General features: G+C 34.8%; 1 long non-coding RNA gene across 1 annotated transcript, besides 2 other annotated features; it reads left to right on the forward strand.

Moving 5' to 3' along the window:
• The first annotated feature begins 29,143 nt into the window (after positions 1–29,143).
• Positions 29,144–55,272, forward strand: LOC105369466 (uncharacterized). The gene is made up of 3 exons (XR_947965.3): positions 29,144–29,326; positions 52,158–52,247; positions 54,394–55,272. It is a non-coding gene; the product is annotated as an uncharacterized LOC105369466 (long non-coding RNA).
• Positions 63,689–63,818: an enhancer, noted in NCBI's record as "active region_5457". NCBI's record gives its function as "activates an Ori minimal core promoter by ATAC-STARR-seq in GM12878 lymphoblastoid cells {active_cell/tissue: GM12878}" and the evidence as "EXISTENCE:reporter gene assay evidence [ECO:0000049][PMID:35858748]".
• Positions 63,829–63,948: an enhancer, noted in NCBI's record as "active region_5458". NCBI's record gives its function as "activates an Ori minimal core promoter by ATAC-STARR-seq in GM12878 lymphoblastoid cells {active_cell/tissue: GM12878}" and the evidence as "EXISTENCE:reporter gene assay evidence [ECO:0000049][PMID:35858748]".

A 72,089-nucleotide genomic window follows, 5' to 3' on the forward strand; every position in this document is an offset into this window, starting at 1 on the left:
TAATAAACAAATCAGAGTAATTGGGGTATTTCATCACCTCAAACATCATTTCCTTGTGTTAGGAACATTTTAATTTCACTCTTCTAGTTATTTTGAAATATACAATAAAATATTATTTACTACAGTCACTCTATTGTGCTACCAAACACTAGATCGTATTCCTTCTGTCTAACTGTATTTTTATACCCATAAACCATCCCGTCTTTATCTCCCATTCCCACTCTGCTTCCCAGCCTTTGGTAGCCATCATTCTACTCTCTAGCTCCATGAGTTCAATATTTTCTTTAGCTCCCGAACATTATTGAGTAGATGCAATATGTGTTTTTCTGTGCCTGGCTTATTTCAATAAACAAAATGTCCTCCAGTTACATCCCTGTTGTTGCAAATGACAGAGTCTCATTTTTTATGGCTGAATAGTATTCCATTGTGTGTATGTACCACATTAAGCATCCTTATTTATTAGAGATAAGTGCTGAAATTTTTATGGGTGTTTGGGGTTGTTATTGTTTTTATTGTTTTCAATTATTGATAGTTATATAACAAAAGGCAGATTTATTATGGAGAAGATTGTTTAAATAAGTCATCTTTCTAAATACTTATCTAAGTACTTATCTAAATACCATCAAAATAGAAAACACAGTATATAAAACATTTTATAATTTATTACTACTTAAATTAACTAACTGCTTAATAAAATTAACCTTACCACTTTTAAATATTAATGGAAGTTTTGTTTTATTTTCTCCTTAAGATAGTTTCTTTCATACATTTATCCCAGGCACCACCCAAATAATGGCATGCTGGTTTCACATTAGGCACCAAGATCCAGTGGGGTGGGGAGGTGGGAACGTAACTTTAAAAAGATGCCAGGAACTCACCTGAATATTTGGAAAACCATGGAATATTTATCATGACATTTATATACAGAATTACTTCAGGGTAATCAAGTAGTTGATAGGGGATGTTTATCTTTTATGTTAATATTCATAGTACTAATGGAGAGCAGAATGATAGAATTAGGACATGACCATATTTTAACCTCTAAGGAATTTGTAGATTTAGACAATAATCATCAAAGTAATGACATCAAAAAAGCCAGACATTATGAAAGTATACAACACCATCTATGAAGTAGTTTTGTGTCTTGTAATGGATAGATATAGAAAAATATCTCATTCCTCTGTATTTACTGCAAATTAGTGGTTAAATTCAGAGGCCCTTGAATTATGGTAGTTTACTTTATTGATAATGCGTTCTTATCTTCTTTATATGCTGACCAATAAGACTTTAAAATATATATTTTAAAAGTTATATTATTAATGATTTTACCTGAGCTGGACATACCATATATGAATCGAAACTTGCAATTTTTTTTATGACTAACTCTATTCACAGTCTCATCTGTTGTGATTTTAGTTGGCTATTTCACACACTAAAAGAGATGTACACATATATATTGTGTTATGGAGTGTCCTTGTGGGAATTGTCAAATATTGGCAATCACAATATTTAATATGAACTTTGTGCCAGATTCTACTATTCAATTCATATGTATCTTCTCACTTATGTTAATACTCCCATCATACATACATGGAAACTGAATAACAAAGAAGGTATGTAACTTTCTGAGGTTACATAAGTGTTAAAACTTACTTGTGTTTGACTCCCGTGATTATAGTTTTAGCAACAAAAATTAATGAATTCATCCAGTACTAATACATTGCAGTGGCAAGTCACATATGACAACAATCTTGGAGGCTGAACATAAAATGTTCCTTTCCTTGGCACAAGGTAGGTTTTAAGGTGATCTGGTTATTCAAAAGGATACCTTTGTACTTACCATAGGACTCAGCCATCCCACTCTTACATATTTATCCAAGAAAAATGAAAACACCTTTCTATACCATATGTGAACAAATCAAAATCTGTATTGGCTTCTATCTCCATTGTAACAAATTACCACAACCTAGTGGTTTAAGTTAACACAAATTTATCGTCTCTCACTGTGCAGGTCAGTGTTTGCTGGGCTACATTCCATCCAGAGGCTTCAGGGTAAAATTCATTTCCTTGTCTTTTTCAGCTTTTAAAAGCTACCCGCATTTTGTGGCTCACAGACTCTCTCCGACATCACTCCAACCCCTTGTTTTCACAGTCTCATCCTCTGTTAAACCATAGCAACACTATTCATAATAGTCCAATTATTTAAAAAAATCTAAATATCAATCAACTAGTGAATGAATAAACAAATTATAGTATATCCATAATATGTAATACTATGCAGCAATAGATAATACAACCATAATGAAGATAAATCTTGAACATATAATAAGTTTGAGAAGACAAATACAAAATACTGCATACTGTATGTATAAAAATCTGGAAAAGTCAAACTATTATAACAAAATGCAAATCAGTGTTTGCCTAATGCCAAGAGTTTAGTGAAGTGATGGCAAATGGAAAGGAGAGACATTTTTATAATGAGATAAATGTTCTATATATCAATTATGGTAGTGCCTATACAACCTTATAAAATTGTCACAACTCATCAACTGTATACTTAAAATAGAAAGGTTTGATTTTATGTAAATTGTCCCTCAATAAATTTGGAAAACTGTTGATAGACTATCCAGGTTATTTTATGATTTTTTGCTTTTATATAAAATCCTTAATTTTCTAGTAATTAGATTGTCAGTGACAAACCTTATCAACTTATACATTAGAAGAATGAGTTCCACATTTTTCATGATACAATGCAGATAAGCATCAGAGGCCATTAGAAAAATCAGAAATGCAAATACATTAATAGAAATTAACATGAGACAACTTTCCATTAATAAAGCTGAGTTTGAACTTTCAAATGCAGAAAATGTCATTGATAAAATTTCAAAGCTTCTTGGATCATTTCCTTTTTCTCTTAGGAACTTAAATTCCTGTCCCAAGCCGTGAGTACCAACGGATCCTAGGTCAGTTGCACAAAGAATTTAACATTAGAACCAAATAATCATTTTCTTCAAAGCTCTTCCTAAGGATGGTATAAGCATGGATAGGCTAACTGTAAATTAAACTGTGCTGATCCCTCAATGAAAGGAATATCAACAAAGGTACCCCTCATTCTATATAATATCTTCATTTGTAAAATGATCCAAGGGTGTAGTTTTGATATGGGAGAGTTAACTTTGTAAAATGCTGTATGCCAAAACATCAAAGGGATTTTTGTTAATTATGATGATGATGATAACTGTAAATGTTACATACATGTCCTGCTTTGCATAAGTTAATAGAAAGTTCAATTTCCCTCCATTCTTTCAAATAAGCCACAGAGCAACTTTAATTTCATCCTTCTGCAGAGTTATCTGAACAACTAGGAGCAATTAATTTGTAAGTTATTTACAAGTGCTCACTGAAGCACATACACTGCTGATTTATGTGGCAGCTAAAGGGCTATGAAGAAGACAATGCTCACTAATCACAGGCACCGGGGACATTATCACCACAAAGTAAGTGACATCTGAGTGTCTTAAAACTGTCACAGAAGGGTTTATACTCATTAGTGGCAGCTCACAGTTTTTTTCACAACCCTGAGCACCAATGGCTAAAAGCATTTATTCCATCCAGGGGTAAAGCATAACATAAATAATAGTATCAATTAAATTATCCTGTGTCACCCATCTAAGTATTATCTTCAGCTCATCCTTTATCCCCTGTATCTGATCAAAGGCCACATCTTGGGAATCTTACCTTATGCATGTCCCTTAACTCTACCCTTCTTCTCTTCTGTTGTGTCTAGACTATTATAATGACTTCCCCTCTAACCACCCTGCCCTTAATCTGGCCCCACTCTACCTACTTCACTGAAACCAAATCTGATCATATTACCCACCACTTAATCCTCTCCCCTCCCTCTCGATGCTTTCAGGTTGAGGTTGGAATACTCTGATGCAATAAATAAGAACTGAGATGATCTGGCCTTTCTCCACCTCTCCAGTCTAATTTCCATCAACTTTCCTCTTGTCTCCATTGCTGTATGTACATACAAGGGTGTTACCATTCAGAAGCTCTAAAGCACTTTCCAAGAACACAGCATTTTATGTCATGCCTCCAATATTTGCTGATCCCTGCTTTTTGCTATGTCTTCTATGTAAACTCATAAAATGCTTCTTTACTCCCCTAGTGTTACTTTCCCTTGAAGCTTTCATTGGCCCAATAACATATCAATTATTTACACTCTTCTCTGTTGCTCTTCCTATGTTACTAAAAAAACTTATTTTTTAAATAATTACCTACAAATCATTTATTTATCTGTTTTTTACTACTTGTATATTATATTTTTTTCTGATTTAGGAAGCATAGCTTATCTTTACAAACCTGGTGGCTGTTGCAGAGTAGATGCTTAATATACATTACAATGGACAACTGTAGAGAAAATTCTGTATTAGTGAAAAGTTAGACTAGATGGTTTCTAATGTCCTTTTCCAACTGGAAGACTTTTATATCACTTTCTTCTTTATAATATCATTTCAGAGCCACAATCTGAAAACTCCAGTTCCTTTCTAGTTTGAGTCTCTGTTAGAAAATTTCTGTCCATTATAAAATACAACTACTTATTCATAACACAGAGCAAATACAACAGTCTCTTCTAATTTATAACAGCATATAAATATTGTATAATGTTCTTCTTTCCCAATACTTCTAAGTCTCTTAGGGCATTTATGATACAAAGACAAATACTAATTTAAGTTCACTTAATTTCCTGGTATTTACTCTTAATCTTATTTATTAAAAAATTCAATAATTGTACAAAACACAGAGAACTCACTCTGTTGTAGATCTATATGTTGTCACTCTTTAGTTCAGCAGTATTAACTAGAATCAATTTCTTCTCGGGAAAGATACATTTTCAATGATTTTTTAACTGAAGTATTTTAGAAAAAAAAAAGCCTTTCCCTCAAGCTTCCTTTGTAAAGGTTAAACATACACACTCACTATGTGCTGCGTGGATCTTATAATACATTTTGGGAAAACTGAGTCATCCAATTTTCTGTGTTGATAGCAATCTGAGTATTCTTGCCCCCATAAAAGCCATCAAAAGACATGAAGCTAAAAAAGATTTCAGTACCTCTTCTATTCTCTGAGATAAATGTTTAGGGTTACATTTAAGTAGGTTGATTTTTCATGACTCTACTACTCTATCAAATCAACACTTTATTCACATTGATATTTATGACTCTTTTCTAACTCCATGGTACATAAATAAAGTTTATAGGTACTGTCAAATGTTGTAGACGAAATGCTTAAAAACAGAATCTTACCCTTGGAAATATAACTAGGAGCTATATCAAGATGTTCTGAAACCAACAAGAAATATAAACACAGACTATTGTATTTTAAAATATCTAGGTTTTCAAAGGCTGCAGGGATCAGTTCTATTCTAATGATTAAATGGCGGATTCACACAAATGGTCTATTCCAAGACCACCGACTCCACCTGTGCCTTTGTTCCTTCATCTGAGAACTTTTTATCGATGCTTTCCTTTCTCTTGGATCGTTTGGTTTTTCTCTCTTGTGTCAGTTAATCTCTCCCTCACTACTAGAAGTTTTACCTTCCCTACACATATGAGTTTCTCCTCTTAAAATGGTCTACCTGTGACCTGGTTAAGTAACAATTCTCTTTCTTTTATTGTCAAAGAATGGGAAAAAATAATTTCTTCTCATGGTCTTCCTTTTCCTTTCACTCTCACCTTAACTTCTTGAAAAGTGAGTTCATATCCAATCTCTATGAGGACTTTTCCTAGCCCTCACTGTCCTCGGATACTCTATTGAATTTCCTATGTTGAAATTATAATTCCTTTTCTCTTTCCTTTGTGGAAATTCTTTCTTCTCTAAATTGCATGCAGCTGTGTTCTTTTGGTTTTCTTCTTATGGGATCTAAACGTTGGGCAGGCATAGAATTCTAACTACCTAGATCCAATTCTTACTCCATCGTCAGCTGCTGCATGACCTAGCACAAATTACCTCACCTCTGCATGCTTAAGTTTCTTCATTTAGGCCAAGGTCTTATCTTTAGAGCAGGTAATCTGTCAGTCACTGCCACTAAAAATTGTTAAAATCTCATTAAACTAATGGGTCTCTTTAAATTAAGCCAAATCCAAAAGAAAATTCCCACACAATAAAGTTAAATATATAGCTGTTTTTGAAAATCAATATTATATCATAAGCAATGGGCTTCATTGCATCTTACAAAGTTTTTGACTAACAAATAGAATAATGTATGTTAAACTAAAATATAATAAATATGCATGTTTTTATGCAATACTTAACAAATACTTGAACATCCATTAAGTACTGGAAACAGTACCAGCTACCTGGATATACAATAGTGAGTAAAACATGTCATATAATAGATGTTAACATAGTAACATTTGCAGAATGAATAGACTCATTCATTCTTCAATTTAACTGATGCCACTAGAATTTAAGAATTCAAAACTTTCATTTTAAGATTGTAAATAATCATCTTATTTGTTTTAATTTATTTTATTTTTGTTTTAAGGAGAGAGTCTGGCTCTGTTGCTGAGGCTAGAGTGCAGTGGCAATATCATAACACAGAGCAGCCTCGAACCCCTGGACTCAAGCAATCTTCTCGCCTCAACCTCTTGAGTATTTATGCAAAATAAGGCCCACAATTTCCTGTTGCAATGCAGAAATCCTTTCAAATCTCTAAAGTTAATAGTTTTAAAGTTTGAAATTCACCTTGGTTAATATTTTATATCATTTTATCCATTTGTCCCAGAGTCTCTGAAATTACGTTATCAGCATAGGAAGAATATGAAGACTTTTATTTATTCATTTATTTATTTTATTTTTGTTGAGATAGGATCTCACTCTGTCATCCAGGCTGGAGTGAAATGATGCATTCATAGCTTACCGTAACTCGTAACTCCCGGGCTTAAGTGATCCTCTCACCTCAGCCTCTGGAGTAGCTGGGACTACAGGTGTGCACCAACACACCTAGCTAATTTTAAAAACGTTTTTGTAGAGATAGAATCACATTGTGTTGCCCAGGCTGGTCTCAAATTCCTAATCTCAAGCAATCCTCCCACCTCAGCCTCCCAAAGTGCTGGGATTACAGGTGCAAGACACTGCACCTGACCTGAAGACTTTTATTTATAATGTTAAGTTCAACTCTAAAATGAGTAGTTTCAGTTTAGAGAAGTATATATTGACCTGAAGTCATACTGAAACTGAAAATCTTGTATCATACACTTTCCTGAGGATAACTTTTGGGGAGGAGAAGATTCTTAGCATTACAAGCATTTAGCATAGGAAAAAGTAATGTGTTCACCATTAGTACTGCTACTGAAAATGTGTACAAATGTGAAAACAGGAAGTTCAGCTTGGAGTGAGGGGAATCATGGTTTTCCACCCTCAGAAGCTAACAGAAGAAAAGAAAGCCAAATCTCCTATCACGCGAGCTAATACATAATGTTTATTGTGTATAGTAATTTTGGTAACAATATGAATCTATATTTAGTAGAATGTGCTCTGGGAAATACATTGCAATAAATGCTATTGCTTTTATAAAATTACCCTATTCTTTTTATGTAAAGACATACCTTATTGTCTATTACTTTAATATCAGTTCAAAATATTTATTAATCTGCTTAAAATTGCCTGCTGGATGGCACATTAGAATGCTCTATATAATTTATGACATAATTTTCCTTTCCCTTTGTATTTTCTACATTTAGTCATTTCTGAGAGAATTCATTACCTTTTTGCCACAATTACATTATGACTTCTGATAAATATAAGGGTATCAGACAAGATTGCTCTTGCACTGATATAAAAGTTTTTTATTTTATTTCATTTGACTTTATCATATTATTAATATTTCTTTTGAACAACAAGTATTTCTGCTCTTTTCTGAGCCTGTTAACTCAGTTCTTTACTCTTAAGTGGGACAAACCTCTCAGATACAGCCTTTCGACTTTTTATTTTACTTCATCTTTCCTCAGTCTCCTCTTTCCTATCTCTCCCTGGATGAGTGGGTTCAGGGGTGCACATGAACTTAACCAAAAAAAGAGCAATCTCAGTGACAAAATGCAATTAGAATGAACAAGGTAGATCAATTCCATTTCCTCTCTCTTTTCCATATGTCAAGATTATCTAAATGCAGGATATTGCCTAAGATTGCTATTTTTACTTTCAAAACACATACAAAACATCCCTTAATAGATCTTCTATAAAGATTTACTCTTGATTTCTCCTGTAAAAGGGAAGTCTGATTTCCCTCTGCCTACAAAGCCAGAGCAGAAGTCTTCAAATTTTAGGTTGGAAAAATAATCACATGGGTGTAAGGAAAATGGCTGTGCTCCAGTCAGGAGTAGGCAGAGGCAGACATCCGGTACAGCATGACACAGCGGGTTTGGAGCGCAGGTTCACAATTCTGTGCACTAATCCACATTTATGTAGCCGTGTTCATGTAACCTGTTTGTGTGAGTTCATATCTGGCTTTGAGCCACTGTTGTCTGTGAAAAATATAACTACACTGCTGACTCTGTAGGAGAGAGTGGAGAGAGAATAAAGCCATGTCCCAACTGGCTATGGTCCCTCGAGTGTTCTTTCAGCTACCTGCCACCTGTCCACCAGCTTCCCTCAAACCCCAGCTCAGGTTGGAACCTGACAGTCAGTTTCCTGTGAAAGGTGTATATTCTTCAGAGATACCCTCATAGACACTGATTTCATGAAGCTGAGTGGCCTCAGCAATCTGTATTTTAGAAAGTATTTCATGTGATTTTGGTGCAGATAATTCAAGGACCATGGTTTGAGAAATTTTAGCCTGCATTTCAGTTTCCTGCAAACAATTTCTTTAAAAAGGATCCAAACTGCCATTATTCAAATAAAAATGTTAAAGTCTAAACCTTAAGGTTATAAAATTATGGGAGGAAACAGTGGCAGTCTTCTCATTATGTCTTTTGTGGAACTGATAGTTGACTCAACACCCTAGGGATTTGTACAGATCAGAGTCAATTATTTCATGAGCCTTTTGTCACAGTCTACCAATTTAGGGCAAGTGGAATAAATACTATGAAGGGTTCAATCATGCCGGAGGATGAGAATATGGTGGGAGCCCGATTTCTACCAGCTTTCCCAGAGTGATTCTGGTGGGACACAATGTTTGATGAGTATTTTAAGAACAGATTATAAGTCATGTAGAAAGTCTTTCTTAATTCAGTAGGCAACGGAATAATGTTAAAAGTTCAGCCACAGAATTTCCCTACTTTCACACAGGCATCCAGAGTAAGGGAAGTCTGTGTCTAGAATAAAACCATAACCAATGTTCAGAACTAGTTGGGTGATCACATTTTTTAAATAATTTCTCCATATTTGACTAAGATATTTAAATAGATTATCTGTGTTAAGCATATATGATATCATCATTTTTTCTTTTATATAAATGAAATTGCTAAGATCAAATTATCAAATGCATTACCTATCGAAGCAAGGTCAAGAACTGCCTTCCCTATTTCTTTTATTCTTCTTCGCCTGATGAGGCACATAAAAATGACAAGGAAGAGGCCGGGTGTGGTGGCTCACTCCTGTAATCCCAGCACTTTGGGAGGTCGAGGCGGGCGGATCGCGAGGTCAGGAGATGCGGACCATCCTGGCTAACATGGTAAAACCCCGTCTCTACTAAAAATATAAAAATTAGCTTGGCATGGTGGCGGGCGCCTGTAGTCCGAGCTACTTGGGAGGCTGAGGCAGGAGAATCGCTTGAACCTGGGAGGTGGAGGTTGCAGGGAGCCAAGATTGCGCCACTGCACTCCAGCCTGGGTGACAGAGCGGAACTCTGTCTCCAAAAAAAAAAAAAGACAAAGGAGAAAAAGGAGAAACAAACACAGTTAAATACCAGATACTGGCTGATATTGGTAAAATATGTTAGGAATTCTAACACTCAGAGTGAGATAAGCCTTGACAAAATATAAACATTTCAAAAAGGCATTTATAAAACTTATTATGTGCAAAGTGAGTTTCGATGAAGGCATGACCCCGATATTTGAGGCAGATGATCAGTGTGCACACATGATAATGAGAAATAAAATACTGTTTCTATTTTACCTAAAGTTATAGTTCAGGCCACCAATTTTTTTTAAAAAAAAATTAATAGTTACTTGTCTAGCACTGTTCGCATTGCCAAAGATACAAAGATCATCAAACTAATTCTTAGTGTTGGAGAGTAGTCAAGAGTCTGAACAAATTCTAATACTTTATTTAAAATCTTCTTTATGTTGTCCCCAGTTTAAAAAGATGAGACTAACAGAGTGGCATTCTTTGTGTAGGCTTGGCTCTCTGTTAGTAGAGTGCCGTCAACAAATGTGTAAATTTGATGTGTGTGTGTTTTTTTTTTCTGTTTTTATAATAACAAAACTGAAGAACAGATTAAGGATAACAGGCTTCAAATTAGTAAATCACAAGTAAAACATATGTGTAAATAACCCATGGACTTTTTTACACCACAAATAATGATAAAATAACAAGAAATAGTTAAAAAGAAATAGGATTTTAAGACCTTAAGAAAATTATAGGAAAATTCATGGATGGATAATATAAATCCAATCTCCTAATCCAAAGAATAAATTTGTATCATATGGAGAAATTTCAAGAGATAATCTCAGTGAATTAATGTTTCAAAATTATAGAATATAAGAAACATATTAGAATTTTAGAACTAAGGAACTGTTTTCCTGGCTTTTAAAAGAGTAAAATAAAGTTATTATGTATATGAGAGAAAATAGACCTTGAAAAACAGTGGTTTTCTTCCTTAGAAAGAGAATCAGTGATGACCAACACGTATCATAGGTAATATATATGTTTGTTTTTTAAATATGTTTGTTTTTTAAATTATCGATAGGATTCTTGTACGCAGGGATTGGGAAATGCTGCCTAGGTAATATATTTGAATTTCAACAAGACATTAATCTCTGAAAATGTTTGTTAGGTGAATTAATAATTGACAAAAACTATGTATCTTAAAGTACTGGATAATGTTAAGTTTTCACCTGAAGGAAAATTACTACTAGTAAACTGTGGACGTTTAATTCTGTCTTCTGTTCACAAATCTAGGTCATTCTTCAATAGGGGATAGCTCGTGAGGAATGTGCACGGCTGAGAGAAATCTCAGCTTAAGGACGAACTGGAAATTTACCCAAAAGATTGTTCATGTGACTGCCAGGCAGAAAGAGAAAGTTAAGAAGGGTAACCAAGAAAAAGAGCTGGGATCAGAGGTGCAGAATGAACAGATTAGGTATTCAATCTAGAGAGGCTAAATATAAACAGAGAAAGAGTACAGGTTTTACCAGCCAAAGACACTGAAAGAATAGAGTAAGATACATCTTAGTGTGATATTATTTGGTATTTACGTTAGTGCTGACTGCTTCTCCAGGTGGCTTTTAACACACAGACAAACATGTTGAACCAGCAACACTTCTAACAGGGGTCAAAGCTGAAGATACCATCTTCCTCTACTGCAGACGCTCCCTAGAACGTTGGCAGTCATTCAGGGACTCCACAAGGTCACAGTCATAATATCATTGAGACATCGTCTTTTTTTTTACTGTGCTGTCACGTTCACTGACAGTGCAAAAACTATGGTGAGCAAAACTGCTGGGGACTTAACCACAAACCAAGGTAGTGGCAACAAATTGTATTTGTGGTCACTGCATTCTTCACTGTCATGTAACACACACACACACACACACACACACACACAAATGCATATTTTACTTATGAATGTCCTTGATAAAGCAATAAAATTGATTAATGATATTAAATCTTGACCCTTGAGCACACGCCATTTTAATATTCTGTAACAGAATGGGAAATTTGCGTAAAGCGCTTCTGCTGCACACCAAAGTGTATTTGTCTCTACATAAAGCCCTTGTGTGATTGTTTCAGTTGCTACCTGAACTAGTCCTTTTATTCATGAAACTCTATTTCACTTAAAGTTTCAACAGACTCACAAACTATGGATATTCAAGCTTGGATGTTTTGCCAATATTTTCTTTAAGAAAATATAAAGCAAATCTGTCACTTCAAAAAACTAAGTATAATAATGGAATAAAATTTAAGCTTTCAAGTAAAAGTAAAACTTCGGAAAAATTTTGTTGCCACCATGAATTTGAAAGCTTCCCAGGACTTGATGTTTCTGTTGGTATTTGTAGTAATATTAAGAAATGTGTTTTTTTGTATTATATAAAAGAATATATGAAGCATAGGAAGATCTTAATTCAGTTACCAGTATTTCCAAATGACTTACGCATGCTATTACAAAATCAGCATGGGTAAAAGATTCATCCAAAGTGTAAAATAGAAAGTAGTTTGTATAATAAACATAGGGTAGATACAAATTTCCCTTTCCTTTTGTCACATAAAAATAAATGCACACCCACTCATATACACATTATTATGCAATATGCAAATTACAATAACCTACAATATCACATTATCCTACAGTTATTCTGCAGTTTTTAATGCCCCCATGATACTCATTGTCCCTGTTGCTTGAAGAATCTTTTCAAATAAACTACTTTTTAAAGGATTGTTTACCAAATTTTGCTGATGTAATCACTCTCCTAGTATTCTCATAGCTTGCTTCTTACTGTGAGGTCTTTTATGTCCTGCCTTCTTCTACTCTTTAAATAATCACAGTTCAAAATAAATTGGAGATGAGTGATTTACTCTTCTTGGCAGTTTCCTACATACTTACCATCCAGAAGGCATCCTGCCCTAGCTACTTCTTATCTTTCAACAGGGTATTATCTTCACATTTACATCTGAACTACTTAATATCTATGCACATAAAATTTACAAATTACTAATAAACCACCTGTTTTCATTTATGATGTTCCAATGTAAACAGCCTCAAAATACCCTAAACTCTGCTTAGAAGTTCCATGAAGAGGTTATCTAAAATTCAACTGTTGGCCAATGTGTCCTGATGTTTTTACTATCATTGTTTATACCAAATCATTTATGAAATTATTAGTGGCTCAATGCCTCATCCCACTATGATTTTGGAGATCTGATATCAGATCCAAATTAACTTTTATAAAAATAAAATTTAAAATTTGAGGGACATTGGGTTCATTTTCACATCTCTAGTCAGGTAAATGTCTAATCTATACATTGAAAAGCAATACTGAAAGTTCTCTAGGCATCACATGCCTAAATGTGCATTTCTGGTTTATCTGAAAAATGAATCATTCTAGCAATCAATCATATTCAACTTATAACTAAAAACACTGTCAGAGAAATTCACTCTCATTTTGTGTTATTCAGATACAGCTCAACTGGTCAGCATTCTCACTTAATGAATATGCCTTAATATATTTGTAGATAGTTAATTTGTCACTCTGAACCTTCCCTTATTTTTTTCTTTTAATAAACAACTCTTACTCCATTAACCTTTTCTCACATGGGCTTAATTCTATCCATTAAATTATTTTTGTTGCTTGTTGCTGGCCCCTTTTAGGTTTTTGTCTGTCTTGTTTTCTAATGCCATTTCAAAATGTAAGGCAGAATATGGACTATGCAATATTTGAGCCATGCCATTCACAGAGGTTGGATGCCAGCCAACACTTTAGGAGCAATTCAGTAACATTTTTTTTTTGCAATAGGATAATTGGCTCCCATTTGTATCACACTCAAAAAATTCTCTTTCTTGAAGGACTTCAAGAATAAGGTAAATCAAACCTCTATGCAGTACCTGAAATAAGATTAAGGAAGAAAATAAGAATTGGGTTATGAGAAAAATGATCATCCTAATATTTATTTATTTTAATTTATTGTCTTTGGTAGCATGTTTCAAAAATTACTAAAGATAAATATATTTAATCCTGAGAGTGGTTGATTGGATATTATTCTTATGAAACGACAATCATAAACCCTAACACCACATCTCACCCCTTTCTGTACACCAGTAAATTTGATTCTGATTGATTGCTATCAAAGACCCATTTGCTAGATGTCTACTATGTGTAAAGCATTTAGCTGGAAGCATGACCAAAAAAAGCCCAAAATTTATTGGGAGAGATAAGAGACAACAGCTTAATATAAGTCAGACACATAGAAGAATAAGCAATACCATGGAAGAACTGGCATAGGAATAATTCATTCTATCTAGGAAATTAGAAAATTATTACAAAGTAGATGACAGGTGAGCTGAGCCTTGAAGTATAAGATAAATTGAGGCATAAAAAAGAATAAGAACAAAGAGATGGGAGAGTGAAAGCCTATGGTATATTGGGGAAAAGGAGAATTGCTCAGGGGTAGAACATAGGAACAGAAAAATAAGTCTGATGCCATAATGTACATCTAATGTTTGACATAATCTGTAAATATATCGATGTACCTGATACAAAAGAAAGAGAGAAAAAAGTGGTGTTAGATCCTGAGAGTTTTCAAGCCAGATTAAAAATCCTTGGATGGAATAATACAAATTGAGGGTAAATTTAAAAATTGTGAGAATAAAAACAGCATAATTAGATTTGTGTTATGTAAAACTGCAGTGAAGCAGGGGAGAAGAAAGACAGTAGAATCAGGGTAAAGAATTACTAATTCATTAGAGGAGCCCAGATGAGATGTGACAACCATACTAAGTAGGACAGTAGCAAAGGGCATGGGTATTACATAACAGATGTGATAGATATCTTGTAGTAGAACAAATATGAATTGATGATCACAACAGATACTCTAAGTGATCCATCCATCTCTCCTTGGCACTTACCATTTCCCTGCACTCTGGCCCAATTTCCAACTGCCAGCACCTCTGATTCTTTGTCACAGGGTACTCTGTGACCACCAGAGCCCGTTGTGCCTTCTCAGGGGATAGGCCAGAAGCACTGGTGAAGGAATGGCCCTTGGGATCATCCATCCCTCAAACAATAGATAATGAGAATATCTGGATCCTCACTCCATTTCCCTTGTCACCTGGGTGGGATAATTCTCAAGTATGTATAATTCACCTATTTTCCTGAATTCTTCCATTGGATTAAGCTTCAGGTGCCCACAGCTGTAAACACTTTTTATTGGCTTTCTCCCATTCATTATATCACTTATCTTCTCTCCAATGATGTTTCCAGGAATCACTTCCTAACTACATTTTTGCACTTTAATTATTTTTTTAAAGATCTGCTTCTAGGAAGCCAGAAATTACGATAGTTACACACTAGAAGTAGTCCGACAGATCCTGAGAGTGAGATTCTAGCAATGAACCAGTTTCTAAGAATGTATCACCACTGATTCTACTGAAGTGGTTAGAGAATTACTAATGCTCTCACCTGAGGAGAATTGGGGCAAAATCAATGTGAAATGACAGGAGAGTTATTAGTTTTCTCTTTCTGCCTTAACACATTACCACAAATTTAGTGGCTTGAAACAACACAAATTTATTATGTTAGCATTCAATAGGTTAGAAATTCAGCACAGGTCTCATTAGACTCATATCAGGTGTTGAGAAGTCTGTGTTCCCTCTGAAAGCTCTTGGGGATCATTTATTTTCTTGGCATTTCCATCTTTTAAAGGCCACCTCTATTTCTTGGCTTGTGGCTTTCTTCTGTTTTCAAAACGAGTAATGTTGTCTGTCTCAGACCATTCTCCCATAGTCACATTTCTGTCTAACCACAGCTGGGAAGGATTATCTGCTTTTATAAGGACCTATATGATTAGATTGGGTTCAACCCAATAATCCAGAATAATCTTACCATTTATACACACACACACACACACACACACACATTCCCTTTTGCCATGTGAACTAACAAATTCGTAGGTTCTAGGGGTTAATATGTGGACATCTTTTGAGGAATATTATTCTGCCCACCCCAATTGGCTTATAAAAACTATCAAGCATTTAAGAGAGATGAGGACCATGGTACTTAAAGCCTGTGTGGTTTGTGGATTAAATGGCAATAAAGCATTAATAGGAAAAAGGGTAGGCTTGGGTCAGATAATGAGCAACTTAGTATAAGATGTGAAAACAACAGATATCTATGGAATTAAAAAAATACAACAGAATCATTGTCTCCTGCAGGTAGATGGGAGATTGAGCTAAAAATTAGACTGGAATCTGATATGATAGACCTAGAGTTGAATTCATAGCCCCAACAAGTCTTACATTAAAGGTAAATATGTGATAAAGAGTGAGACACTAAAATATGAGATAGGAACATAAGAGTGGTATTCTTATGTTCTTAATATTCTTATATTCTTAAATGAGATAGGAACATAAGATATTCTTTAAAACCTTGGACATCCACATCCCACTAAAATGTCTAGGTCTGCAGGAAGGAGTGGCCATGTGGCTGCTGGCAGGCCTCGGATGCTTGCTGGCTGTTGGCCGGGGACATCAGTTCCTTGCCACATGGGCCTCTCAGTAGGACAACTCTCAACGTGGCAGCTTACTTGCCCCACATAAACTTTAAAACAACAAATGGTGTTTTAAGCAGCTAAGTTTTGAGAATAATCTGTTATACAACACAAGATAGCAAATATAACACTTGAAAGAAAGCAAATACTGTAGAGGAAGCACCAAAGAACCAAGTGGATATCATGAATTTTCCAGTGAGAGTTAGGCAGCATTTGTCCTTGACTACTCCAACACCTTCAAAATAGTTCAATGAATGGGCTAGTTATGGTGGCAGGGATCAAGACCGGGCACTGGCACAACAGCATGGGCTTCGTCTTACCAAGATTGAGATAGCTGTTGTTAATGATGAATACGTGTTTTGTCAGCATTGGAGACCGACACTGGGCCCTCAATATGGCATAGTTCCTCGAGGACAGTAACCAGCTATCAGTGGCAAGCTGATTATGTCAGATGTCTTCACTTAAAAGTAGGAGGTGCTTTGTTTTTACTGAGGTTGGTGTGCCTTCTTGTTATGCATTTGTCTTTTCTGTATTACCCAGCTTCACTACCCCAGGTTCACACACTGATCATGGGATTTTTATAATATGGCCTTGGGCTAATGGGCCTATTTGGGAAAGTATAATAATATAGGGCCATGATACCACTGATTCTGTGTTAAACTGCGTTGTCTAGAAACTGTTTTCTGTTAGTACGTTAGAACAGTCTTATAAAAGGTACATCTGAATTGGCTGGGCACAGTGGCTCACACCTGTAATCCCAGCACTTTGGGAAGCTGAGGCGGGTAGATCACAAGATCAGGAGTTCGAGACCAGCCTGGCTAACATGGTGAAACTCTGTCTCTTCTGAAAAAAAAAATACAAAAATTAGCCAGACATGGTGGCGTGCACCTGTAATCCCAGCTACTTGGGAGGCTTGAGGCAGGAGAATTGCTTGAACCTGGGAGGCGGAGATTGCAGTGAGCCGAGATCACGCTACTGCACTCCAGCCTGGGCAACAGAGCAAGACTCATCTCAAAAAAAAAAAAAAAAAAAAAAAAAAAAAAAAGATACATCTGAATTAAGCTTTGGGGGATGAATCCTTGTAGAACTAGAGTGATTTTCTGTGAGATAAAGCATATGTTTTAGGCCAACAGCTATTAGATGGTGCTGAATCCTCAATGGGTAGAATGGATGTCTCTCAGAGAAGAAGGTAGGAGTATACCAGTTTCACCAACTTTCATGGCCACTGACCCACTTGGGTAATACTTTCTTTCTTCTGACGATCTGGCTCTGCATGAATAGACTCCTAGTTTTAGGGAAAGGGTGACTCTACCAGCAGACACAAAGTGGCTCCATGAAGCCTACAGGTCTATCTACCATAGACCATTTTGTGCACTCTTATGCTACTCTTAGGCAGGCAAAGAGAAACATTTATATTCTAGCAGAAGTAATTGACTCATTATATGGAGGCCATAGGATTGCTCCTGTATTATTGGGGTAGGGAGGAATGTGTCTGAAACTCAGGGATTTACCGAGATTCCTCTTCATTCTGTCATGCATGATGATAAATATAGATAAACAATTGTGGCAAGCATGATTGGAAAGGTCATGATGAGCAGGGTGAGGATCTGTGTTATCCCGCCAAAGGTGAAAACCTGGCCCTCAGATCTGCAGAATTGTTAGGGTAATCTAGAATAGGCACTAGAAAAGGGAGACTGTGAATATCAATTACGGTCTTGGGACCAATTGCTATAGCAGATACTATAATATTCAATACAAGAAAACAGAACATTAGGTAAATGTAAGAAATATCTAAGCAGTATTCCCAATGACATCGCATATAGACATCTTGGAGATTAAAATTTTGGCAGAGACAAAACTATGTGTTTTTTTTTCAATCAAATATTGTTTTCTTTTTCCTTTTTCTGAGCTCATTCTCTAAATTTCCTGGCAGTTAGGTTGAGTGTCTGAGTTATAGACAATGGATGTGAGTGAAAGTGATGTACATCTGGCCTTTGATAACAGCTGATGCTTTCATTCATCCTCTTCTCTGCTCCATTTTGACCTTGAGGGCTACAGCTTCTCATTTCATAGCCCAAAAAGTAGAGGAAGTTTCCCTGACTGGTATCAAATTATTGAGTCAACAATAAATTATGCATTCTAGGGTTAATTTATTACCACAGAATAACATAATCTAACCTGACTACTACTCATTTTTAAAAAAGGGAAACATGTCTCACCTCAATAGATATGCTTAACAGAATGGTCACAGAAAAAATATAAAATGAGGCAATAGGAAACTGGCCTAAGCAATTATCCCAAAATAAAATGCAAATGACAAAGATATACGATGTAAAAAAAAAGAGCTAATATGTACAGATAATTGATTCAGCATTTCTAGAAGTGTCTAATGGGGGTTCAGGAGAGAGAATGGAGACAGAAACAGCCAAAGAAAATAAAAAGAAATCTATGAGCTGAAGACTACCTCAGGGATTTCAAATCAATGGGAAATGACAAATATACTGTATATATTGCATCCTATAGGAAACAAATAGTGGAGTGAAAGGAAAAATCACCCACATGGCTGGACCTGAGATAAAGGTTCATTTAGATTTCAGAATTGAATTGCTTATTTTAAGGTCATGTCAAAAAATAATGAGGATACAAAGGAAGTGGGTCTATTAGAAGAGAATAATGGAATAAACCCAGAGAGAAACAGAGATGGGAAACCGTGGTCACTGAAAAAGGAATAGAACATCCAGATTCCTATGTGATTTCCAGTACATGTGAGGTCTAGCTTTACTGTTTTCTGTCCTTCTGTCTTAAGAGATTTATCTTTACTTCAGTTTCTCCATTTAGGATTCTCTATGTCTCGCAAAAAAAAAAAAAAAAAAAGTAATGTTTAGAATAAGCATACACAACTTGTCTTAGTTTAATCCATGTCTAACTCTTTGTTCTTATATCCTGTGACCTTCTACAATTCATTCTTCTTTGCCATTCCTAATATCACTCCATTTTCCTTGAACACAATGTCCTTTCCCATATACTTATTTTTATATGTGCTACAGTATTTCTTTGTCTTGAAATGTCTTTTTTATTTTTCTCCATGTAGCAAATTTATACATATTCTTTAAAACTTAGATCAATTGTATTCAACCTCTGTGAAACTTTAAACTTTAGTCAATGCCTTGAAGCAGATTAAATTGCTTCTTTCTTGTATTTCATAATTTCTTGTTCACGCACCTCTAAAACCACTGGATGGCATTACGCCAATCTTGATACACGTCTGTCTTGCATATCAGACTTCGAGTTCTTGAGTGCAAGGTCTGTACCTTGTTCATTGATGTATACTCAGTGCCTACTAAAATCTCTGGCATATAATGCATGCTCGATAAATGAGCAACCAAGATATTTTCCAGATTAAATTAAATAGCAAGTTAACTGTTCACTTTCACTTGCTTGACTTTATTTTATTCAATAATGAACCATTAAATCTGGAAATGATTGCCATTTAAGTTCATGAGACCACTGAAATTGTAAAATGATTTTACATTTATTTTATGTTAATTCATTTATTTATTTAGCTTGATAAACTCAGGGAAGAATTTGGGGTCAGGAGAGCTGAGAGGATCATTAATTCAACAACCACCAAGGCATATGACGGCCCTCAAGGCAGTTCAAGAGCTACTAGTTTCACCAACTGCTTCTGAAGGAGCCTGCCAAGTAGTCCATGCACTGTGGAGAAAGCAATTGGGCCCCATATGACATCTGTGATTTCAGGTGGTCAATAGTGTTTCCTTGTGCCAGACTAGGAACAAAGATATTTATTATTTTCTGCAGTGTTTGAACAAAAAACACATAATTTAAATCTTTATTTTTTGTCACTCAAAACAACAGGCCCAGTTGCATTTCCTCCATGCAACTAATAATGAGGAGGAAATTGTAGATGGCATATGTGTCTGTTTTTGAGGTGACTAAGGGCACTGCCTAGTTTTGCATTTCCTGGCAAATTTAACCTGTAGTAGAGATATTGTCACAGTTAACAGTTCATGAAAATGTAAACTAATCACAAACACACACGTGCACACACACAAAATATAACCTATCTGGCTTGAATCTTACGTGATCTTACTACAACATTTTTTACATGGGAGCAGCACTTATTGCAGGTCTTTATTTGTCCTAAAAATAAAAGGCTGATTGAAATAATATAGAATTCTGATTCCTTTTACTAAACGTAATATGTAATATTTTGTTCACAGTATTTTATATTTTTTAATAGTATTTCTAGAGTATTGCTGCAAATTTATACATATAGGCCCAAATTGCATTCCCAATCAATTCAACTTGCTATTTTGAATTGGGCTTTCCAAATAGACTGTTTAGCCACTTATGGCTCAGTTTTAAAGAAAAGAGAAGAATGATGATGAGAACTGTAAATTTGGAGTTTGGTTGACCTCTAAAACTAAAATTAATTTGCATGCTTGCCTTTTCACTCATCAAATGAGGTACAGTTGCAATTTATTTTCAAAGAAGATGAGTCTTTATTATTTTATTTCCATTTTTGCATAACTTGCATACAGTAAAATTCACTCATCTGGGGGCACAATTCTTGATTTTGGCAAAAGCATGCATTTGTGTAGCCACCAACACAATCAAAATAATGAATAGTTTAATTTCATCACCCTAAAAATTCATTCATGCTCCCTTGCGACCAAATTGTAACCCCACCCCAGTATATGGAAGGCACTGATTCATTTTTCCATTCCTATACTTTTGTCTTTTCCAGTATGTAATATAAATGAAATTATTTTAGTATGAAACCTTTCCATTCTGCCTTCTTGTACTTAGTATAATGAATGTGAGATTCATCCATGCTGCAGAGTACAACAGAAGTTTAGTTCTTTTAGTTGCTGACTAGTATGCCATTGTACGGATGCATCAGTTTGTTTATCCATTCACTATTTAGGATATTTAGAGGTTTTGGCTAGTTATGACTAACACCACTATAAAGATTTGCATATAAGATAGTGTGTGAATAAAAGTGTTTCTTTCTCTTGGGTAAATACTTAGAGAAGTTGGATTGCTCAATTGTAGTTCAGGTATATGTTTAACTTTGTAAGAAACTGCCTTACTAGGCATGTACCACCAGAGCCTTTTTGCCTGGTCCCAGTCGTTTTGGCGAGCACCCAGTGGAGGTTCATGAAGAAGAGCTTGTGAATGTGAGTAAAGTACCCCTGTGTCTGTGGCTCCCAGAGAGCCACATGATGATGTGACATCATGCTCTTAATGAGCCTCTTCCTGCCCTTTAGGAATCTGGGGAACATGGAGCTGAATCCTTACTGGTTTGTTGCCCAACTGGCATGTCTTTCTCTAGTGTTCTGCCAAGTAATCCTGGGTTCATGTCCTGTCTCATCCAGGGAACTCCTATCTCATCAGATTTTAGTCTATTTGATTGTCATGTAACATCAGTTTTCTGATGGGTTCATGAAAACTTGTGAAATTTTTTGTTTACCTGTGGTCAGAATAAAAGGAATGCCTCTTCCAGTTTCCTCCATCCTCCATGGGAGTTTAGCTGTGCTGAGGTTTTTAATGAGACCACATTACAATTTCTGATGCTCTCAGGCACAATTGCCTTTAAATAAAGTCTTGAGGTAAATGAGCTACTCAGTGAAGGTGAACTTTGGCAGAAACGTCTGAAATTTTTAAATGCAAATTTATCTCTTCCATTTTAACTATTGTGGAGTCCTGAAGAAATATCCTCTGACGTTAACTTTGAGCTTTGTAAAATAATATAAAATGATAAGGAAAGAAGAATTGCTACTATGATCATTGTATATTCAAATCATGGACAGAGCTGGATATTAAAATGAATACGTTTGTACTAATTAACCAGTAGGCTTTTTTCACAAAGCTAGAGAGGAAAACCCATCCTTTTACTGAACTAAATTTGTTGCCTTTTCCTCAAGTTTTCAGTTGCATATGAAAGCTTACTTTTCGTTTCCTTCTATTATTGTTTACCAGATTAGGCATCCATGCTTTGCTGGTGAACTTACACATATTCCTTAAGACACAAACTATTTTTTTTAATCTTACCTTTTTCCTTAACAGAAGCATAGTGGCAGATGTTGTGAGTTATCTGGTATGGTTTGAACATTTGTCTCCACCAAATCTCACATTAAAATTTGTTCCCCAAAGTTGGAGATGGGTCCTGGTGAAAGGTGTTTGGGTCGTGGGGGTGGATCCCCACTTTTCCTCTCTCTTGCCATGTGCTCTTTACACACTGGCTGTCCTTCACCTTGTGCCATGAACAGAAGCAGTCGGAGACCCTCATCAGAAGCAGGTGCTGGTGCCGTGGTTCCTGTATAGTCAGCAGAATCATGAGCCAAATAAACCTCTTTTCGTTATAAATTACCCAGATTTAGGCTTTCTTGCATAGCAACATAAACAGAGGAAGGGATGATCTATGCTTTATTCTCTCTGCCTTTCTTTCTTGATAGGAGAATTCACAATTTTACTTAGTGTTTAATTTTCTCTAAATACTCCAAGACACCTCTTGGATGCAGATCAATCTCTCTAATTGGGAATATGAGGGTCCCCACTATCTATTTCCATCTCAGCCCTCCAATCTCGTTGCTCATCATTCCCTGACTCAAATACCAAAAGGCTAGTGGTACCCTTTCCAAACCATGCTGTTTCTCTTTTTAATGTCTTGCCTCATAACACATGCATTTTCTGCAAAGTCTACTCCTTACCCATTATTAAACATATTTTAAATTTCAGATCTGAAGGCACCTCCTCCAGGAAGACTTGCCTGATTCTCCATGGGCTGTTATGTGCACCTTGAATATACCCTCTTTATCATCCTTGTTGTAACACACATTATGGATTAATCATCTTTTTTTTTCTATCTCTTTCTTTGTTTACTAAGCTTCTTGAATAAAAGGATTGTCTCATTCACCATTATGTTTTTTGCACAGTGCCTGACACGTTCAATATATTTTTCACTTTTGATGTTTCACTTAAAGGCTAGTGCTTTTCCTGAGTGACAAGTCAATGAATTGAGAGATTTAAAAAAAGAAGCCACAGGATGAGAGAAAATATTTGCAAAACACATACCTGAAAAAGGACTATTATCCAAAATGTACAAAGAAGTCTTAAAATTCAACAATAGTAAGCAAACAACCCAATAAATAAATGGGCAAAAGATCTGAAGAGACATCTCATCAAAGAAGATAAGCAGATGGCAAGCAAAACAAAGATAAATAGATGTTCCACATTATATGCCATTAGGAAACTGAAAATTCAAACAACGAGACACCTCTACACACCTATTAAAATGACTTAAATTCAGAACACTGACAACACCAAATACTGACAAGAAGGAAGCGCGAAAGGAAATTCTACTCATTGCTGGTGATTGCAAAATAGTACAGCTGCTTTGGAAGACAGTTTGGCAGTTTCTTACAAAGCTAAACAGAGTTTTACCACATGATCCAGCAATTCACTCTGTGATATTTACCCAAATGACTTAAAATTTATGCCCACACAGTGACCTGCATATGAACATTTATAGCAGCTGTATTTATAATTGCCAAAAAAATGGAAGCAACCAAGCTGTCTTTCAATAAGTGAATGAATAAATAGCCTGTTATATATACAGGCAATGGACTATTATTTAGCACTAAAGAGAAAGGAGTTATCAAGCCATAGAAGGACATAGATAAAACGTAAGTGTCTATTACCAAGTGAAAGAAGGCAATGTGAAAGCTCTACATACTATATGATTGTAACTATGTGATATTCTGGGAAAGAGAAAACTGTATAGAGACAGTAAAAAAATAAAATAAAAAAGTGATTGCCTGGTGTGTGGGGGTACAGGGAGAGAAGGAGGCAGAAATAAATAGGTGGAACACAGAGCATTAGAGGGAGAGTGAAATTATTCTCTGTGGTATTATAAGGGTGGATACATGTCATTATACATTTGTCAAAACCCATAGAATGTACATCACTAGTGACTTCTAATGAAAACTATAGAACTTATTTAATAAAATGTATCAATATTGCTTAATCACTTATAACAAATGCACCACAGTAATGCAATATATCAATAGTAGGGGAAACTGTGTGTATGTCGTGGGGTGGGAGGTTATAAAAATTTTGTGCTTTCTGCTCCATTTTTCTGTAGACCTATAAATTTTCTCAAAAATAAGCTGTATTAACTTAAAATAAACTAATGCATGCAATTTGTAGGGCATTAGGTATCTTCTTGAAGACTCTGAAAATAGGCTTAGAAAATGATTTGAAGAAAAGTATCTGATGTATACAGGAGAGACATAGATGGCTTGAGACTGGCTGCAGTTTGAAATGTGAATGCAGGGAACAGTCATGCATCTTGAGGGACGACAAGATCATGATTCAAGCCATATGTGTTGCCATGACACAGTCCATCTTTTGTAAAATTTGATTCCCTGTGCCGATTGAAGGACTGGTTAAGTTGAGATGAATTCTGAGCAAGAGAATATCAAACAGCTAATTCAGTAGCCTTCTCATGATTTATAGCCATAAAGCCTTTCATTATTCAATTCCTACTGAACTCTAAAAATAACCTGGTGATGCATGTAGCACAAATATTATTAATGCCATTTTACAGATGAAGAGACTGAAGCTTAGAAAAATTAAAGTTGCAATAGGACTTAAAACAGGTTTTGTAGTTTCCATGCCCTCCAACTGACTCATTTCCACCCCTTTGTCAATATGATATGTATATATCTGTATCTCTTTGCACTGGATATTGTATTGTAATTTATCATCTTCTCACCTTTGCTCCAATGTATAATGGGAATTCACATTTTCAATGTCCTCCTCTTCTTCTTCCTCTTCCTCTTTCTTTTCTTTTTTTAAGTATAATAATGATGATTTTAAAATATGACAGAATTGAGACCAAGCATATAACTCATATTAATAAATATTAATGTGCTTGACTTACTTAATACAAAAATGATTTTAAGTTTAGTTCACAAAGTAAGGTCCGACATAGTTCTACTTTTTTATCTACACCGCTGCATTGCATTTAAAGTATGCTTGGCTTAGATATATTCAGGGATATTTCATTATATATTTATTTGTCCATGTCAATTGTCTTTATGTATATAATGTTTTATATAAGTCTAATTGAAACAAAATTTGGTAATGAGTCAAAACAAGAAATTCAAATTTATACAGAGTTTTATAAGAGTTGATATATGACTTTATAATATAGAGAATGGGAAAGCATTTGACTAAGGCCAATGCTTTTAACAAAGGGTTATGAAAAGAATTAGGAGAGATGCTAGAAACTAACAAGGGTTAACTAGCATTGGTAAATACATTACATGTACAGTAGCAATGTTAATCCGTAAACAGAGACACACTGGCTCAAACATTTTTATTTGAATTGTGTTCTCCAGAGAAACTTCAAGTCAAGTTCATTTACCTGATAAATGTATCTTTACAATGTATTTGTAAGGGTAGCTGTTTTAATGCAAACCACTTATGTATACAAACCATTCATATTTGTAATATAAGTTTTAATTATAGGTTCAGCTAAACTGAAAGGTCTATGCAGAATATAAAATAACACTAATGTGCTCACTATTTTTATGTTGATTGTTAAAATTATTTTACACCAGAGATTTGTTACATTTAACAGGACTGGAATTATAGTATATCAGTTAAGCATATTACCCAGTAATTAAACGGAACAGATAATTGAATTACTATGTTTATTGCTTTAGGGAAATACTTTGTGAAAACCAACATAATATTCTACCTTGAAAGTTTAGCACCACACAGCATGCACCTTTGTGGTGCGTGGTCTGAAAATTATGTCTCCTATTACTTGTAGTTTTGCATGCCTCCATATTTTTCCACTATGACTCTCTTGTGTATTCCATTATGAGTTAAATTAACTAGTACACAGCTTCACAACCATTACTAAAATATTGAAAATCTAAAGCTCTACTCTAACTTTCAAATCCCTTTACTCCTCCTCATACTGACTCTTCTCTCAGCCACCAGTGACGTTGGTACAGAGGAAAGGAGGAGTCCTGAACACCCAGACCTAGCTCAAATACTAGTCCTAGATGGACTGGCAAATCATAAACTCCCAGACTGAAACTTTTTCATTATTCATTCTCTCACTTATTCATTCATCCCAAAAATATTTACTGAGCATTTACCATGTGTAAGGCACTGATATGAGCATTGGGGATTAACCAGTAATCAAAACCTACTGAATCCCGGCCTCCATTGGAGCTTATCTACTAGTTAGAAGATGATAGAGAGAAATAAATTAATTAATTAAAGTTACAGTATAAGTCATGAGTGCTATGAAGGAAAATACAGAGAGTAAGAGGGATAGAGAGAAGAGAATTATGTTTTACATAGATTGCTCAGGGAAGGCATCGCTAACTGGGTCACATACAGTTAGAGAGAAGAGTGTTAAAGAGTGTTATATACTTCTTCAATAAATATGAATCGGGCAGAAAGAACCACATGAGCAAAGACTTTAGAGAGGAAGAGTGTTCTGGGTAAGCAAGAGGAACTGCAAGAATGCCCATGGACCTGGAGTAGAGTAAATGATGGGAAAAGTAGCAAGAGGTAACTACAGACAATAAGTGGGATGGTAGATCATTAGCGACTTGTAAGTGACAGTTGAAATGTTCGGAATTTGGGTAAAAATTAGAAATCCACTTGTGGGTCTTTATTGTAGATGAGAAATATGTCATCATGAAGTGTATCTTCTAGAAGTATCTCTGTTTGCTCAAGATAAAAGGGTTTATGACTGACACATAAATGAAAGTTTGGAAATGCTTAGTGGTTAATGACTCAGCCACAAAGAATGCTGTTACTATTGGTACATTCAACCAGATAAACAGTATGCTTCAAAAGAATATATAAAACAAGAAAGCACATGGCTGAAGATCACAGGGATAAAAGAAAGTCAGGATTAGAGCAGCCACTAAGAGTTACAGAATTGGACGAATTGGGGCAGTAATTGTTACTCAGCTAAGTAAATGGAAGAGCAATTTTGGAAAAGGACAACTGCAGAAAATGGGTCAAAGCAAGATGGTTTTATTGATTTACCTTTATGCTTACCAACCTCAGAAGAAGAATGTGTTGACTCGAATGCAGTTATATTATATCTCTGGATTTTAAAGACAAAAATTCAGTCTACTTAAAAGATACTTGAAATAGAGAGTTTTATTTGGTCCTGGAGATCATTTGGTCTGCTGATTCTTGACCTTGGCAGTATTTTAGATTCATCTAGAAAGATTTTAAAAAATACTGATGCCCACCAGGCATGGTTGGTCATGCCTGTAATCCTAGCACTTTGGGAGGCTGAGACGGGTGGATTACCTGAGGTCAGAAGTTTGGGACCAGCCTGACCAACATGGTGAAACCCCGTCTCTACTAAAAATACAAAAAATTTAGCCGAGCATGGTGGCAGGTGCCTGTAATCCCAGCTACTTAGGAGGCTAGGGCAGAAGAATCACTTGAATCTGGGAGGTGGAGGTTGCAGAGATCTGAGATCGTGCCATTGCACTCCAGCCTGGGCAACAAGAGCAAAACTCCATCTCAAAAATAATAATAATAATAATATATTGATGCCCAAGCCCAATTCTACCTCTGTTAAATCAGAATCTCTGGGATATAAAGCCCTGACAGTATATTTGATTAACTTTCTCATTTATCCTATTGTGAAGGCAGATTTTAGAACCACAAACCCGTTTCTTATCTATTTCTCCTAGCTCCACATTCCAGAGATTCTCATGGAAAGGCTGTCAGAATCTCTTCACAAATTTTAAGATACAGTTTTTGGTAGCCTCCCTAGACTTATTTAAATCAGTATCTCTTATTAAGGATTCAGGTTTGTGTATTTCTAAAACATTTTCCAGGTGATTCTCACATAAATATCTATTAAGCTGCTATCCTACTCCAGGCTGAATAACTGAAGCCGGAAGCATTCAAATTTTGCCGGAACATTTCCAGTGGTATTGCACTATTTCACAAGTTAGCCTATTTTAATTGATATTTTTAGTTCTGATACTGAATCAACATTCACCTCATTGTAAATACTATCCTTTAGTCATTTTTCTCTCCCATGGGGTTAGACGGAACAGATTGTCTTCCTTATGACAAGCGTCATAAATTTGAGATTCTCCCAAGCCTCTTTTTCTCCAAGTATAATATTCTTAATTACCATAATTATTTTTCCTAAGGCATTGTTTTTAGACCTCCTGTTTACTTGTTCTTTAACTCATTCCCCATTGTCAATATCTATTCCTGACAATATTCTTCTGTTGAGGTGACTGGAACAAACATTGATTTATTTTCACAGTCACATCAGTTGAATTTGTATTCAACTTAAACTACCATCCGTGTTTTTCCTTATAGGAATTGTTGAACTGTCGTTAATTCAAGTCTTTACCACACCCTCTTATATATGACAAGATTCTTTATTTAAAAATAGGCAGGTTTAAATCTTACACCACTTGATAAGTGTTTCAAACCCAAATTTGTATCCAATAGAAAAGATACTCAGGGAGCCCCTACATGGGAGACATAAAAAGGAGAAGAAAATATATTTTAAATAATTTGACACCATATCCAAAACAGTTGAATTTGGGAACTAGTGAGACAGTATCTGGAGACTGGATATTCTGCTTCTGTCTAGCTTATAGGAATTTTGAAACAGTACCACTCTCAACCTCATAAAGAGAGAAACCTATATGAGTTACAGAATCACAAAGCCAGTGTGAGCTAGCATGGCAGTATAGAATTCCTGGGATTTCCTAACACAAGTGTTGTTTATACTTACTTCCAGACTCTTTTTTATGACCCTGAGAAACGACACTGAGTACACATAATAAGACTAAAGGTAAGGTGGGAGATCAGAGAGGTGCAGAAGTAGAAGAGGATGTGGAGGCTTTATATTGTATCACCTTGGCCAGAGTAAATTACATTTCCTTGAATTACTGTTACTGTTTCCAGTTAAAGAGGGTGGCAAGAGGTATTATTAGGAGACTAAGAGAGAGGAAGAAAGTCAGCAGTCGTTTTGCAGCTCACCCACATTATTATTAGGCTAATTTACCTTTGCAGCAGGAAGTTTCCTTATTTTTCCCTGCATCCTTCAGCTTCTCTGACCCTGGGCTAGGTGTGTACTTAGCTTTGGGAAGAATGGCCCAGCTTCTGTAGGACACTCAAATCATCAAGTTCAAAAGCAACAAAAATGGACAGGGTTTTAGTTTATCCTATTGAGACTCTGGACTGTGGTTGGGATTCCAACATGTTCTTGATCTCTCTACTTTTCATCCGTCTTCCCTTCCCAACTGCTTGGCTGATAGATTTCCAGCTCCAGCATTTGATGCAAAGACAAAATCTCCCACAATGGATTAAGGTCACATTCCTGTAATGAATCTGGATTTATGTATTTGTGGTTCTATTTCTCTGTTTGAACCCTGATAGATACAGGAGGGACCAGTCTGTATTTCAGGAAAAGCATGAAACCCCACCCCTTGCACGTTGTATTCTCTCATATGGAACTAAGTGAGGGGCATAAAACCATGTCATATACAGGGGAAAAATAGGTATTGCTGCTGAGGAAAAGGTAGGATAAAGAACCCCTCTCACCTCAGAAAGACAGTTTGAGCTCTCCTACTGGGGAGAAATAGAAAACTCTTTCAGAAAAGCTCCACCATAGATACAAAACAAGATTTGCCTGCCTTAGGGAAAAGCAGCAAGAATTCCAAAAATTCCCTAATTCTAAGACCCAGACACATGTAGCTCATTTAAGATTGTGGTTGGACAATAACACACAGACCTCTTCAGCCTCTCACCACTAACCTTCCAAGCTTTTATTACATAGTAAATGGAATCTATTGCTCTTGGAGGGACAGAGCTTCAAGAGAGAATCCTATGTGGCACAGATGTTCAGGGCTAGCTAAAAGCTGAAGGTGGACCACAAAAAACCCAAACCTATTAGCTCCCCAGCTCCCAGTGCAAGAAAATCTTTAGTGAAATTTGAAGCCTACATTGCAGTGAAGGTAACCATAGCAATCACAAACCCAAACTCAGCTCAAATCCTGACAAGATTGACTTAACACTCCTACAAACTGCATATAGAATAGTATTTGCAGGTGTTAATACTGTTTGCTTCAGTCTGTATTCTTCTACACATTATATAAGGTATTTGATTTCAAAAATTATAAAATTCAAATAAAGGAAGATAAAATAACCATTTTTTATAGAGAAAGAATTCAAAAAAACTCAGGGAGTATATTATAGTGGCTACATTGAAATAGGAATTTTATACTCCCTATAGTTAATATTTTTAAAGGATTTAGTTAAAAAATGGACAGCATATATGTATAGATTGAGAAGTTCTGTATGATAATAGAAACAATTTGACTAGGTAAAATTTTAATATAATAAATAAAAAAGATCACAGATGCAAAAACCCTTAGTCTCATGAGTAGATTCAACAGAATCAAAGAAGAAATTAGCAAGCTTGAAGAAATATTTTTTTAATTAACCAAGTTGAAATACAAAGAGAAAAGCTTATTAAAATTGGCCACAGTGTATGGATCTATAAAACAATGCTGAGAAGGCAGCCAGACAATAGACACTACCAATTCAAAATTATAACAGACTATTTGTCAGAAACTATGCAAGACAGAAGACAATGGAGTGACACCTTTAAACTGTTGAAAGGAAAAAGCAAACACACAATACAAACAAATAAGCAAAACCTGTTAACCTAGAATTCTATACCAGTGAAGATATCTTTGAAACATTAAAGTGGAAATTTAAATTTATTCAGACAAACAAGAGCTGAGAAAATGTAATACACCATAAGAAATATTCAACGTATTTCTTCAGACAGAATGAACTTGTGGTAAGTTACATATGTTTATTGGATACCACAGAGCAATCACTAAAATTTAAAAAAAAAAAGGAAAATGTGGTATAACAAATAAGCTAAGAGTGGACATAAAATGGAATCACTAATAAATTTATGTTAATCACAAATCATAAAAAAAATTGAAGAAAAAAGCAAAGGTCAGAAGGAACAAATATCAAGCAACTAGGAGTGTAGTGCATTTTAATAAAAATTACATCAATTATATTAAATGTAAATGGTATTCAGTATCATCAAAAGATAATTTTTTAAAATAAAAAAGAAACAATTGTATGCTAATGATAAGAAATGTGCTTTAAATATTTTAAATATAAAGACAGGTGAAAGGTAAAATAATGAGGAAAGATATACCTTGCAAAATATTAATATTGAACCAAGTAGACTTTGGAAGAAGGAATTCTACCAAGCAGAAAAGTTATGGTACATAATAATAAAGAAATTAATTTACTAAGAATTATATAACAACCCTAAATATCTGTGCATGTAGCAATCACACATCAAAGTGCATGCAGCAAAACTATTAGAACTGACAGAAAAAATCTACAAGCCCTCAATTACTGTTGTATATTTCAGCATTAATTTCTCAACAGTTAATAAAACAGACAAAGAGAAAAATCACTGAGAATACAGAAGACCAAACAATACTATGAAATGCCTTGACCTAATTGACATTTATAGAATAGTTCACCCTAAACAGCAGAAAATATATTCTTTCTAAGCACACATGGAATATTCATTTAGACGGGCCATATCCTTGTCCATAAAATAAATTTTCACAAAGTATAAAGAATCAAAATCATGTAAAGTACTTTTGTGAGCAAAATGGAATTAAGATAGGAATTAATAAAAACATACATTGATAACTCTCAAATATTTGAAAATTAAACAACATTTTTACATAGCCTGTGAGTCATAGAGAAAATCAAAAGGGAAAATAGAAAATATTTTAGATTCAATTATATTGAAAATGAAACATATAAAAAAAATTACAGCACATACTCAAAACAGTGCCAAGAAGGAAATATACCATTACATTCTATATCAGAAAACAAGAAAGATCTCAGTGATCTAGTCTTTCACCATGAGAAAGTAGAAAAGAAGTGAAACCTAAATGCCAAGCAAGTGTTAAGAAAAAAAAATACAGTTAAATGCAAGAATCAATGAAATAGAAAATAAAAAACAATAGAGCAAATCAATAAAACAAAAAGTAGGTTCTGATAGGAGCAGTGACCCTTATACATTTGCAGCCAAACTGAAAAAAGAGAAGGCAAAACAAACATTATTAGTAATGAAAATAAAATGTCACTACTGACATTAAAATTATGCTAAGCAAGAGTGTAATTGAATTGTTTGTAACTCAAAGGATAAATGCTTGAGGTGACGGATATCCTATTCTCCATAATGTGCTTATTTCACATTGCATGCCTTTATCAAAACATCATGTCTACTCCATAAATGTATGTACTATGTACCCACAAACATTAAAATTTCAAAAATTATACTAAGTGAAAGTTGTAAAGAATTGCATTCCAGAAAATTTGACAATTTTGATAAAATGCATAAATTACTTGGAAAGCAAAGGCTTTCCAGCTACATCCATGTTGCTGCAAAGAAACACGTCTACAAAAGATTTTGTTCTCTTTTATGGCTGCATAGTATTCCATGGTGTGTATGTATCACATTTTCTTTATCCAATCCACCATTGATGGCCACCTAAGTTGATTCCATGTCTTTGTTATTGTGAGTCACACAGTGATGAACATACAAGTGCATGTGTCTTTACAGTGAATGGCTTCTGCACAGCATAATAAACTGTCAACAGAGTATACAGACAACCTACAGAATGGAAGAAAATACTAGCAAACTGCATCTGACGAAGGTTTAATATACAGAATCTATAAGGAACTTAAACAAATCAACAAGCAAAAATCAAATACTCCCCTTAAAAAATGGGCAAAGGACATGAACAGATACTTCTCAAAAGAAAACATATAAGCGGCCAACAAACATAAGAAAAAATAGTCATCACTAATCATCAGAGCAACGCAAATCAAAACCACAGTGAGATACCATCTCACACCAGACAAAATGGCTATTATGAAAAAGTCAACATATGTATACATGTGCCATGCTGGTGCGCTGCACCCACTAACGTGTCATCTAGCATTAGGTATATCTCCCAATGCTATCCCTCCCCCCTCCCCCGACCCCACCACAGTCCCCAGAGTGTGATATTCCCCTTCCTGTGTCCAAGTGATCTCATTGTTCAATTCCCACCTATGAGTGAGAATATGCGGTGTTTGGTTTTTTGTTCTTGCGATAGTTTACTGAGAATGATGGTTTCCAATTTCATCCATGTCCCTACAAAGGACATGAACTCATCATTTTTTATGGCTGCATAGTATTCCACGGTGTATATGTGCCACATTTTCTTAATCCAGTCTATCATTGTTGGACATTTGGGTTGGTTCCAAGTCTTTGCTATTGTGAATAGTGCCGCAATAAACATACGTGTGCATGTGTCTTTATAGCAGCATGATTTATAGTCCTTTGGGTATATACCCAGTAATGGGATGGCTGGGTCAAATGGTATTTCTAGTTCTAGATCCCTGAGGAATCGCCACACTGACTTCCACAATGGTTGAACTAGTTTACAGTCCCACCAACAGTGTAAAAGTGTTCCTATTTCTCCACATCCTCTCCAGCACCTGTTGTTTCCTGACTTTTTAATGATTGCCATTCTAACTGGTGTGAGATGATATCTCATAGTGGTTTTGATTTGCATTTCTCTGATGGCCAGTGATGATGAGCATTTCTTCATGTGTTTTTTGGCTGCATAAATGTCTTCTTTTGAGAAGTGTCTGTTCATGTCCTTCGCCCACTTTTTGATGGGGTTGTTTGTTTTTTTCTTGTAAATTTGTTTGAGTTCATTGTAGATTCTGGATATTAGCCCTTTGTCAGATGAGTAGGTTGCGAAAATTTTTTCCCATGTTGTAGGTTGCCTGTTCACTCTGATGGTAGTTTCTTTTGCTGTGCAGAAGCTCTTTAGTTTAATTAGATCCCATTTGTCAATTTTGGCTTTTGTTGCCATTGCTTTTGGTGTTTTGGACATGAAGTCCTTGCCCACGCCTATGTCCTGAATGGTAATGCCTAGGTTTTCTTCTAGGGTTTTTATGGTTTTAGGTCTAACGTTTAAATCTTTAATCCATCTTGAATTGATTTTTGTATAAGGTGTAAGGAAGGGATCCAGTTTCAGCTTTCTACATATGGCTAGCCAGTTTTCCCAGCACCATTTATTAAATAGGGAATCCTTTCCCCATTGCTTGTTTTTCTCAGGTTTGTCAAAGATCAGATAGTTGTAGATATGTGGCATTATTTCTGAGGGCTCTGTTCTGTTCCATTGATCTATATCTCTGTTTTGGTACCAGTACCATGCTGTTTTGGTTACTGTAGCCTTGTAGTATAGTTTGAAGTCAGGTAGTGTGAGAAAAGCAAGTGCTGGAAATTTTGTATGCTAATATTTCAGTTTAAAAATGGATATACGGGTGTTGGGGTGTGTGTGTGTGTGTGTGTGTGTGTGTGTGTGTGTGTGCCTGTGAATGAGTGCACGTGTTTGTATGGACAGACTATCTGTAGCTGCCTTGGGAAAGAATATATAGGCCACTGGGTCAAAATTGGAGGGTACTTTTTTTCTTTTCAAAAGATTATTATTATTAAATATAATATTCATGCAGAAAAACATATGAAACAAATATTCACCTTAACTAATCATTTGAAGCAAATACCAACCTAATTACCACCACAATCTGGAAATAGAACATGGCCAGCTCCCTGGCCGGAAGCCTTACTCATGCCTCTTTCCCTCCCTCCCTGCAACGCCCCTGGTCAAGGAAGCCACTATTCTGCCTCAGATGGTGAGCACTTCCTCACTTTGCTTTCAAGTTTTATCACCTACAAATGTACCCCTCTATACTATATGCTTTTGCTTTTCCTGTCTTAAAACTTCATATAAATTGAAATAAACACAACAAATTCTTTGGTGTCTAAAAAAAAAAAAAAAAAAAAAAAAAGAAAAAGTCAAGCAGGCTGGGCATGGTGGCTCACGCCTGTAAACCCAACACTTTGGGAGGGCGAGGCAGGTGGATCACTTGAAATCAGGAGTTCAAGACCAGCCTGGCCAACATAGTGAAATCCGGTCTCTACTAAAAATACCAACATTAGCCAGGCATGGTGGTGCACACCTGTAATCCCAGCTACTCGGGAGGCTGAGGCAGGAGAAACACTTGAAGCTGGGAGCAGAGCTTGCAGTGAGCAGAGACTGTGCCACTGCACTCCAGTCTGGGCAACAGAGTGAGTAAGACTCCATCTCAAAAAAATAAAAAACTTAAAAAAATTTTTAAGTCAAACCATAACAGGTGCTGGTGAGGTTGTGAAGAAAAGGGAACGCTTATACATTGTTGATGGCAAGGTAAATTAGTCTAGCCACTATGGAAACCAGTTTGGAGATTTCTCAAAGAACTTAAAAGAGAACTACTATTTGCCCCAGCAGTCCATTACGGAGTATGTGCCCAAAGAAAATTAATCATTCTCCATATTTAGAACGGCCTTCCTGAAACCCTGTACCCCTTACATTCCTAACTCATATGTGCCTGAGATTGATTACTGCCTATAATTTTGACATGCCCAGTCTACTGCAAAAGTTAGCATCATGCTGCACTGGTCATATTTTCATTGATCTTTCTAATGGGGATGTAGATGAAAGGACAATTCAAAATGATGTGTAAGAAGATGGGCAAAGAACCAAGAGGTAGATGGGTGTGGGAGTACCAAAACAATTTATCAGATAATTCATGTGTCATTTTGGAGGCTGCCAAGTTTTTTGTTGTTGTTGTTGTTGTTTGTTTTTGTTTTTTGTTTTTTACTAGCAACATTTGAACATTTGAATTAGTGGAAATGGTTAATTAATTCTGAATATTAGAGAGGATTCAGAGACCAAGAAACTGATTCAGAGTCACCTACAATAATGTGATAATTGCAGCAGTATTTCTAGACAAATAAATGTAAGAAAATATATGTAGAGAGACAAAGGTGATTTTGAAGATTGAAAGAGTAGAAAGGGCGTGGGAGTCATATAGAAATGGTGAAGAAGTACATGAGCCAAGCTAGTGTATGGAAAGCAAGGGAAGTCTGCTAATGAATCATTGCTACCATTTATTGAAATGTAGGTGTGGCCAACTTAACAATGTTAAGCACTGTGATAAATGCTCTCTAATGCATGAGGGCATTTAATTTAAATCTTAAAGGAAACTATGTGAAGTCGATTGTACTCTGACTTCCATTTAATACAGTTAAAAGACCTGGCTTAGGATGGTGAATGATAAAATCACACAACTAGGAAGTAGCACAGTTATGATTCAAACTCATTTTTTTTCCTGCTATAGTGGCTAAGCTTTAAAACTACAATGCTATGCTGTTTCTTAACAATGGCAAGCCCTGAAGACACTGAGAAAAGCCATGGTCAACTTCAAGAGAGTTTTTCTCAAGTTGGCACCGAGGAAAGAAATCAGATTGAATGCTGATATAATAATTCAGTGTTGCAGAACATAATATACTGAATAACACAGTATGTTCTGGGGTCAAACACCCTGATTCAAAACCCACCTCCCCCACTAATTAACTACATGACTTTGGACAAATGAATGTCTTTAAGTTTCTTTAAATTTCTCCTCTGTAAAATGAGGTTAATTGGCAGCATCAAACTATAAGATGAATGGTGACTATGAAATCAATTAAAACAGGAAATCATGCTGGCACCTAGCAAACCTAATGGATTGTAAACTACTTATTTGAGAGTGAGGAGGTTACAATGCTGAAAAGAGGAGGTACAAAAAAAAAACAAAAAAAAACGCCCATTTAAAGAAACCATATATTCAAGCGAACTTTTTTTATTGGCTATTTTTTTAAAGTATAGATGTCATCTAAAATATAACTGTAAACAAATAGAAAAAATATCAATAGAAAATAAAAAGTAGAGTAAAGATTTGAAAGGAGGAGTAACAGGAATTTGTGGGTGATGAAACAGAATGCAATCTTTATTGAGGAGGCCTGGCAGTATGAGATGGATGGCCCAGGAAAATAATTGCTCTTGGAAGGATGGAAGTTGAATTTGGAAAAATAAACAGCTTTTTTTTTCTGAAACAGGAAAAAATTTAGGATAGCTGATGGCTCAGAGTGTTTTGAATATAATATAGACATATGGATAATTTGGGGGCAAATAACAGAGCTAAGCTTGCAAATAATCTAATTATTTTAGAAAAGTAGGCTGTGGGATAGTCAGCTGGGTGTGAAGAGTTGCTTTGGAGCAGCTCTTTGAATGAAAGCTTCTTCTATTTGCAGTGAAAGTCAATTTGTAGTTATTAGGAATGTAATTCCAGGTAGCTTTGGGATCCTCATTATAAGCTTCCTTAAAACTGCTTTGATTGGATCGCACAGAAGTAACTGCTCTACAAAAAAAAATAGCCCTTCTATAAAAATCCATTCTCCGGAGGAACCAGCCCCATCTGTCAGCCAGTTGTAGCCTTAAACTTACCATCCACTTTTGTAGGAGTCTTCTAAGTTTTTTCTTTCTTTCTTTCTAATTTGATATTTCAAAATTATAGAGAAGTTATGGGAATGAAACAAGAAATTCCTATATACCTGCCTAGATTCACCAACGATTTACCTTTCGTCATTTGTTTTCCTTCTCTTTTTCTCTTTTATTTCACACAAAACATGTATATATAAGAATTTTAAAAACAATTTCAGAGTAAGAGGAAGTTGGAGACATAACGGCCCTTACATTTAGATGCAAATACTTTTGCATCTATTTCCTAAGGTTAAAGAGACACCCTTTATAAAACTAAAGAACAGTTATCAAAATTAGGAATCTAAACATTCCATATGCAAATTTTATTGGTTCTCACAATAATGTGTTTATAGCTTGACTTTTCTTTCTATAAGATGTATGGTGACTATTACATCAGTTAAAACACGAAATCATGCTGGCACCTAGCAAACACAATGGCTCAAAAACTACTTATTTGGGAGTGAGGAGGTTACAGTGCTGAACACAGGAGGTATCAAAAAAAAAAAAAAGGCCATTCAGAGAAACAATATATTCAAGTTATTGGCTATTATCTTTTTAAGTCTAGAAGTCATCTAAAATATAGATGTAAACAAAAAGTATCAATAGAAAATAAAAATATAGAGTAAAGGTTCAAAAGGAGGAGTAACAGGAATTTGTTACTGGGCTCCAACCCATGATCACAATGAGGATTTCATTGTCTTTAGTGCTTTTACATCTGGAGAAATTCTTGAACTTTGTTTTTGTTCCTTGATCTGAACTTTTAGAAGAATGTCTTTTATTTTCTTTTTGGAAGAATATTCCTTAGTTTAGAGTTGCTTATCGTAATTAGATTATGAGGAAAACTCATATCAGGAGCATGGTGTCAGTTCATCCCAATATCGGCCATGCTAGCTTTGGTCATTTTAGTTATAATGATATTACCACACTAACAAAAATGTGGGAAGATGTTTTGATGTAATAGAAATTTCTGATTCTCATCAAATTTCCTGGTACAAGTTTCAGCATCAATTGACATATTTTAAATTCCACTGTTTTTTCTATATTTATTAGTTGACATCCTATTATAAGGAAGAGCTTTCCCTTCCCCTCTATAAATTAATTAATTTTTATATCAGTATGGACTCGATTTTTATTTTACTCAACAGTTTATAATTTATTACCTCATTACTTATTATATTGCCTAAATTATCCCAGATTTGTTCGGTGGCAGTCCTTTCAAGACGGTTTCAGTGTCTTTTTGCCATGACCCTGGATTCTTTGTGCACTATCTTACTACCTTACTTTTTTGCATAAGATGATCCAGGCTCATCTAAAACTTTTCCTTCCCCAGCCCTGGAATCAGGCACTTCTTCAAGGAGCTTTGGTTCTATTTCATGTTGAATGGTGTGTATGAAACAATATCTGATTCCGAAGTGTGCTCATTACTATGGGTGTGCTTCTGAGCCTTCTGATATGAGAGAACTAACATCTAGAGTTATTTTATACCTTCCTATATATCCATAATTTTGTAATGATATATAGTGATAGTTCTAATTTTGATTCAACAGGAGTGTGTACATTGTAGTCATTGCTATTTCAATATTTCTCCCTCCTCAACAGTGAGGAAATTGACTTCCATTATTCTCAATGCATTTGTCCATTTACCCACAGGGTTTAGCTTTTCTAACCCATACCACTGTGAAAAACAAACTTGCTAAAAAAAATCAATATTTATATACAACTAGTTTTATGAGGCAAAATTGACATACAGTGAAATGCACATCTTAAATTTATAATTCAGTAAATTTTTTAGTTAGAATTTTAGAGTTTAGAGGTAAATTGCACCTCTGTAGCCCACATCCCTGCCAAAATACAGAATAATTTTATCACTCAGAAAGATGCCTTATATATTTTGTGACTCATTTCCTCCTAAAAGTAATTAATCTTCTAATTTCCCATCATAGAGTAGTTTTGCCTATATTAGAATATTATATATATGAGATCAAATAACATGTGTTCTTTTATGACTAACTTCTTTCATTCAACATATTGACTGTGAGGTTCACTGATGTAATTGTACATATCAGTACATCATTTTTTACTTCATTAAAATACTGAGTTTTATTTCACATGTATATTTTTGTCTCCCCACCATTTCCATGTCTGACCACTGTTACTACTATATTTTATCATAACATTCCATACAGACATAAAACCAAGCAAAGGGTGGAGTTCCATTTTTAAAAGCTAAACAGGCATTTTGGACAACACATTCTTGGCAATGGAACCTGGACAATATTGATCAAACACTATAGGGAAAGTTCTCACTCCGCATTATAAAAAGGACAGCCAGATATCTACTGTTGTAGAAATGAAATAAGACAGAAAAAAATTAACAAATTGTTTAAACTATTTTCTTAAGGAGACTTCCTCCACTGCCAGAGATCTTGAACAACCTCCTATTCCCAGTCATCTGGAAGCAATTCTTCACATAATTGATGAACTTGCCTTCCACTTTGGGAAGAGAACCACCCTTTTCTATATACTTGCTTGCATTTTTGTTTTAATGTCTTCTACAAAACTAGGACCTTTTGGTGTTTCAGGAGTTTTTTCCTGTTTTATTGTACATTGTTCTTTTTATTCCTGAATAGTATTTCATAGAATGAATATACTAATTTTTTGTTTATTTTATCTATGTTTATAGGCATTTATATTTGCTGGTTAATGTGAATTAAGCTGCCATGAATTGTATATAAGTTTTTTTTTTTCCTTTTTAAGACAGGATTTTACTCTGTAGCCCAGGCTGGAGTGCAGTGGCACAATCATGGCTCACTGCAGCCTTAGCCTCCTAGTCTCAAGCAATCCTCCCACCTCAACTTCCCAAGTAGAGTAACTGGGACCACATGCATGCATTACCATCCCCAGCTAATTTTTTTTTTTTTTTTTTTTTGAGAGACAGAGTCCGTCTATGTTGCCCAAGCTGGTCTTAAATCCTATACTCAAGTGATCCTCCCACCTCAGCCCCAAATTGCTGGAATTACAGGTGTAAGCCCCTACACCTGGTCTTATATAAGTTTTTTGTGAACAATTTTGTATTTCCCTGTGTAAGTATCTATACATGTAATTATTGGGTCATAATCAGATAAATATTTATAAGAAGCTACCATTTCCCATAGTGGTTGTATTATTTTATACTATTACCAGTAATTATGGAAATCCTGATTTTAATTTTTCTAGTGTATGTGCAGTGGCACCATGTACTTTTAATTTAAATTTCCCTGAAAACTAATAATGTTGAGAACTTCTTTATTTATTAGTGACTATTTTTTATATCTTTCTTTGTGCAGTATTTGTTCAAGTCTTTGTCTTTTTCTTATTTCTTTTCCAAATTGTAGGAATAGTTTATATTCTAGATTAAAGTTTTTTTGAGATATGACTGAACAATATTCTCTCCAAGTCTTTGCCTTGTCTGTTATTAATATCTTTAGATGAGAAGTTTTTCATTTTGACAAAGTCAATTTTATCAATTTTTTTCAGTTATTGGCTTCTGTATCTTATCTAATAAACATTTGTTAACCCAAAGTAGCAAAAATATTCTTCTGTGTTTTCTTTTAGAATCTTTATTGTTTTGGCTTTTATATTTAAATCTATGATCCATCTCAAATTAATTTTGTGTATGGTATGTGATAGGGTCAAGGGTTTCCTTCCTTTCCTTTTTCACTTATGGCTATCCAGATGTTCCAGCACTATTTATTGAAAGTAATTTTCTTTCATAATTCAGTGGACTGAATGCCTTTGCTAACAATCAAATATCCACATATATGTTGGTGTATTTCAGAATCATAGTTTTGTTTAATTCATCAGTTTTACTCTCTTAAAGCCAATATAACATTTTCTTTATTATTGCTTCTCTAATTATGAAGCAAAGTCATACATTCTAAGTGCTCCACTTTTATTAATTTGTTCCAGGTTTTTTTATCTACTCTAAATTTTTTGCACCTTCACACAAATATTTAAATCAACCTGTTAATTTTTGTTACAAAATCCTTCTATAATTTTAATTGAGATTATCTTGAATCTATAGATTGATGGGGGAAAATTGATATCTTAACAATATTGAATATTCTGATCCAAAAATATAGTATCTCTCCATTAATTTATTTCTTCTTTATTTTGTTTTGATGATTTACACAGTATAGAGATTTTGAACATCTCATTAATTTTAGATTGTTTTTGAAGCTATTTTGCATAACATTAATTTTACTTTTTATATATTTGCTGCTAGTAATTAGAAATAAAATTGATTTTTCCTGTGATATGCTGAATTCATTTATTGACCCAAGTAGTTGTTTTATATATTCCTTAGGATTTATTGTATGATCAATCCTGTCATTTGTACATAGCAAGATTTTATTTCTTCTTAAATAAACTTTAAGCTTTTAATTTCTTTTTCTTGCCCAGTTACAGTAGATAGAATGACCAAGTTCAATGCTGAACAGAATCACTGAGTGCAAACATCTTAACTTTGTTCCAGGCATTAGTGGGGTGTGTTCAATATTTCACTAATGGTTACTTCTGTTGGGTGTACTTCTTTAATTCCCTTTATAGAACCTCAAACTTCCTTCATTCTGCCTAGTTTCTCAGGCCTTTTCTTCTTTCATCTTTTTTTTTTCTTTTTTAATCTTGAGTACTGGATTTGGTCAAATTCATTTTTTTTGCCTCTATTGAGTTGATCATGTGTTCTTCACTTTTATTCTGTAAATGTCTGACTTACTTTGAATGATTTTCTGTGTTAAACAAACTTGCATTTTTTTGGAATTCTTATAAACTCTACCTTCTAATGCTGAACTACCCCTTGTATACTATTGCATTTATTGCATGTAGTTATTAATATTTTCTTAAGAATGTTTAGATCTATTTTTTAGAGAATTTGGTCCAAATTTTTAATTTCTTATAATGTCTTATCAAGTTTCAATATCCAGCTTATGCCAGTCATACCAGACCAGTTAGGATGTTTTCCTTTTTCCTGTGCAGACCAGAATATGCCACCTCACATTGTGCCATCTTGGTATGAGGGTTATTTTAAGCTGAAGGCAATTGAAAAGAAGCAGATTACAAGCAAAGCTCTCTGGTGTCTCCTAATTGACTAAAAGCAGAACACAAATTTACAAAGACAAAGGTGTCCCTCCAGCCTTCTCTCCCAAGAACAAAAACTGAACCTGAAGACAACTTTAGAAGCTTATCACCCTGGAGGTGACACCAGAGGAATCTACATAACAAACTTTACTAACACTACTTTATCTACTATTTATTTGCCTTCGCACAATTTGCCATGCCTTAGAGACCCAAAGTCCTTTTCCTTCTCCTTGTCATTTCTCAAAAAATGCACTGTTCTTTATTGAAGATGCTATATAAGCATTAATTCAAAGTCATCTCTTTCAGAATTACTCATTCTCTGGCTGTCTCCCATGTATACATGAGATATACATGTTACACTCATATTTGTTTTTCTCTTATTAATCTGTCTTTTGTTAGAGGGGTCTGCTTCAGCTGAGAACTGAGTATAGGGAAAATTATTTTCCTCCCCTATATCTGCATATTCTGAAAGAATATACATGAAAGATTATTATGTCTAGTTGGTATGTTTTTTAAATATTAGCATTCACTAGTAAAACCAACTGATCTTCGCGTTTTCTTTTGGGGAAGGTTTTTGATAATTTAATATTTGTGAGTGTGTGTGTGTGTGTGTGTGTGTGTGTCTGTGTGTGTGTGTTTGTATACATAAGCCTAGGCCAACTATTATATCTTTTTAAGTTGGTTTTAAAAATAATTTGTTTATATAATTTTAGTGGTCAAATTCATTGACATAAAATTACTTAAGCCATTCTTTATTCTAAGACAATAGGAACTGCAGTAATATATCCTTCTTCATTCCTGATATTGGTAATCTGTTTTCTTCCCCTAGAAGAGAAATGATAAATGCTACATAGGTATGTCAACATTTTTATTCTTAATATTTGCTTAGTGTATCTCTTTCCTTATTTTTACTTTAAACTGAAATTGTATTCATGTTTAAAATTCATCTCATAGAAAATATAATGTTATTTATTTATTTTTTTTGAGACAGTGTTCACTCTGTCACCCAGGGTGGAATAAGTTTCCTTTTAAATTTGGGTGCTAAATGAATTTACATTTAATGTAATGTAGATAAGCATAATTTGAAATACCAGTATTTTAAATTGGTCCCATATAATCTTGGATTTGGCATTCTTTTTGTGTCTTCTTTTTCATTAACTGAATGTATTTGTATTATTTTATTTTAATTTCTCTATTGTTTTTTCAAATATACCTCTTTGCATTATCTTTTAAAATAGTTGCTCTAAGGATTAAAATATACTTCCTTAATTTTTCATACTCTGCTAAGATGTTACATCGTATTGCCTCGTGTAAAGCTTGTAATGGATTAATTCTATTTACCTACTATCCTTTGTGTTAGTTCTGTCATTTATATTATTGAGTTCCTTCCGCAATTTTCCTGCTATTTCCATGCTACATTTTTTGATATAAAAATAGCTGTAGAATTGGGGAATAAAATATAAATAGCCAAAGGCAGATACCGACATTCATCCTCTGCTCTTAGTATTCATCTGATACCTGAAAAAAAGGGGAGAATCTCTTTCTCAGCATATAAGAAGGATAAATTTTGGTAGGATGTTTAAAAATATAAACAATACCAATGGAATAAATGTGTTAGAGTGAAAGGAACAAAGCATTTGGGAAGTTGCCTAACTCTAAATCTTGTAACTTTAATTTGTAGAAATATTATATTGAGAATTAATAACAATAAACCTTCCTTGCTTTCTCTCTCCCTATCTTCTTTTCTTTCTTTCCTTTGTCCTTTCTTTTTTCCTCTTTCCTTTATTTACTTCCTTCTTTTCAGCCTTTCCTCTATTCACAAACATTCCTTGTACCGCTACTATATCTTAGGCACTGGGGACAGTCTTCAGCCTCACTTCTTTGTCTGTAAGGGGTTTGAATAAATATCTCATTATGTTCTTACAGAGATTAAATTAGAGGAGAAAATATGTGTGTCGTGAAAATTATAGTCCTTATATTTGGTGACTAATCAGTCAATGATATTGGTCATAATTATTTAGGAAATGTTAATTCTCTCCCACCCTCCATGCAGTAAATTATGTGGGGTTTACTTTGCTAACTAATTCTCTAGGCAATTGTTCTTTGCATTGTCATTCAAAGGTTCAGGAGTTTTTGCAATAGCCTGGAAATATCAAAGCTTTAAAACCAGTAACCTCATTCCAATTTCAATCTTAAAATCCAAGTTGTTTAAAGGCACCAATATTATATTCCACAAATAACAGAGCTCCAGATGCTTGACTGCCAAGCAACTCTACTATTTTATTCATATTTATTCTTATGCATTCACTATATACTGTGTGTATCACTCATCCTAGTTTTGGTAATGATTTTCAGAAGGATTTCAATATCTCAAATTTGCAGAACATCGATATTTAAATGCATCTAGCTATATATACAGGCAATCAAGCATGACTAACATAATACTTGTATTAAACCTGCTGCCAGCAAAATTTTTACCAACCCAAAATTTCCTTACAGTTCTTCATATAATGAATTTTAGTCCCCACATGAAATCAGAAACATTTTATACTCATGTTTTCCAGAAGGCAGACAAAAACAATCTGAAAGAAATTCCTAAATAGATTAACCTATGAAACCCAGGCATATTCCAGGCAGGAAGGCCTAGGCTTAAAATAAGACTAGTCAATATGCTTGCCTATTAGACCAAAAAAAGAAAAAAGAAAACAGCTGATTATTTGCAGTTTGCTTTTCCATATTCTCTATAGAAACCAACTGTTTATGTGGTAGGAAAAAAAAAATGAGATCAAAGAAATCACTCTCAAGATTTGATCCACTCAAATATGTCACCTTATTTTCTTTGCAGTAAAGGTAGTCGTTATTAATCAAACACATTGTTATGTGGAAAACAGGTTTGATAATGTGAATTTTCCTAACTGCATCTTCATATTTATATTAGGTTCCTAGGGCCACCATAACAAAATACTGTCAAGTGGGTGACTTAAAACAATAGAAATTTATACTCTCACAGTTTGGAGGCCAGAAGTCTGATATCAAGGTGTCAGGAAGACTATGTTTCCTGTGAGAGTCTGGTAAAATCTTTCTTTGCCTCTTCCTAGCTTCTGGTAGTGGCTGGCAATCCTTGCCATTTCTAAGCTTGCTTGCATGTAATTTCCATCTCTTCCTCTGTCTTTACACAGCATCCTACCTGTGAGTCTGTGTCTTTATCTGTTTTCTCTTTTTATGAGGGCAACAATCATTGCATTAGGAATCACCCTAATTGATTATGACTTAATCTTAACATAATTACATCTCTAAAGATCCTATTTTTAAATAAAGTCAAATTTACAGGTGTGGGGGTCACATTTACAACTTCAACATATCTTTTTGGTGGACACAATTAAACACACAAAAATAGTCAGCCCAGTTTTATTTTTGCGGGGCGGGGGTGGGGAAATGAATGCCTGATGCTGAGAATCAGGTATTTAGGATGAATTAAGTATCTGGGAAGGACAATGTATCACTCAAAAATTTTGTAAAAATATATTTTCACAACAATTTAAACTGATTTCCAATGTATTTTAATACACACATGTGATATTTAATAATATGCTGCCCATCAGAACACCCTTGTCTCAGACAAGGAGGTTTGGTTTACTAGTTAGGTTCAATGTATTCAGTTTACTATATTTACTTGGCATCTCAGAATCACAGAGCCATTCCCTTAGGTCTCTGTTCAAAAGGGAACTTGTCGTAGCTCCTTCCTGGGTTTTCTGACTCATTAATTTCACTTCACCTAGGAAATGTTCTTTATTCTTCTTGGGAGTTTAAATGTAAGGATTGCGCTCTGCTAAAAATTCCCTTTGAGACGTGATGAAACTGAAAATATTTCTAGGGCTATGTTACAACATTAGCCTGCCATCAGAGTTACTTTTCTCTAGTTCCCATTAAGCAGTGTGTAAGTAAAAGAGAAGATACTCGAATATTCTCTTGAAGATGTAATAAACATCTTCCTTTTTGTGAGTTAGTAATTGTTTTTTAATCTATCATCCCCTTGCCAAATGTTATCTATTTTTCAAATTTAATTTTCTTGGTAATAGGCAGTTATTGCAGAACTCTTATTAAAATATGTAGAGTTATCTTAACAAAGTGCTGATAATTCACATGATGGTCCTGGGATGTTTTGATGAGCTTCATTTTTTAATATTATATTTCAATGTTTCTTCATAGACTTAGCATGAAAGTGTTAAGTATTTAAATGCTGCTTAGGCTTGTTACTTTACAGGGTGTGGGTATGCAAAGATGAGCAGAATATGCAGAATGTCTGGCTTATCTGAATTTTCAGGAGAAGTATTAGAAGATACAATTTTATTTCAGTGGAGCATAATCATAGACAAAACATCCTGATAGATTTACTAATGTTCAGGGTGTTCAGAACTAGGCAAAATCTGATCAGAAATTTTTAGACTGAGAAAAATGTTCTCACTCATTTTTAAACTAGAGTATGAAGTGAGAATTTTCTTTGTGCACTAAACTTGCAAAATTATTAATACATTGTATGTGAGATAACTATCAGTAAATTCCAGTTGTATTGTGGAGTGTTAAAATGTGAATGAGCTATTTTAAAAAACCACCAGATTTAACCACTAGTTTCTGTATTTTTGTGTTCTAGCTTTTCATGATGAAGTTGATGCCTAGAATACAGCAAATGTCACAGAGCAATTAGCGCAGAGAATAGAATAAAATTCAGGTTCTTTGTTGTCAGGTTCAGGCATTTTGGGACTCTATCATCCTATCTTTGAATTATATAATGCCATATATAGTACCATCTGTCTATTCCTTCCAAATCCGCTTAAATATCTTTCTGGTAGCATTCTACCAAAAATAATTATTTCAATGATTTTGGTAATTCTTTTCAATTTTATTCTTAAATTGCTGGCTATTTTCACTTTTTATTTTTTATTTTGGAATATGAAGTTTCATTATGTGCTAGTTTATTTCCAAAGAATATGTCTTTGATGGCAAGCAGTAAATAAATTCCATCATGCTGAATATTATGATTTTTGTGGTTTGCACTACACACATAAAAATCCCTTATATCCATGTCTTAAATTAAAAAATTGTACTTATGGAGACGTGAATTTAAAACATAATAAAAATATTAAAGTGGCTATATTCATGCTGCAGAATTGCCTATTTGTGCCAACAGATTACTCTTCCAGATTTACTTGTTTTTTGGGTACAGAAATAGGAAAACATCCACATACACGGGTTATCAGATGAATGAGATAGAGCCTAAGAATATGTTGAAATTTCCGTGTTTAACCAGATCAGTGTTACTAATATTAGGATTTAATAAGATACAAAGACATAGCAGATGCTTCTATTTAACAAAGACATGTGGTGCTCTCTGACCAAATCCAGATGTGTTCATAGAGCTTGTAGTGAAATTATAAAGTCACCAATTGTACTTACAATTTTAGAGTAAGTAAATAAAGACAGTGTCCTAATATTCTTTCCCCAAAATCTACCAGGTGCCTAGATAGTTATAAATATTTTTATGAACCAAAATGAATTACAAAGTGAAAAAAATTGCCTCTAAGTTGGGGGATATAAAAAGTCAGAGATGATATGACTTATACGATTATTTTAAAACCTGGTTAAATCATACACGCTCTCCATAAACAAAGTTACAGTACAGTAAGATAAAGAGATTTACATTTTCCAGAGGTGGAACTATGTGCAAAGATGAGGACAGGGTTAGTAGAATTGGGTGATTCGAGGTAGCCACCATAAAAGTATTTAAAGTAGAGACTGGCAAACTTTTTCTGAATAGGTGAGAAAATACTTTAGGCATTGCAGTCTCTTTGAAAAATGGTCATCTGGCTGGGCACGGTGGCTCATGCCTATAATCCCAGCACTTTGGGAGGACAAGGTGGGAGGGTCACTTGAGGCCAGGAGTTCGAGACGAGCCTGGCCAACATGATGAAACCTCATCTCTACTAAAAATACAAAAATTAGTTGAGGTGGTGGCACACACCTGCAATCCTGGCTACTCATGAGGCTGAGGCAGGAGAATCACATGAGCCTGAGAGGTGAAGGCTGCAGTGAGCCGAGATCACACTGCACTCTAGCCTGGGTGACAGAGCAAGACTCTGTTAAAAAAAAAAAAAAAATTACCAACTCTTGCCATCATGGTGTGGAAACAGCCACTAATACACAAATAAGCATGACTGTGTTTCAATAAAACTTTATTGACAAAAACACTCAGTGTGACGTTTTTGGAATGTAGGCTGTAGTTTGGTGACTCAGCCCTGCAATACATAATATAGTAGAAATACCAGGGAACTCAATGTCAGAAAATATTGTTACAAGTACATACTCTTTAGTAGGTTTTTTATTTTTACTTTTATTTCTTGTTAATACCTTGGCCAGGCATGTTATCTTTCTGAAACTCTCTTCTTAACTCATTGCAATATAGTCACTGGAGGACAGGATTGCTGTACAGATAAAGTGAGATAACATAGACATCCTGGTAAAAAAGAACACACAATTTTAAAAATTTTATTTCATTACACACTCCACTAAAATGACAGTAGATGGAAAGGAAAATATAAATTCCCAAGGTCAAAAATGGGAAGAGAGAATAGAGAGAAGATACCAGATACAAGACTCATCAACAAAAGTTTTGAATTTGGAAAGCTGAGATATGGGTAGAAACTGCTTTATTAGATTTAAGAAAGCTGAACATTAAGTATCTCAGAAGCAAAACTAATAAGAAGCAAGCTGAGTTGTCCTCCCAAAACTTCAGAAAGATTTTAGAATTGATGGCAGATAATACATTTCAAGGTGAGGATATTAGATGATGCTAAACCCAGAAAAATTTGTACATGAGGCATTTAAACTGCCAGATCCCACATACCAGCCAGGAGAGCCACCATTTTCTATTGTTTCTCTATGCCAACAGATGGGAGAGTCAGTTTTTCAAAAAAAAATTTTGACTTGGTGCGGTGGCTCACGCCTGTAATCCCAGCCCTTTGGGAGGCCTAGGTTGGCGGATCACCTGAGGTCAGGAGTTCGAGACCAGCCAGGGTAACATGGTCAAACCCTGTCTCTGATAAAAATATATTAAAAAAAAAAACAAAAAAAAACAGGCATGGTGTTGGGCACCAGTAATCTCAGCCACTTGGGAGGCTGAGGAAGAATTGCTTGATCCTGGGAGATGGAATTTGCAGTGAGTTGAGATCATGCCATTGCACCCCAACCTAGGCAACAAGAGCGAAATTCCATCTCAAAAAATAATAATAATAATCAAAATGAAAATAAAATAATAATTTCAACTTTTATTTTAGATTCAAAGGGTACATGTGCAGGTTTGTTATACGTGTATGTTGTATGCTACTGAGGTTTGGGATAAAGATGGTCCCATCGCCCAGGTAGTGAGCATAGTATCTAATAAGTTGTTTCTCAGCCCATGCCCCGCTTCTTTCTTCCTGTCCCCAGTGTCCGTTGCTGCCATTTTTAATGGTCATATGTAGTCAATGTTTAGCTTCCACTTACGAGTGAGAACATGTGATACTTGGTTTTCTGTTCCCACATTAATTCACTTAGAATCATGGCCTCCAGCTGCATCCTTGTTGCTGCAAAGGACATGAGTTTGTCCTTTTTATGGCTGTGTAGTATTCCATGTTGAATATGTACCACATTTTCTGTATGCAATCCAATGTGATAGGTAATCTTTATATGTGTTGATGCAATAGTCATTGAGCTTAAGGATACTAGTCAGACAATATGGGTATTTAGATTTACTGAATACAAACAGGCTTAAGTAAATTTCGAATTCTGAATGGTTATCACCTCTCAGCTGCTTCCCCTAATTCATCAAGATGCTGATAATAGTCAGGCTTATAAGTTTTGTAAAAAGTGATTCATCTAAAAGAAATAAACCTTTCTATATTGATAGATAAGACAAGGTCATGTACTTACCTTATCTCCAGTTCAACAAACACATCTTTCTAGTGTCTCACTTTTAAAATGAGCAGTCAAAATGATCAGGTATTAAAAAAACAACTCTAACATGAATGACTAAGACCAAAACAAATAAAAAGACTGAAACGATTTAGAGAAATAGAGATCACACACATGTGTAGGGAAAAAAACTGCAAAAGGTGTAATTATATCATCAGAGAGAGAAAATATTTTATTCATAAAACAAGGAGAGAATGCTATTATAAAAAGTAATATTCAGAGACCAAAAAAGGATCATAGGGACATTAAAAATATGACAGTAGAAATTTAAAAATTCAACATAATGACTGAAGCACAAGTGCACAGTAATTCTAGAGATATGCTTCTCAAATTGCATTGTGCATAGAATCACTTGGAGAATTTGATTAAAGGCACATTTCTGGAGTGGGACCTGAAACTGTACATTGCCAACAAGTTTGCAGATGATGCTAATGTTGCCAGTCTCAGGCACTCTGAGAAGAAAGGCTCGATAGAGTATCAAGTAAACAAAATAGATAACAAATAAGAGAGAAAATAAGAAAATAAGGTATAAATTTTGGGGATTTTATACCTGTCCAAGAGCACATCCAGAAAGAGAAAGAAAGGGTGAATTGGAGAGGAAAATAAAATTTTAAAGACTGAGGAAAATTTTCCAGAATATGAGTTTCCAAATGAAAAAGCCACTAACTGTCTGGCACAGTAAGTAAAAAGTTTTCTACACCAAGGCATGTAATAAAAAAAATTCAGAGTACTATGTAGAGAAAAAGGAAGATCGTAAAAAGTTCCAAAATTCAATCAGTCACACACACCTCAAACACACACACACAAACACACAAATGTGCACAGACACACACACACATACCTTACAGGAAACTTTTTAAAAAATCAAACAGCAGGTAGCAGATATTGCAGCTGTTTTTTTCAAATCTGTCACTGAAAACCACTGTATCTAGCCTGATTCACAATCCAGTATGACAGAATAATAATTATGTCTTTATATATGCATGGCATTCAAGTATTATGGAGTAAAGAATTTAAAGAAGTTTCATGTATTTTTTTTCTCAGATGGATATTTGTCACCCAAAGCATAAACTTCCCAGAATCCAGGAAGCAGGAGATATGACAAAAATGAGAGACAAATGGCATTTCTAGATGGTAATTATGATGGGGTCAAGATTGACAGTTATTTAACAGGCCTAGAAATTAGCCAATACAGATTGAGGCAGGGAACACACAGGTTCAGGAAAAATGTTTCTGAGAATGAAAAGGGCCACTGAGTTACAGGAGCCGCAGAGAGAGTCTCAGGCCAGGCCACCAGGAGCTCCGCAAATGAATGAGAAACCCTAATTGACTTACCAGGGTTGAAGTATTTCCTGTTTGAAGGACAGAAGAGCGATAGCTACTGGTAATGTAATTGCCAGTGGGTTCTTTCTGCGCACTGCACAGACAAGATGCATTGACACCATGGCATTGTAGTAGAGAGTTTAATTGACACGAGACTGGCCACACAGGAGAATCAGGCATTTTACTCAAATCAGTCTTCCCAAAGTCTTTGAGCTCAGGGTTTTTATGTACAATTTCATGGGTAGGAGGCTAGGCAGTGAATGCTGCTGATTGGTTGGAAATGAAATCATAGGGGCATGGAAAAAAATCCTTATGTGCTGAGTCTGCCTCTGCGTAAGGCCACAGGACCAGTTGAGTCATGAATCATGGGCCTGAGTTGGGTCAGTCTGAAAAATATTTAAAAAAAAAACTTGGCTGTTACAATAGTGATGTTATCAATAGAAGCAATTAAGGAAGTCATAAATCTTGTGACCTTTGGCGACATGACTCCTGAGCAGTAAGAGATTATAGAAACTACAGAAACATTTTAGCAGAGTTTGGGTCCCTTCCATGATCTCATTCTTGTGGTCTTTTCTTAATCTTACAAAGGTGGTTTTCAGTCCCTGAGCAAGGAGGGAGTTAGTTTTAGGGGGAGACTATTATCATTTTTGCTTTCAAGTTAAACTATAATCTAAATCCTTCACAAAGTTAGATTGGCCTATGCCAAGAATGGGCAAGGAAAGCTTGGAAGTCAGAAGCAAGATAAGATGTCAGATTTCACTAATTGTCATAGTTTTCCAAGGCAATATTAATCAGGTTTCTACATAACTCATGGTTACTATTACACAAGAATGGATATTTCAAAAACCAGAATGAGGAAATGTGAATGGAGGACTTTTTAATATTCAAAAGATCCCAGAGAAACTATGAGACCTGCCCTATCCCTATAGAGTGGGTTTCAATGACCAGTGGGAGAAAATAAAGTTAATTTCTACATCCTACAACTCCCACTATTTAATGTAAAGAGTACAGAATAATTTTCATGGGCTAAAAAGACTTTTGCAAGGACCTTGATACATTTTGGGGTTGCTGGACAGAAGCTAGAAAAATACGTCTGGGTCATTGGGAGGAAATGAAGTAGGCATTCTATTTGATGCCAGATTTTGGAGAAACTGCTGCCATACTTCATAAAAGGGCTGTATCCCTTTTACCATCTTTACTTTTGAAAAGTTTTGAAATAAAGGGAACAGAATTGAAATAAGGCTACATCATGATAATCTCAAAAGGACTCTCCATCATCACCACTCACCCCTCACTCCTGAAACAACTAATACAAGTTTGAAACAAAACAAAACAAAACAAAACACTTTTTAATACATTGTGTAGCCAACTTGGAAATTTATTACCCCAAGAGGAGCTCCAATTTTAAAGTAGCAGTTAGAGATTTCTGTTGTTTGGGGTTTTGTTTTGTTTTTTTCCTTTATCTAGCCATAAGAGGTGATACAGGTAAGTAGAATATTCTGGGGACCAAAAAGTTGATGTCATGATTATAATGATCCTTCCATATATACTTCTCTTGATACCATTTCCTGCATTATTAGATAAGAGATCCAAATAGGGCTGTATGATTGGTGTCCATATTAACACACATAATGAAGCAGAACTTTCATAGAAGATACAGAGGACTTTAAATTATTTGAACAGCCACATATTCCCTTACTTATTCAACAGAAATATTGGGTATTTACTATGTGTCAAGCACCCTGCTAACCACTAGTAAAAATATAAAGTTTATATAAGCTTGGGATTTTGTTAAGACTAGCAATGTTGACATAAATTGAAATATAGAGAAATATAAAAGACATATACTTGAAAACCAACTAGTGGATGAAATAAAATGATAAATGACACATAGTTACATAAATACTATACTTAAATATTTATATTATACATACAACTTCCCTTTCATTCTCACCAGAGTCAATCAGTAGATCTGAAGAAAATCCTACAGGGAGACCTAGCCTTCTCTGCCTTGAGGACACGTAGATCTTTCTCCAGAAAAAGATGATCTCACATCTGCAATTGCGACCCTCTTCTGATGCCTCTTGGAAGTGCAGACATTCAACAATTACAATGCGGATTACGTAAACCTAAATGAAACCTTTTGAAAAACTTCTAAAATATATTTCCAGGAGACAATTAAGGGAAAGACATAATAATCTCTTCAGCCCTGCCTACAGCCAGAAAGATTTCCTTGAGTTTCTTTATAGCCCTTTCTTATGATGTTCATGGCGCTTCTCTTCTCTACATCTGAAGCGTTCTTTAATGTTTGCTCTTGTCTATTTCTGTTGCTTCAATGCCATTTCAAACTACCCCTTCATGTGAATTACCACAATAGCCTCTTATTAGCCTCCAACTACTAGTCCCCTCATACTGCTTTCATTAAGTCAAGTGAATAGTCTAAACATTAGAAAAAATATCAAAAATGATAAGATAATTTCTGATCGTATCATTCCACTACTGAAATTGACTGGTCTATTTAATTAAACCTATCTTCTCAGGTGGTCTTCAAAGCTCTAGGATTAAGATATCAGCTCTATCTAATTCCCTACTACTTCGATAACAATATTCTCTGTTGCAACTACTAACAACTCAGTGTTTATTGAACATACTGAACTCTCCTTACCATTAATAGCCTTCTCTCCAATTAGAATTTCTTTAATCCTACTGTGACAGATTGTATTTCCCAAAGATGGCCTCAACATCCTATATGCTTTTCTGCAATGTGTTCTTGCAACTCCTCCACCGAGCAGTGGAGTCTATTTCATCACATCCTAGAACATAGACAATTTTTAACAGCTTTGACAAATATAATATGACAAAAATGATTCTGTGCCAATTTCACGCATAGGATGTAATTGTCCCAGCAACATCTGCTTTCTGCCTTTTGGTACCCAGCTTCCACGTAAGAAGCATAGAAATGTAATTACCCTGGGATTGTCATGTTGTGAAAAGGTGCTAGAAGATGCAGAGTTATGTGATGGGAGGTTGGGGTGGGGGAAGAGAAAGAGAGAGAGAAAGAGAGAGAGAGAGAGAGAGAGATAGAGAGAGAGAGAGAGAGACCAAGGATAACCAAAGCACCAGACATATGAGTGAAGAAGTGAAGAAATCCTCTTAGAAATGGATCCTCCTGACCCTGCTGATGCCCCGTTGGATGGAGCAGAGACAATCACACAGTTGAGCCCTTTTTGAACTCCTGACCCATAAGATGACAGGAAACATAAGATGGCTGATTGAAACTACTAAGTTTTAGGGTAGTTTGCTGTGCAGTAATAGATAATTTTTAAAAATGCATTCAACTTTACTTTTCACCAAACGTGCTTTCACCAAAGGCATCAGTAACAACCTAAACTAGAAGTCAGATATCTTTCTGTTCCCCACTCACTAAACTTCTTTGCAGTCTCTTTCACCCTTCACATTCCTGTTTGTAAATATTATCCTGGAGCTGTTGGTACCTCTGGTCTATCAGTTTTCATAATCTGTTGCTGAGTCCCACCAACTCCTCAACCTCTCAAGGTTTATCCTCAGAATTATCTTTTGATGATCCCCAATCTTGTCTTCATGCAACCATGGCAAAAGCCACATGAGATAGATCCATAAGATGATGCAGTCAGAAAATATATTTCCACACTCAAAATCAGAAAGCTGCTTCTTCATTCCTATTTTTGAAATGGATCTAGCACCTTTTCACAACATGACAATCCCAGGGTAATTACATTTCTATGCTTCTTACATGGAAGCTGGGTACCAAAAGGTAGAAAGCAGATGTTGCTGGGACAATTACATCCTATGCGTGAAATTGGCACAGAATCATTTTTGTCATATTATATTTGTCAAAGCTGTTAAAAATTGTCTATGTTCTAGGATGTGATGAAATAGACTCCACTGCTCGGTGGAGGAGTTGCAAGAACACATTGCAGAAAAGCATATAGGATGTTGAGGCCATCTTTGGGAAATACAATCTGTCACAGTAGGATTAAAGAAATTCTAATTGGAGAGAAGGCTATTAATGGTAAGGAGAGTTCAGTATGTTCAATAAACACTGAGTTGTTAGTAGTTGCAACAGAGAATATTGTTATCGAAGTAGTAGGGAATTAGATAGAGCTGATATCTTAATCCTTGAATACTAACATTTGTCTTGAACCAATTTTCTCATTGGCATTCTTGTTTTTAATAAAACAGGTAATTTAAGTAACAAGTATAAATATTTTCTCTCATTCCACTCAACCAAACTATTTTCATTTTAAATGAAAAAGTATAATCCATAAATATATATATTGTCCCTCTAGATTTGATCCTGGTGCAAAAAAGAAAAGGAAAGAAAAAAGTTACATACCATTTCTGTGTATCCTGATGTCCATTTTTAAATTTTAATAGATTATTGATATGATTTTGTTATCAGATTTTATCTCTAATCATACATTAACTTTTTATTTCATATTATATTTAAAACAGTCTCCATTAATTTTTTTTTCTTTTTACTTTCTGTAGGAATAATAGGTGTTCTGTTTTGTGCCTCTATATGTTCTCTCTCAACTGTTATAGCGTTTATTAGTGGGTGATTACAGCAGGCACTCTGGAGGCAAAATTGCCTGGTCTCGAATCTTTTCTTTACCCTTCAGTTGTTTGATGGCTTTGAACAAATTGTTTAATCTTTTGCTTATAGATCATAAACTCATAGACTACAGAAAATCAAGTTTATTCATCCGATGAAAAATTGACATTCCATAAATATCTGTGAAATGAATGACTTTATTAACGCTTTAAAACCCTGCTTTAATGCCATTGCATTCATAAAACTTTCCCTCTTATCTCTAAAAACTACTCCTTTTATTTTCAAAAACTCATGGGACTTTGTTAATCTCTCTTGTATAATTATATTGTATCATATATTACAATTACATACATCTCTCTTATTCACATAATATAGTGAAAGCTCTTTGAGAACAGAAACTATGACATCCTTTCATTCTTCACAGAATCTAGCATAGGGCCTTACATTAATTGCTGAGTGAATATTTATCACATAAATTAATGAATTTTTGATTCATGCCTTTTTAAAAATTATTTCTTATTTTTAAAAATAGAGAGGAGGTCTTGTTATGTTGCCCAGGCTTGTTTCAAACTCCTGGACTGAAGCAATCTGCCCACCTCAGCCTCCCAAAGTGTTGGGATTACAAGTGTGAGCCACCACGCCCAGCCCCATTTTCTTTATGTGAAATAATTGGTTCCAATCAACATATTCCAAGTTATTTATAGTTTTTATCTCAATATATTTATATTCTTCATAAAGCACTTTTTAAAAGTTATTTTATTGGTTACTTTTATTTTGTTTCCTTTTTATTTTATATTATCTTTATTCAGTATAGTATATTAACTATTTGAAATAAGAGCTATTTTTCTTACACATGTGCCTGCATTTAATATGAAATAATATCATCTCTCACTAGACCATGACTAATGAATAAAATCAATTTAATTCAAGGAAATAGCATAGATTGATTATACTTCTATAGTGCTAAATTCATATAGACTCCTAAGTAAATACCAAGTGTATACATGCATCCTTTAAGAATTTAATTAATTATATTAAACATAACATTCTATGTTTTTATCTTAGCTTTGTTTTTAGAGGCAAATTTTTCTTCTAGTCAGAGTCCTACTTCTGCTACTTCACTCTTTGCTTGGATGCAGTTGCAGACTGTTGTCTGCAGCTGTTGCTCATTAACTAAAATCTGCAGTAGAACTTTTTCCTTTTTCCCAAGTGGTGGTGTTTTGATCATAGCATTCCCTAGAGCACAAAATGAATGCATATGTATGGACCATATAATGAATGGCCTTCTTGGTAATAAATAAAAAATTTAAGAGCTGTTTACATTTTTATAAATCCAGAAACAAACTAATTTTTGAAAAAAAAATGCACATTAATGTATTCATTTGCTCAGAATGCATCAATTTACCAAGTATATGTTAAGCGTATATTGAACTAGTGTAAGGTATAGAAGAATACATCAAATATAGTGATAAACTATTTTAATTCTTATAAGACACACATTTACTTTCATAAGCTCACAAAGTAACCAACATGGTCCATCTGTTTATTTATCTGTCAATCTATCTGGCTAGCTAGCTGATAACTAGGAATAAAACCAAACCAAACCAGGACTCAGCCTTTTTTTGCTGTACTCTATTCATGACCCAGTCTTTCCTCTCTGTATCTTCATCTCTAGCAGAGACAGGTTTATTTTCCTTAGTAGTCTCATTACTGCTTGTCATGTTGCTGAATCAGTAAAACCACATTAAAAGTTGTTTCATAACCTAAGAATCTTGAACAGGCTGGTCTGTTAGCCTGATCTGTCCTTTGCTGAACTTTCTTCTCTTTCAAGAAAGGCATTTAACAGAATTCCAGGCAAAAGTCCTACCAACATTCTTATCAATGATCTTATGCAATAGCAGGGAAACAATTAATGTAGCAGTCTATTTCATTCAGTTCTTAATTATCACTGCAGCCATGGTGATGATCCTTGGTCAAGTCCTCAAAACAAAACTATTGGAATGTTCACATAGTTACTATGTAGTGATGTTATTCTATATGTGTAGAAACAGTGGGTCAAGATGAAGGAGGTTGTCAGCACATTGAGAACAAACATGAAGATTCATAATACACACCTGTTTTGGGGTCTGCACTATGGCTGGTCATGTGGTAGCTGTGTGACCAGCTACCTTTAAAAGGTTTTACTGGGCAAGGGCATCTCTCACTTCTTCCTGCAATTCAAAGCTGAGGAGAAAGATGTGTCTGTGCAATCCATGCAGAGGAAGGACAAGAAAGCCACTATATGATTTGTCTATGTATAGCTTTTTCCTGCTGTTCTTGCCGTGTACTCTTTGCTGTAATAAATCTTAGCCATGAGTATAATTTTGTGTTGAGTTATATGAGTCCTTTCAGAAATTCACCAAAGTAGTAGGTGAAACTGCCAAGGCAGCAATAGTTGTTTTTTACACATGTATTTTTTTAACGTTCCATTTTAATTCCATGTGACTGGACATTTTTAATATTTTAAGATATTAAAAAACTAAGCATATTGAAGATCTATATCTTTTTACCCCAATAGTTGGATGCAATTTTATAATAATTGCTACCATTTTCATTTAAAAAAAATTTTTACTCTTTTTCTAAATCAGTCTCTCTTAGCCTATAACAACATTTATTTGTAATGAATAAAGGTACTTTGATATAAAGTAACTTTTATCAAAGGTGCTTTAAGCCTACTGATACCTATGGGAAAATGATTCATTAAAATATTAATGGACTAATGTAATACTTTGTAATTTTTCCTGAGGTGTAATAGGAACAGTATGGACTTAGAGTCACTTTCTCAACACAGAGTTAAACCCTATCTCTGTCTCTTTCAAGCCGTGTCGTTTTGACAAGTGCTGTAGGAAAAACATCACCTACCTCATAAAGTTGTTTTGAAGATTAAAGTAGACCATGTATAAAATATACTGCTCAAAGTACACCATACATGTAGATCACTAAGATAAAATTCTCCAAAACATTCATAAATTTAGAAAGTCTAAATAACTTGTTTTCTAATGCTATCGTAGATTTTAAAATTTTAACTTTTTTTCCTGTTTTCTGCTAGTATATAAAAATACAGTTGGTTTTGGCATATTAACCTTATCTGTAGTGACTATGTTTAGTCCATTTATTAGGCCTAGTAGCTGTTTTTAGATAGTTTAAGATTTTTTTACATAAACAGACTTCTAGTATGATGTTGAATAGAAGTGGTGATAATGGTAATCATTGATTTGTTTCTGATCTCATTGGGAAAGAGTTCAATAATTTGCCATTAAGTACACAGTCAACTGCAGGTTTTTCATAGGTTCCCTTTATCAGATTGAAGAAATTCCCCTCCAATCTTACTCTACGCAAAATTCTTCTTAGGTATCAGTATTGAATTTTGTCAATTGCTTTTTATGCATCTATTAGGATAATCATATGGCTTATCTTTTCTATTCTATTAATATGATGAATTATACTGATTGATTTTTGAGAGTTAAAACAGCTTTTTGTTCTTTAGATAAAGCCTCCTGGGAATGATGTATTATCCTTTTCATATATTACTGCTGAAAATTTACACGAGACGGATTTTCTTTTGGATAAAGCTATTTCACAAGTATATGTATTTGCTGCAGATTATATGTTAATTTCAAGCTTGAGATAACTCATTGTCCCTCATGTAACCTCTTTTTTTTTTTTTTTTTCTTCTTAAATCCCACTGACATTTTGTCTACAACATGGATTTGTTTCTGTCAGGTAACTTAAGAACTTCCATATATAACTTTCTACATGCATAGAAAACTTCACTTTGAAATTGTTTGTGTTGACATCAGGGAATTAAATTCATTTCAGGTGCTATTGTAGGCCAAATTACAGGTTTTGAGTTTATAAAGATACCTCTGACTGAGTAATGCCACCTGATAATGTGGAGCTTTAAGAGCGTTGTTTGACTTTTTAATTGAGGTTATGGCTTATTTGTGTGCTTTACATTTTTTATTAATAATACAAATTATTTATTGTCATCTGATGATATAAGTAAACATACATTTCACTTACACATTTTAATCAACTTACATGATGAGCCAAATATCGTTTGGCTAATAAAAAAAAACCTAACCAAAACATAAATTTTCACTAAAGATATAAGATTATATTCTGGTTATTCAAAAAGAAATGTTTCTTTGGATTCATTATTAACCAAAATTGGATAGGCTATTCATCAAGCATGTATTGAACGTATATTATATATAACACAATGGAATGAGACCTCTAAGGAAATAAACAATGGAAAAAAATTAAAGCACACCTTAAGGTGTTACGTTTTGTTTTGCTTTTAATTAATTATTTTTCCAGAGCAGTTTTAGGTTTACAATAAAATCAAGCAGAAGGCACAGGATTTTCCATACAACCTTGGTACCTATGCATGCTTAGCCTTTCCCATTATCAATATCCCCCACCAGAGTGGTCCATTTGTTATAATCCATGAATCAACATTGAAACATTATATCCCCCAGACTCCATAGTTCACATTAGGGTTGACTCTTGATGTTGTGCATTCTGTGAGTTGGGACAAATGGTGGACATGTAGCCACCATTCTAGTTCCATACAGAATAGTTCACTCTCCTAACAGTGTTTTTAACACACCCATCTCAAAGTATAACTTCCAAATGGGTAAAAGCATGACTCATGAATATATAAAATGTACACATGTCAAAAATTGTATTCTAGTTCTTAATTAACAAAGGAACAAGTAAGTTTTTTTTGTTTTTGTTTTGTTTTGTTATGAGACAGTCTCACTCTGTTGCCCAGGCTGGAGTGCAATGGTGTGATCTCCGCTCACTGCAACCTCTGCCTCCTGGCTTCAAGAGATTCTCCTGCCTCAGCCTCTCCAGTAGCTGGGATTACAGGTGCACACCACCATGCCTGGCTAATTTTTGTATTTTTAGTAGAGATGGGGTTTCACCATGTTGGCCAGGCTGGTCTTGAACTCCTGACCTCATGATCCGCCCGTCTCGGCCTCCCAAGGTGCTGGGATTACAGGTGTGAGTCACCGCGCCGGGCCTAATAAGAAGTTTTAATTGATATAAAGAACATTTGAAAAGTAATTATTTGTAAGTAATATTATTTGAGATCACCAGGTTAGAGACAAAACTCATAGAAAGGGATATAAAATTTTGGAATTGTATATCGTACAAGAGAGAAATTAATTTCATCTTTCTAAAAAAGTCTACAAGTTAAAGTCTAATTTTTAAAAAATCAGTTTAAAAGTCTAACTTCCCTTTCTTAAGTCTTAGACCTTGGGTAAATAGTGAGGTAATCATGTACATTCCCATAAATGATGTTTTGCTTTCATGGGACACTGAAAAAATGTGCTATTCACATTTTTTCTTATTTTCAAGGTTTAGATAATTTTTCTAACATAGATAAAAGCAATGTATACATATTATAGTTACATAGTACTTTACTCTGAAAAGCATTTAAAGTGAAGTTTTATGAAATGTTCAGAAAAGGAAAATACATTTCAACTTGGCCTTCAGGGATTCTCAGCTAGGAATTGGCAGAGATGGAAAGTGGATGGAGAAGAGATCAGAAAAAAAGGAGAGAGCTGATTTGAAGGCACAAAAGCCAGAAAGCATAGTTGTATTTTGCAATAGAAAGGACTCCAGTTTGCTTACATTGCTGGATGCATGGAAGAGAACAGCAGGCTATAAAGGCCGAGAAGATGGTTTGAGTCTGGATTGTGCCAGGCTAAAGGATTTTGACTTTTTTTGTTAGGCAATAGGGATCCCTAAAGCTTTTAGAGTCTGGATAAGGAAGATAGATCTGCTCAATAAGAAGGATGAACTAACAATAGAGTCTTTTCTAGGATGCTACTGAAGGAATTGAGAGACAGAATATACAAATGAGTGAAAGCCAGACCATATAGAAAAATAGAACCCTAACCCACAATTTGCAGCTACCAGCACAGGATGCCAGCTTGCTACACATCTGACTTGTAGGAAGTCAGAATGTTATCTCTAATAATAAATCCAGGAAGCCAAACAATAACTCCTATTACAATTGACCCCAAATGACCAGGCCTTGATTAATAACTGACAACTTTAATAATTTTTGTCCCTGCTTCCAACTTAGGACCAACTAGAGAAAGCCAGTTATACACCTCTAACCAATTCCATCGATGCTTCACTTCTAGTTAGCCACCCCACAACAACAGCCTCCAATCAGGGAATAATAGTTGAAGCCTTTCCTCTTCTCAACTATGAAGCTTCCCTACTTTTCTGCTGCACTTTGAGTCTGCCAAAATGCAAGCAATGATGGCTGATTCCTTTGCAATTAAAAACTCTGAATAAATAAACTTTGCTTGTTCTCATTCAGATGGTCTTTGTTTACTTCCATAAAATACACTACCATTAAAACTAAGGATTCTTTTTTAACTAACAGCTTTATCAAGACACATGAATCTGTCCAGTCAATATAAATTGGATCTCCTAGTGTGCCAGGCAGTGTCAGGCAGTAAAAATGTAAGCATATACACTCTTGCCCTCGGAAAGCCTTTACACTGTGTAGGATAGAAACAAGTAAATATACATCATACACTGTCAAATACAAAACTGAACCCAAGTTAAAATTAACACAGGCTGATTATTCATAAATGTGCAGGAAGAGAACCCATCTGTCATCACTTTCATTTCAGCAGAGGTACAAGGATGTTAGAAATGAGAGTAAATTTTACCTGGTAAAAAAGAAAAAAATGCTGAAAGCGTCTCTAATTGGTGAGCATTACATTAAAGTGGGATGTGGAAGCAGAGACTTATTCAGGTATATTTGAGATTAGTTGGTGTGCTGGAACTAGGTGAGCCGGCATTTTCAGAATATTTCAAAACAGGAAGTCTTATTCAATGTTAGAGACTGAAGATTTTCTGTGGCTGGCCATTTCCAGGAACAAGTCTAGCTGACGGGGTGCTTTTGTGTGGTGTGTCTGTCATAATGGTCCTTAATGGAGGCAGAGGAGCTGGTATGGCAGGAAGTTTCTCACCACAGTATACTAAGTAATGAGTTTCTGTTAGTTTTATGTAGAGAGATCTGAATTTACAGATGAGATAATGTTGGTACTGCTGGATTGGCATTACAAAAATATGAAACTGCAAAAGTGGCTGCCCCCAAGATATCTGAAGACCAATTTATTTAAATTAAAAACAATTTATGGGCTTTTATGTGTGTGTGTGTGTATGTGTGTGTGTATATATATATGTGAAATTTTCAAGAACACAGCCTACACATAAAGCAGTACTGCAGACTGTCAGTCTATAAGCTAAAATTTTGTTTATTTATATTGGCTAGTGCTAAAAAATGGAATTTTCATGCTGTTAACAGTGACCTGTTTCCCATAGTCACTACTGTTGACACATCCTTATACCAGTGTATTTCACATATCCACATTAACTAAAAAGGCTTTGGGCTTGCAAGTGTTGAAGAAATATAATTAAAAACAAAATATTCTCTCAACCCAGAAATTATCCACAAAGACAGTAGAGAAAGAGAACACTTTTATTATTGAAAAAGCATTACACCATAATATGATGCACATCACAGGAAATCCATTAAGAGATTGCAAAGACAGAAAGGAATCTCTACCCCTTATATAATCAAGTAACCCATTACATACATTTTTCAAGATGAACAATAACTAGTTGTCAAGTAAGAGGACTGACAGCACCTTTTGTCACACAGTTCATCCTAACTTTACCTTGTAATTGGGGTGACCATCTGTGTTAGCATATTGGCTATATCGAGAGAGACAAACAAACAATCAAAACCATATACCTTTATGATAGAACATAGCTTTAGCTTTGCAAATTGGAGCAAGGTGCCCACAAAAGTTAGATTATTATCCTTCCACAGAAACTGGGAGATAGGAGCACTGTCTTCCTTTATGTTAACATTTATATTAGTCTGTTCTCATGCTGTTATGGAGAAATACCTGATGCTGGGTAATTTATAAAAAAAGGAGGTTTAATTGGCTCACAGTTCTGCATTGCTGAGGAGGCCTCAGGAAAGATACAATCATGGTGGAAGGCAAAGGAGAAGCAGGCACCTTCTTCACAGGGCAGCAGGATGGAGTGAGTGCAAGCAGGGGAAATGCCAGATGCTATAAAACCATCAGATCTCCTGAGACTCACTCATTATCATGAGAACAGCATGGCGGAAAACCACCCCCATGAGCCAATTACCTCCACCTGGTCCCGCCCTTGATAGGTGGGGATTATGGTGATTACAATTCAAGGTGAAATTTGGGTGGGGACACAGAGCCAAACCATATCAGCGTTTCAAAAAGATGGCTTCCAAGCTCTGAAAGGTATTCCTGAGTCATAAAGTTGACAAAAGACCTATCTAGTTTTCAAAATAATTTCTGTACATTTCGAAGAGAGGAGAATGTACTTACAATGATAAGGTTTCTAAAGTAAATGCTCTAATAAAAATGAGGATGAAGAAGTCCCTTTCTTTATCTCAATGGGGGAATTAAGTCTCTTATTTTTAATTTTTATTTATTCAAAAGTACCCCAACAAATTCACCTGAATTGCCCCCTCCAAAATGAAGTAGCTTAAGATGACATTTTAAAAATAATTCTCTTTAACAATGACAGTTGCTGGCATTTGTGTAGTGATTCTATGAACCAGTTTTAGGGAATTAAGAAACTTCCTAAATGCAGATTTTAGGGCCTTTGGTCATAGAAACCAATTAAAAAGACCTGGGATTCAGTTCAAATAGTTTCCTTCTTATCAAATTCTTTCAAGGCCATTTTGAGTCTTGTTATCCCTTGCCACTCCTTAAGAAATACCACCTATGACTACACAACCTCAGTGAAATAATAACCTCACCTAATTGCTTTTGAAATTTGCCTAATGGCTTTTGGGTCACCCTTAGGCTACTTGTTTATCCCAAACAATTAATAATTTCTAATTATGCCTGTAGTCACCTTTTTTATTTTGGCAAATGAAGTATTCCCTCTTCCATAACTGAGTGATTATCATGGCGTCAGTAATTCAGAGCATCCCCATACTGGACTCATATAAATTGCACCACAATGATGTAGCTTAAATATATTTTGAATAAGACATTAATTTTTTAAATATCTCATCACCATTATATTTAATTTATAAGCCAAAAAGAAGACTAAAACTAATGAAAATTGACAGTTAAATTTGAAATATATCTGTGACCTACTGCTATGTTCAATACATAAGCAAGTCCCAGACTTTTTTTAGTAATCAATCTTTCAGTTAATTTCCTCTTTATAGCACTACACTAGACCCCTAAGGCATGGCTAACTATCTTCAACTTAAGCGCTTCAGGCAATAAGTAGCAAAATTACTAACACAATTATGATGATTAAAGTGTTCATTTAAAAATGGTGACACCTACTTATAAGCAGCATAAGTGACAATAACTTTTTTAGTTATTTAAATTGTACAGCTGTAGCTTTAGAATTAACATAACCTGCATTGAGTAATTTGTTAAAATATTTTAGTAAGATAATAAGCTAAATTAACATAAATATTTAAGGTAAAGAGAATGCTTTAAGTCATTCTCTCAGAATAAAAGTAATTATATTTCCTTTAGAAACATGTTTTATTCACATGTTAATGTATTATTAATTCTTGGAGAAAGGCTTTCAATTATTCACTTTTTGTTTTTATTTGTTGTGATGATTTTTTACAGAACTTAGTGGAATAGAGAAATGTTTCTGCAAAGCATGTCTGGTCTATAGAAAAATAACAATTAGTATTGATTTTTATTGGGACGAACACCTGTAGTTTAAGGAAAACATGATATAATTCCTGTAGGTTATAATTCTATTTGGTTAGCTTAGCTCTTTCTTCAGTTTTCTATTCCTAGTGCCAATCCCCTGCAGCCATTGTCCCCCCAGAATAATACAGAATAGGAAACATACTGTTCTACCTGATCCATACCTATCTCCTTCAAGCTCTTCAAACATTTTAACCAGGTAGTACATTGCTGCTTCCTTCCCCCACAAAAAGGCCCATAGCCAGATGCATTGGTGCATACCTGTAGCCCCAACCACTCCAGAGGGTGGCAGGAGGATTACTTGAGGCCAGAAGTAGTGCACTATGACCACATGTGTGAATAGCAACTGTACTCCACCCTGTGCAACATAGCAGGAACTTGTCAAAAAAAAAAAAAAAAAAAAAAAAGCCAACGCTTGACCTTTCTAGCCCCTTCTCCACTACTTTCTATCTGTCCTCATCTAGACAGTTCAATTCAATTCTCTGTTAACTAAATACCATTTTCTTTTCCTGCCACCTTGTCTTTGGTTGTGATTTTGTTGGTGTTTCTTCCTGGAAGGTTCTCACACATTCTTCATCTAGCTTCCTCTCTTGCTAAACAATACTAATACCTATATTTCAACACCTAGGCAAATACTACCTATTCCCAAATACCTTTGCCTCCATAGCCAGAAGTAATCATCTCTAAACTACTATTGCCGTGAGTTTATATCACCTTCTCACACATCCATGAAAAATATAATTGCTAAATGCCTATTATGTACTAGGAAACATTTAGGTACTAGGGACCACTGATGAACAAGGTCAGATTGCAACCTCATGGAAACATAAAGTCTCTGCTAGTAGTATTCATAGACTAATTTTATTAGAGTTATATGTGTTTTTCTCCCCTCCAAGTGCATTAACTTTCTGAAAGTGGGAATAGTGTCCTTTTCATCTTTGTATCCTTACCGTGCTTAGGACAGCATCTGGAAAGTAGTAGATGGATGAATGATAAATTGATCTCACTGTGTGGAGAAAACATGCTCCATTTTATTTGAGTAACTTTGGAAGCACGGGTGCCCCCTGATTTACTGGCTTATACTTTCCCAGCTATATGGTTACTTCTCTATCTTTAGCCTGAACTCAGCCTCTATTATTAGCAGTTATTGTAAAATAACTTGGAGATTTTAAAGAGTGCAAGTGGGACTTCAGAATGTTAAGGGGAAGCTTGCAATTCACTAGTTAAGAGGAGCAGCCAAAATAAGTTATCTGAAATACAAATGTGAACACTCCATTTCCATATTGACAACTATTTATAGAAAATATTTTTTAGGATAAAACCTAAGCCAATTAACATACCTTACCAGGACCTGCATAAAATAGACTCTGTAAGGTTGTTCAATTTCATTTCCCCCATTCCATTTGCCTGGCTAACTCCTGCTTGGCTTTAGTAGTTCTCTTTCCTGCCACAAAACACACTGAAGTTTTATTTTTTGGGAACCACCTTTCCCCTATTCTCAGCCTTGTGGTCTGTGAAATTACACTTGACTGGCTGAAGTTAACTCCTGGTACCTAGTCTCCTGTATTCATTAACAGACACTCCTTATTTCCTTCTACATTCCCCAGCTATAGGCAATATTAATGTGTTTTCTATCTCCATAAATTGTCTATTCTATACATTTTATATTAATGGAATCACACAACAGCGATTTTTGTGATAACATTCTTTCACTTGGTATAATGTTTTTAAGGTTGATCCATGTCATAGTGTGTGTCAGTACTTTATTCCTTCATACGGCTGAATAAAACACCATTGTATGGATAGATCATATTTTATTTATCCGTGGATATTTGAATTATGAATTCTTTTATTTATCCGTGGATATTTGAATTATGAATTCTACAATGAATAACCATGTACAAGTATTTATGCAGACATATGGTTTTGGTTATCTTGGATATGTACCTAGAAATGGAATTGCTGGTTATATGGTAAATCTGTTTAACTATTTAAGGCACTACCAAACTGTTTTCCAAAGTGGTTACAGCATTTTACATTCCACAAACAATGTGTGAGGATTCCAATATCTTCACTGACTTCTTGACAACAAGCTGCTATTATCCATCTTTTTCATAATAGTCATCCTAGTGGGTATAAACTGGTATCTAATTATGGTTTTGATTGGCATTTCTCTAATGACTAATGATGTTGAGCATCTTTTCTCCTGGTTATTAGCCATTTGTATAACTTTTTGGAGAAGCATCTATTCAAATATTTTGCTCATGTTTTTTAAAATAAGATAATTTTTAGAGCAGTTTTAGGTTTGCTTCAAAATTGGGTGGAAGGTACAGAGATATTTTACTTACTCCCTGACCCTACACACACATGGCTTCCCCCACTTTCAATATCCTCCACTTTGTGGTACATTTATTGCAACTTGAACCTACATCGACACATCATTATCCCCAGAGTCTATAGTTTACAGTAGGGTTCACACTTGGGGTTGTACATTCTATGGGTTTGGACAAATATATAATGATATGTATTCACCATTACAATATACAGGGTAATTTCAATAACCTAAAAGTTCTCTGTGGTCTGCCTATTTATCCCTCTTTACTCTACATCCTCGTCATCATTGATTGTTTTACTGTCGCCATAGTTTTGACTTTTCAAGAGATTTATATAGTTGGAATTACATAGTATATAGCCTTTTCAGATTGGTTTCTTTCACATAGTAAGTTATGTTTACTTAATTTTCCTCTATGTCTTTTCATGGCTCCATAGTTCATTTCTTTTTCACATTGAATAATGTTCCATTGTCTTCTCCCCTGACTTTTTTACTTTTCTCATTTCATTTACTTTTCTCTTTTCAATCTGGATGCCTTCTATTTCACTTTCTTGCCTAATTGTCCGGGCTGGAACCCCTAGTACAATGTTAAATAAAATAGGCAGAAGGACAGACAACCTTGTCTTATTCCTGTTCTTAGGTTCTCAGTTTGAAAGCATTTAGTTTTTCACTATTAAGTGTGATATTAGCTGTGAGTTTCTCTTAGATACCCTCTTTCAAGTTGAGGAAGTAGACTCTGTTTCTAGTTTTCTTAGTTTTTTTTTTTTTTTTTTAATCATGAGTAGGCATTGGATTTAGTCAAGTGCTTTTTCTGTATCTATTGAATAATCATGTGGTTTTACTATTTACTCTATTAACATGGTGGACTACATTAGTTAATTTTCCATTTTAAACCAATTCTTGTGATAAATCTCATTTGATTGTGGTCTGTAATCCTTTTTATGTGTTGGCTAGATTTGTTTGTTAGCATTTTTTAAAGAATTTTTGTGTCTATATTCATAATAGGTTATTGGTGTATAGTTTTATTTTCTTGTGATGCGTTTGACTTCAGGGTAATACTACCCTCATCAAATGAGTTAGGAAGTGTTCCTTTGTTTTCTGTGTTTTGGACGAGGTTATGAGGATTAGTATTAATGTTTTCTTAACTAATATAATTTACCAATTAAGTAAGCTAGCATTAGGCTTTCCTTAGTGGGAAGTTTCACAATTACAAATTCCATCTCATCAGTTATTACTGCTCTGTTCAGATTTCCTTGAGTTAGTTTTAGTAGTTTGTGTCTTTTCTGAAACTTGTGTATTTCATCTAAATTATCTAATTTGTTGACATATAGTTGGTCATAGTATTCCTTTTTAATTATTTTAATTTTCATAATGACTGCAGTGTTCCTTCTTTCAGTGCTAGTATTTTGAATTGCCTCTCCTTTTTTCTTTGTCAGTCTAGCTAAAGGATTGTAAATTTTGTTGACCAAGGAACCAAATTTTGATTTCATTAATTTTCTCCATAACCTTTTAATTGTCTATTTTATTAATTACCACTCAATATTTATTATTTCCTTCTTCTGCTTATGTTACATTTTTCTCTCTTTTTAACAATTTCTTAAGATGGAAGTTAGCTTTCATATATGACATATTATTTTTTAAGTTTAGGCGTTTGCAGATTTACATTTTTCACTAAGGACTATTTTAGCTGTACTCTATAAGTTTTGGTATGTTGGAGTTTTTATTTTTGTTTATCTAAAGGTATTTTCCTATTTCTCTAATTTGATTTCTTTGATCCATTTATTATTTGAGTGTTTTAAAATTTCCACATATATATACAATTTATTTTTGTCATTGATTTCTCATTTTATTCTATTGTGATCACAGAACATATTATTTTTTCAACTTTTAGATCCAAGGGGTACATGTGTGGGTTTGTTACTTGGGTATATTGCATGATGCTGAGGTTTGGAGTATGAATGATCCCCACATCGATGTACTGAGCATAGTACCCAATAGTTTGGTAAGCCTTGCCGACTCCTCTAGTAGGCTCTAGTATCTATTGTTGCCATCTTTATGTCCACAAGTACCTGAGTTTAGCTTCAACTTGTAAGTGAGAACATGCAGTATCTAGTTTTCTGTTCCTGCATTAATTCGCTTAAGATAGTGGCTTCCAGCTGCATCGGTGTTGCTGCAAAGGACATGATTTTGTTAATTTTTATGGCTGCATGGTATGCCATGGTGTTTACGTTCTACATGTTCATTATTGAATCCACCCTTGATGGCACCTAGGTTGATTCCTCATCTTTGCTATTGTGAATAGTCCTATGATAAACATACAAATGCATGTGTCTTTTTGGCAGACTGGTTTGTTTTCTTTTGGATATATAACCAGTAATGAGAAGGCTGAGTCAAACGGCTGTTCTAAGTTCTTTGAGAAATTTCCAAATTGCTTTCCACAGTGGCTGAATTAATTTACATTCCTACCAACAGTGTACAAATGTTCCCTTTTTTCTGTAGCCTTGCCAGAATCTGTTGTTTTGACTTTAATAATAGCCATTCTGACTGTTATGCAATAATATCTCATTATGGCTTTAATTGGCATTTCTCTGATGATTAGGGATAATAAGTGTTCTTTCATGTTTGTTGGTCATTTGTATGTCTTCTTTTGAGATGTGTCCGTTCATGTCTTTTGATCATTTTTTAAAGCGGTTATGTGTTTTTTTTTCTTATTGAATTTTTTAAGTTCCTTATAAATTCTGGATATTAGATCTTTTTTAGATGCATAGTTTGTGAATATTTTCTCCCATTCTGTAGGTTGTCTGTTTACTTTATTGATAGTTTTTTTTTTTTTTTTCCTGTGCAGAAGCTCTTTAGTTTAACTAAGTCCCACTTGTCAATTGTTTATTGTTGTTGCAATTGTATTTGAGGAC

This window comes from Homo sapiens, chromosome 11 (assembly GCF_000001405.40).
Source record: "Homo sapiens chromosome 11, GRCh38.p14 Primary Assembly".
In the NCBI taxonomy this organism is placed as follows: Eukaryota; Metazoa; Chordata; class Mammalia; order Primates; family Hominidae; genus Homo; species Homo sapiens.